At 35.0% G+C, this 72089-nt stretch overlaps 2 protein-coding genes and 2 long non-coding RNA genes across 10 annotated transcripts in view; all 4 read right to left on the reverse strand.

Annotated features, from left to right (window-relative positions):
- Positions 1 to 572, reverse strand: part of LOC132284867 (uncharacterized) — a 6006-nt gene extending 5434 nt beyond the window's left edge. Inside the window, exon 1 of the long non-coding RNA XR_009472387.1 lies at positions 83 to 572. This is a non-coding gene — a long non-coding RNA (uncharacterized LOC132284867). The remainder of the gene's footprint in view (positions 1 to 82) is intronic.
- Positions 573 to 2452: 1880 nt separating this feature from the next.
- On the reverse strand, positions 2453 to 13560 carry LOC132284146 (serine/threonine-protein phosphatase PP2A-2 catalytic subunit-like). Of its 2 annotated transcripts, XM_059786219.1 has the most exons (7): positions 13114 to 13560; positions 10297 to 10411; positions 8573 to 8677; positions 5612 to 5720; positions 5456 to 5533; positions 2846 to 3037; positions 2453 to 2757 (listed from the first exon to the last, which is right to left on the reverse strand). In XM_059786219.1, exons 1-7 carry the CDS (start codon positions 13364 to 13366, stop codon positions 2584 to 2586), a joined length of 1026 nt encoding a protein of 341 aa, XP_059642202.1. In that variant the 5' UTR covers positions 13367 to 13560; the 3' UTR covers positions 2453 to 2583. The 2 variants fall into 2 exon arrangements, with proteins under 2 accessions (XP_059642202.1, XP_059642203.1); XM_059786220.1 differs by lacking the exon at positions 8573 to 8677 and having other exon boundaries at positions 13114 to 13556.
- A 9723-nt stretch (positions 13561 to 23283) lies between these two features.
- Positions 23284 to 40585, reverse strand: LOC132283127 (uncharacterized). Of its 3 annotated transcripts, XR_009471953.1 has the most exons (7): positions 40446 to 40585; positions 39235 to 39316; positions 32645 to 35263; positions 32469 to 32525; positions 28365 to 28421; positions 23949 to 27472; positions 23284 to 23774 (listed from the first exon to the last, which is right to left on the reverse strand). It is a non-coding gene; the product is annotated as an uncharacterized LOC132283127 (long non-coding RNA). The 3 variants fall into 3 exon arrangements; XR_009471952.1 differs by lacking the exons at positions 23284 to 23774; positions 23949 to 27472; positions 28365 to 28421; positions 32469 to 32525; positions 32645 to 35263 and adding exons at positions 36584 to 37372; positions 37507 to 37879; positions 40222 to 40343 and having other exon boundaries at positions 40446 to 40583; XR_009471951.1 differs by lacking the exons at positions 23284 to 23774; positions 23949 to 27472; positions 28365 to 28421; positions 32469 to 32525; positions 32645 to 35263 and adding exons at positions 36584 to 37372; positions 37507 to 37879.
- Positions 40586 to 58640: 18055 nt separating this feature from the next.
- LOC132282320 (large ribosomal subunit protein P3-like) overlaps positions 58641 to 72089 on the reverse strand; it is a 14266-nt gene continuing 817 nt past the window's right edge. Inside the window, exons 1-9 of one of the 4 annotated variants that reach the window (XR_009471749.1) lie at positions 70869 to 72089; positions 70162 to 70282; positions 69941 to 70010; positions 69300 to 69806; positions 68796 to 69119; positions 68585 to 68664; positions 62577 to 62854; positions 62069 to 62477; positions 58641 to 58937 (exon numbers count right to left, since the gene is read on the reverse strand). The exon at positions 70869 to 72089 is cut by the window's right edge and continues 93 nt beyond it. Coding sequence is in view for 1 of the 4 variants with exons in the window: in XM_059783950.1 (XP_059639933.1) it covers positions 58797 to 58937; positions 62577 to 62658; positions 62742 to 62854; positions 68585 to 68662 (414 nt within the window). In the remaining 3 variants the exon portion in view is untranslated. The other 3 variants (XM_059783950.1, XR_009471750.1, XR_009471748.1) reach the window with 3 other exon arrangements.

The following is a 72089-nucleotide window of genomic DNA, read 5'->3' on the forward strand; positions in this document are numbered from 1 at the left end:
AGACTGGGTGCATGAAAGAAAATGGATTATATACATGCTTGTAAATAAAAACTGGTCTGGCTGGTTCAGCCCTCGAAAGTACCTGTACATCCAAGAGATAGCGACTGTGATGAGCATGCCGAAGCGGCACATCGACAACAACCCGGCGACGGACGTAGCCCGCCCTTTGCCGGCTCCGGATTCTTCTACAGCCCTCTGGCCTCTCCGAGCTCGTCGTCTACTGTGTCAGAAGCGTCGGGCTTGTTCGAGTTTGAGTTTTGCGTCGATCGGCTCAACGTCGGCCGGATCGATGAGTTATTATAGGTCGGATTGTGTGGGAGGAGTGCAATCCGACCCATAATAACTCATCCCCTTCAAACCCACAGTACCAAACATAACCTAGAGAGAGATAGAGAGAGAGAGAGAGAGAGAGTGAGTGAGTGAGTCTGAAGCTCAGTTCACAAATTGATAGAGACAGAAAGAGAGTGAAGCTCTGTAGCGGTTCATCACATGTATGGTGCACAAGACTGTGCTACTCTGTGTGCAACGTCACTGTACACCAGACTCTATAGTGCTTTTTTGACTACATAAATTTCTTCGGCTGTTGGATCAAGACATAATAGAAGCCGTTCGATCAAATAGATACATGAGGAAAAGAATCTATTCGGTCAAAGATGCTCTCACTTCTCACTTTGTTTTTTAATCTTCATTACCAAGTGAAATGACTAATGCACCATTGAAGTTACAATTAGTAACACATGTTATAGCCTACCCCGGAGGGAGTACCAGAGCAAATTTGAAAACGAGAAAAGTGGCAGCGAGAGCGAGAGTGAGAACAAATTAAAAAATGAGAGGGTAAGAATGACAGAATTAAATTATAAATAGTGAAAATTTGAATCAGAGTGTATACGAAGTGTAAGAATGAATAAAGTATAAGAGCGACCCCCGTTAAAAAGAATTAAGAATTATATGAATACGTAGTTACTTAGTTACTAAACCCCACCCCCCAAATTAATATTCATATGAGGATCTTCTACAAGTAATTTAAGATTTATGCATCACTCTTTAATTTATTGTTGAACTCTTAATTTCTACATTTTAGATTATTAATTTAAACCCATCATTTTGTTCTCATAAATCACCGTAACACAATTTTATATAAATTTGGTGATGATTACTAAGGTCGTGTTTGGTTGGCTGTTTTTTCAGTATTTTTGTTTTTGGTCAGATAATATAGCAATGTTTTTTAATTTTTTTTTTTTTTTTTTTGGTTAAAAAATATTTTGTTTTATACTTTCGTGAATGGTCAAAAGTCAAAACACCACTATGGCATTTTTGCATATTTGTGCATTGTACCGCTAAATAGTACCAAAAGAAAAAAATTGAAAAAACATTTTTTAAATTAACCATTAGGTCCATTATTGGCCTATTTGGAATTTGTTATAATATTATTTTTTTAATATTAGTCTTTAAATTTGAACTCATATCATGTTTAAGACGGCGATATATTAGTTTAGAATAGTTCATAACATATTAATTTTTTTGTCCAAATTCATATCACCAAATTGGTGAAATTGTATGTTTTGGTACTGAAGGAGCTAAATCAAAATTTTGAATTTCTTAAAACAAATTTTCGTTACCAACATGGCTTCAATTTCTAATTTTCGTTACCAACATGGCTTCAATTTCTAAACTCGTACAACAAAACAGTTGTTTTGGTATTGACAAAAAATATAACGATCGCATGTCAAACTTACAGCAATTTTTACCAAACAAGTTTAATGTTTTTTTCTTTTAAAATTTTTGCAACAAACTATTACTATTTAAAACACTATATAACCAAACACTTATAAACGTTTCTGGTTACCAAACAGGCCCCAAGAGGCCTACAGAAGTAAGATGTCCTCCAAATCTCTTCTATCTTGATGGCCCTTAAGATAACATTGTGTTGATTAGTTGATTGCAACGGCCTAGGTAAAAACTACAAATGTTCTGAAAATTTTACTGGTACTAATTGCCTATAATAATACCACACAATCAAAGGTTTCGACTTGTAGTTCAGTAAGTTTAATCTTGGTTTTTGCACACACGAATAGGTTTGTATGTGTGTGTCACTGTGTGTGTCACAACAAGATGCTTGTAGGTGTTTGCTTTCTAATGCGAAGACTAAACTGATCCTGAATGCTTCTGCCTCCCCTGTTCCACACCATTTCAGTTCTTTATGCTATACGTTTTCAGTGACATGGCTTCAATTTCATTTTCTGCAATATACTAACTACATCAGGATTCACTTAATTTGACAGCTTGAGAACAAAATTTAATGGCAAAAAAAACCTTCCGTCACTTGTTTCGCCTACGAATGTGAATTTATAAAACAGTAGAATGTTTTGCCGTTCACTTCTACGATACAAAACAAATCAAAACACTAGCAATCTCAAATAAATGAAGCAGGATACCTACAAAAACAAAAGAATGATAAAAACAATAATTTCTTTCGTTTAATCCCTCAACTAAACACCAAAATTTCTTTGTTTTTTGGGAGATATTCTACAAAAAACACCAAGAAGTAAAGGAGAATCGCTGGTGGGAGGTAAGCGATGGAGATTACAAAAAATAGTCGGGAGTTCTACGAGAGGCGTCAGGCTCAGTCTGACGAGGTGCTGGGTCAAATTGTAGAAAATTCTGATCCATATTATCCCCAATTTCAAGTATTGCAGCCATATTTCCACACCGATAGCAGTAATTTGGTGCACTAAATACTGTTACAACATTCTTTTCCTACAAACATTGAAGCCGAAAAGTAAATAAACGGGACTGGAATTTAAAATCTAAAATTCATTATGTTTTGCTTTTTGGGAATACAAACCTGACACCAGTTGTAACCTTCCATGACCAGCTGGTGAGCTCTTGAAATAAGAGAGAGCCCATTTTTGTGGTTAAATTGAGCAGCTATGTCCTGTCCAAAGGTATATCCAGCTCCCCGAGGAGAGATTCCCCAACCGCACCGGTCGTCTGGATCAGACCACAAGAGATCACACATTGGCCCCTCATGAGGAACCTATTCCACACAGTAGAAAAATAAGAATTAAATAAAATTGGCAAAAGGAAATTACAAAGTTGGCCCCCGACAATTTAGCTTAATGATCTCAACTTCTTTCTCTTTTTTTGATGGCATTAAAGGGAATTGATCAGAAAATAAGACCAGACGAAGGACACAGAATAGCAGAGAATATGCAGGGCCGAAAAAATATTAGGAAAGAGAAGAAGGAAAACACAAGACATGCTTTACTAGAATCTGTGAGGTAGTTTCATATTTCTTCAGGTAGCAGGGGAGTATTCTCAAAGCCATCATGGTGATTATTTTGCTTTGAAGCTGTAATTGACGAATCATGCCATACTCAAATTCACTCATTAAAATGACACTACATGATTTAGTTATTTAACATTTTCGTTGAAAAGCATTACGGGATTTCACGTCAGTTACCCATTCAACAACCCAAGCAATATCAGAGTGATGTGCTTGATGTTCATGTTTTCATGGTTTCTGTCCGCTATAGTTCTACTGAGAATATATGAAAGGGAAAATCTTCCCAACAAAAAGAAGGTGATCAGGGCATCTATGCATTTTATGACTTGGTGTTCTAGTTGTTGACAACTTCTGTGTCAAGAGTTTATCAAGTTGTAATTTTCTTCGTCATAGTCCGCATTTAGTTTGAGAACAGTGAGCTTCCTGGAGATTCCTATGAATTTAAGGAACAATCCAACAGGAAAAGTAACCACCAAGAGTATTTTGTTTTGAATTTTTTTAAATTGTTTTGAGAACTTGATTTTTAATTTATTTTGAGTTTGCAAGTGTTTTTGAAAAAATTTTTTGATAATAATAATAATAATGTGTTTAAAATGATTCGGAATGCCTTATTTTACAAATAGTGAGAGTAGGAGTCTGTAGGACTGATGCAAGATTTCAAGGATATAGTTGGGCACTGCTGCTTATGTCGCAAGCACTGGTACTCAACACTCCAGCGACCAAAGCACGGGTACCAGATTTGAAGGATTGGCACTCAAGTAAGCTGGTTGTGAATAATTAGGGTATGTCCTAGTTACTACTAATCATTAAGGGAGGGGGAAAATTTTGAAGAAGAAGAATAAAAAGGTCATGTCCTAGTTACTCTCTAACTTGGACAAAAGTTTCCAAACTTTTTTTTTATGTTATTAGACCAAATCAGGGTTTTATTGCTTAATGCATATATAAAACAAAATTTCAGTGAGTTTCAGAGTAGAAGAGAGATTGAATAGAGAAGATTGCTTGCATGAGTTTTCATGGGATTTACCAGCAACCTTCGCTTCTAAAAAAATCAAGTTTTAAGTTGTTGTGATCAAACAAAGACCTCAGAGAGAGAGAGAGAGAGATATCAATGGTCCATTAGCCCAACCAAAAAAATACTTACGAGATTTGTAAAATGTGCATGTGAGTACTTACCTAACCAAAAAAAATAATAATAATAATTGAGAAATTGGGCATACAACTTGCATGAAAGTTATGAGATTGTTTCCATATTTAACCGAAGATTTCAAAGGGCAATTAGCAGTATAGTTCATAATAGTTTCACAATAGCCGTGGCTTGTTTGTGTTGGCTAGTAATCACTATAAAAGAAGTGGATCATGAGGAGCATCTGTGTTAACGTGGAGAACAGTTGGTCAGTGGTTTGACGGTGGAATTTGAACTAATTGTGGAACACTGTGCATTAGAAATTAAGCAGGCTAGAGACAAAATCTACACTGGCTGGGAAATGTTATACTCTTATTATTAGTAAATTATTGAGCTCTGAAATCACAGTCCAATGGTTTTTCCCATTTGGGTTTTCCATGTAAAAAGTAGTGCCTCTGTTTGCTTTCTTTTTATTATTGATTACTTTGGATAATTCAATAATCAGTAAACATAAGAAGTTGAAATTATGAATTGAGAGGGACACCTATTCAACTCCCTCTAGGTCTATTTTCTATTTAAGAATCCACCTAACATTCAGGTGCACACCATCCAATACATATTTCATATTTGCATAGAAGATATCATGTCATGAGTAAATACTGCCGGCCATTCTACCTCCGTCAATCTATAGTAACCTCTTTCAGTCAACAAATCTAATAAAAGAAGGCCACTAAAGTGCTGGTCACACCTATCCAAGTTCTAGGAGAGGAATACCAGAAACAAACCTAACATTGACATTAATTTTGCAGGAAGTGGCCCGCTCTTGGATTCAACTCCAATCCTCACACTTGTGAGCTGATTTCTTATCATTGCAATAATCAATGAAAACTATAACAACAATATGACAACATGGCTTCAGGTTTTTCCCCGCCGCTATGACACATTCATGAAGATGACCAAATAAATTTACAGTTGGAACTTGGAACATAAACATATCCAGGAATCACATTTAGAAATACCATAGCAGAGGATAATTGAACATGTACCTCCTGTATACGGTCCAGCTCACGGATGTTATCTAGTGTATCTAGTGAAGGGGAGAGTCCACCGTGTAAGCAGAAAATCTGCAAGGTAACAACAAATGGCTGTAAGATGATATGATGGGAAAATAAACTAAAAGCAGTGCTATATAGAATTCCTACCTGACTCTCAATAAGGGCTGTAAGCGGAAGATAATCAAAAAGGTCAGTGAAATATTTCCACACATTTGCATTTCCATATTTTCTCAAGCATTCATCATAGAACCCATACCTGGAAAGAGAAACTGCCAAGTTGACTCAAACCGAAAACTTCGCATAAAAATGATTAGATAATGGAAGAATTTAGATCTAGCACCCTTCCCCCTTCTGAAACCACACAACAGCAAGGTGTGCAATTCTCGAATTAAAAAAGAACGCAGAGGCCAAAACTATGTACCACACATTCAAAGTACCCTCTCCTCACATGATCCATCTAGTTAGAAAATAATCAGTTTCCTACTGTCTACCAAAACATATTAATAAGAAAATAATAGAAAAGAGGCAAGGAAGATTGGCAGTGGCTTCAGGAGCCAGTCATAATTACGATCCTCACAAGAGTCAGATGATACCCAGCTAGTTTACTAGGAAATATTTTCCGATGTAAATAAAGCCCAAATGTGTGCTACACTGATATTAGCCAGAAATCCATAGCCCATCATAAATGATGAAAATCTAGCAATAATGTCAGCATATGGCGAATATATGGCAATATAGTAAGAAGACAGAATAAATCATCAACACTTCACGACTTTCATCATCACTCTACATGCATTAATGCAACAAAAATCTCAAACCATGAAAATCCTCCCACCTCCAGACCCACCTAATCCCCTGCCCCCTGCAAAGGCCACTCCTTCTAGGACAGTTCTTCATTTTAACTTACATTTCCCCGTAAATCCCACAGTTTAAACCTTTGCTGAACAAAAATCATCTTTTTCCTTGCCATGAAAGGTAGAGTAGGGATCACCCAATCTTCATTCTGGAGCAACCTTTTTGCTATAGCTTCCATAATGAATTGCTAAACTCTGGACAGGGTAAAATACTACAATAAGAAATTGCGATGAGGGGTGTCACAACCACACCTCTTGTGACCCATCGTCCTCGCTGGCGCAACCCTCATGGGCTTGTCCATGCTCCCCCCGTATTCTGGTTGGGGATTGACTCTGATACCAAACTGATGTAGGACTTTAGGAACAGCCTTATATAACTGAAAATTAAAGAGTGCAGGAGCCGAATATTCAAATAATCAGGACTGAAATTTGAGGTTTGATAGTAGAGATGTTGAAAAATCAAGGAGAAAAGAAATGGAATAAGAGCAGCCTATTGGAGTCGCACCAACTGGTCTAGGCAACACACCTAGATGTCTCACACCCTCATAATTTGTAAATCACTCACAAGGAAATTTCACAAGATATCTGACCATTGATTCAACCAAGATTACATCCATCCCTTTTATAGGATTTCTACTCATACCTGACTTACATGGAGGTTAACTCACGACTTTTGGACTTACCTCATAATTGAGGTAATCAATAAGACTCACAACTCTTAAAATTACAAAAATGCCTCAATTATTTAAGACTCCAAGTGGACCCCACATCAAGCATATGCCAAATTAAGATTTTATGTATAAACCTTTAAAGACTGCTGCCACTGATCTCCATCAATTCTCCCCATCTTGGAAAAATTCGACCCCAACGATGTAAAGGGATGAAATTGTTCATAAAGATCAGGAGATAGGTTTTAGGAACTCCTTGTTAACCACCATCTACTCTAAACGCTTAAGTTATTACGGAGGGTGTACCTCTAACATTTAAATCCTCCAACATGCCCCCTCATGTGTGGCCTTCTTTTGGTCCAACATGTGTTTCAATTTAAATATCAGTGTGACAGTGAGGTTTAAACTTAGTGATGGAGATCAGTAGCAGCAGCTTTTGAAGGTGCGGAAACGGGGAATATAAGGCTCAAGCCTTAAATTGGCATATGCTAGATGATGGGGGTCCACTTGGAATCCTGAAAATTGAGGGTTTTGGTCAAGTTGCATCATTTATGAGGTTGGTGGATATTATGAAGCATTGAAAGATGGGTTTCCTTTATTGTCATGAATCATGAGTTATAAATTTATCAGCTTGATGGATATTATGATGCAGTAAAGTCTTATTGATTACCTCAATTATGAGGTAAGTCCAAAAGTCTAAGGCATGAGCAGAATCATACAAAGGGATGGAGTGTAATCTTGCTGAGGAGTAAATGAATGAATAATAAAATGTGTTTTGAAATTTCCTTGTGAGTGAGTCACAAATTAGGAGTGTGAGGCCTCCTTTAGGTGTGAGGCCTAGGTTTATTGGTGTGACTCCAATGGGGTGTTATTTCAAATCCTTTCTCTCTACTAACACATCTCAAACCACAGACCTGATTATCTGAATTTTCAGGCACTAAAATCTTTATTTTTGTACCATTTGAGGCTGCTCTTGAAGTCCTACATCACTCAAGACCTTCCCTACTTTGAGACCATGTTAACTAACCACCAACTACTCTAAAAAATAAGGCTGTTAGAGAGGGTCTACCTTTAATATTTAAATCCTCCAACCCTCACTATCGGTAATCCAAGTACAAACAGAAACTGGACATCCCCTCCATTTGTTGAAACAAGTTGGTAATCAACGGCACAAGTGATGTCCAACTAGTAAATAAGCATGCACCTTTTCCTTTCGCCTTTTCTGATTATATTATTCCCACACATACCTAACCTGATCATAGTTACAAACCAAGTTTCTGATCAAATTGCTCTTCAGATCATTGTATATGATCATAGCATTGTCTTTATATGGTCCATCTTCTCTAGAGTAGTAGTGAAATGAAGAAAGACTCATGTAATTGATATTCATCCAAATGGTGGGTCACGCTGTGTTATATTTCATGTACAATGAGATTGAATTGGAAAGAGAGCAGATGCCATAGTCAGTCCATAAGATGCTCTGGTTAGAAATCAGACTAAGTTATTTTTCTAGGATCCAGGATTCAGGTGAAATGATCCTCCCCACAAATGGGAAAAGGCCAACATATCCAATAAAAGGAACCAACCTCAACTTTGGCGTCTTTAGTTCTTTTCTGACAAGCTCTCTACTTGAATAATTGTTGCTTTCCTTTACTGTTCGCCAACTCAAACTAACCTTTTCTGTGTGATTCCTGAAATCAAAGTAAGCTCCATGTGCATCATCAAAGTGCATCTGATTTAGAAATTCAAAATGTGAGAATAACTTAGCTGTCAAACCGTACTCCTTCCCCACTTGCATTTTCCTTCTTAAAAAGCTTTGAGATGGAATGCATGCAATTTGCTGCAAGAAGCACCCAACATATAGGTTCCAAGTGGCGTTCTTCATCACTAAGGTGAGATGCACGTGGATAATCATCCAACCCAGAAGACAAGTGTTCTTTGGGTTTAGTTTATGAGTAGTTGTATTGTCACATCCATGCCAAACTAGCTGCTCATTTTAAACCTTTTGATTTTAATGTATTTCTCCAAGTTCTCATTTTTTTATTAATATCTTCTTAGGATTATCTAATAAAACAAAAACATCAAATAATGTGCACCATTAAATGTCTCTTTATATATATTTTCTTATTTCATCCAGAAATATAATGAATGGGTATGGGCTTAGTGTTGTCCCTTAGCATAATCCTATTTTTATACAAAAATCATTGGTTTCTCCATATATAGTATGAACTCTAATCCTCATATCCGTATACCTATCCATGATAATTTTAAATAAGATTTAATAGATATTCCTTTTATTTGTAGGTCACCAAATCATATCACTTGGTACTCTCTCACGTCTTGTCTAAGTTTATGAATAGCCTCAACAACATTTGGGATCTCCCGGTAAAATTATAGGATTGTGCTCTGCGGTCAGAATAAGCAAGTCAGTTCCTTCCCTCAGAATCGTATTTGAGAGATTCTCACCTCATATGGCTCAACAGTCAATACTTTTAGTGGCCCATTATAATCTATAATATCTAATTGAATGAGATTTCTCATACAACTATACCCTTTTTTTTTTTTGGATAAACAAAAAGTGGTTAATTACACGAGTTTCAAATTTAAAATTAATAATCAATTTTAATTTGATCTTTTCTCCCACCTTTGTAAGAATAAAGCATAAACTATTGCCCCTATATTTAGAATTTTCTGAAGAAAGGTAGTTATCTAAGTTAAAAAAAAAAATCATAGAACCTTGGGGGTAATAAAATACTCATTTATAGGACACCTTTGCAACTTTCAGGCATTAAGAAAAATTCCAAGTGTGTGGATGATTATCAGAGGGAAATAATTTTACGCATACCTTTTCCAGTTAATCAACACCATACTCTATTCTCGTAAGATGATTCACACTAGATAATTGTCCACCCTCTTTTTAAAAATTTAAAAAAAAAAAATTATATCTCTCTGCACTCTCAGATTGTCTCATCGTCCAATATATCACAATACTTTCACCAACTCTAAAAATTACATAGAACTGCAAAACCCTATGTTAAAAAATAAATATATAAAATAAATAAAAATAAAAATAAATAAAAAAAGAAGAAGAAGAAGAAGAAGAAGAAGAAGAAGAAAGAAGAAGAAGAAAATTCAGATTATACTTTAAGATATTCATACCATTTGCTTAAAAAGTTAACTGAAAAAACAACACTGGGACTATGGACACTTAAAGTTGCTAACAAGCATTAGAAGACATGTTATCCGATACCATAGATATCAAAATTGCATCTTCAAAAATGGCTAGACTTGGAAAGTATAGAAGTCTTACACTTGAGTTATCTGCCTGCTCTCATGATTTCCTCGAAGAATTGTAATTCTATCTCTATATCGAACTTTCAAGGCCACTAAAAGTGTGACAGTCTCCACTGAATAGTACCCTCGATCTGCATTAGTAAACACCACGCTTGAAATATGAAATCTTAAATTTAAAGGTCCAAAAATAATGCGTGAGAATATAGGACTTACACAAATAATTAAATGTGAAAAATTTGAAAATCAAAACGAATATCACTAATTCAGAAAAGAAGGAAATATGATTATTTAAAAATAGGGAGCATGATTCATGAATGAGGATGTGAATAACCATTCATTACTTCTTCTTTTTTGATAAGTATAACCATTAATTACTTTGAAAAGATGGAAGACCGTGCCGCAATATGCATAATAGAAATACACACTTTTCAAGGTAAAGCTTACGTAGGCTCGAAGTAGGAGTAGGACACTCAATTTGGCTGGTCAAGGTCTAATATCAATTACCAAGCTTGGACGAATATTAAGGCCTGAACCTAGCTCAGTCCAAAGCTCAGCCTGGCTCAAATAGTAATCAACACATATGGAATTCATTGGTAATGTCATTAACTATTTACTGCTTTACTCTCCAACTCCTTCCCTGTTTTTTCAACTGCCCCAGGTCTATTCAATTGCTTTTCTGGTAACCCTACAAACTTCCCATCCTCAATTTCTCTCTCGACGGGTATAGCCGCATCCCATCATTAAACAAAGGATGTCATGGAGAGTAAAGCATGAAAACTGTAGTTCCACGGCCTTGAATTTGGAAACTGTCAAATCTGCCACCCGTTAATCTCCAAAGGTTCAACCTTCGTATGGTATTCTTTCAATCTTGTCTTGCGCTCAGGTTTTGGTATACTGTCGTGTGTGTGTATATCACTTTAGGAATCAAATTGGAATTTCTTTGTTTCAATCTTCTTTTGGTTTTCGTATACTGTCGTGTGTGTGTGTCACTTTAGGAATCAAATTGGAATTTCTTTGTTTCAATCTTCTTTTTGCTAAGATTTAGTGGGTGATCAGTATTCTACTTGATTCCATGATAACTTGACTAATGCAACCAATGATCAAGGCCATAATGTAGCAGCCCCAACTTGACTAATTCATGTTGCAAAAATAACCATGAAAGCCTTCGTTTTCTAAATTCCTAAAAGAGTATTTATATTACAACATTTTAAGATAGTTACCATACTTTAGAAAATTTTGGGAAGAATAAAAAAAGTGATGATTTCATAACATTAAAAATTATATTTTTAAAGAATGCAATATTAGCTTCCAGTTCTTTGTAATTTTTTAATGTTATGAAATCATCACTTTAAAAAATTATACTTTTGAAAAAATATTATCTCAAATTTGCTCGAAGATATGATCAATTAACTCACCATCTTGCTTGCATAGGTAGTACCAATTATATTTTTAGTTGTGTTCATCTTTTTAATGGAAACTAATATTGCATTCTTCGAGCAAATTTGAGATAATATTTTTTCAAAAGTAATTTTTGGTGGTTTAGAAGGTCAATTTAGTAGGTGCAACACCATATCTTCGGTTAAAGACCGCTACTTTTGGATCAATATAAAATGTGAGACAAAGCAGTGCATTTGAAATTGCAGAGTGCCAAAAGACCAATGGTGGTATACAAAGTTGTGGGTTGTATCAACCAATACCATTACTTACCATCCATGGAATGACATAGGCATAGAGTTCATTCTTGAATTGACCAAATATTGATACATTTTAATTTTTTTATTATTCTTGATTATAGATTCTCAAAATTGATGCAAATTCATTCCATTTGATAGAAGGTCACTGCTTCATAGAGGTCGAACAATTTTATGACATCCCAATGTTGAAAATTAAGCCATACCAATTGCATGCAATAGGGAAGGAGAATTAGGAAAGCCTGACCATGATGGAAACGCTTGCAAAATTTAACCCGAAGAAGATTTCTTTCCAGGAGGAGGAGATTGATGTAATGTAGCTATTCGGAGTACTGCATGCATGGAATTATCCTCAAATTAAGTAACAGCTAGTTTCCCAAATCATTGTTTTGAATTCTCTCTCTAACATCTACTTTAGAATGGCTAGCTTCGGACACCTTTATAAATCAGATATTCGGAAAAATGATAAAGTTCTGAGTGGACCTGCTTAATAATTTTGGGTGAACATGAGTCTCATTGAGTATAAGGTCTTCTAGATAGTGAATGAGTCCCAATTTTGGGTGAGTGAATACCCAAGTAGAGACTCATTAGAGATTAGTAGCCCTCTAAAGTGAGGGAGTCCCCAAATCAACTATAAATTTCTCCTTATTTAATTAGTCTCATTTATACTTTTTTTATAAGTAATGATTGTATCAAAAGCATTCAAAAGGGGAACGCGGCCCTCCTCAAAAGCTACACAAGGCCAGTTAGTCTCATTTATACCTTATTCTCATCTTCATCTCTCTCATAAAATCTCTATTTTATTTTAATTTTTGTGTGAGTTGCATTACCAACTATACTTGATCAATTCAGGGAAAAAAAAAAAAAAAAAACTATAGTTCATCAGACCTAAATTGGTGAAATCCCTCAACTAATACGAAAACTCTTTGAGTTGTAGTAATCCTAATTCAACTCCTCTGTCATTGTCTGATTAATCAAAACCTTATAACCTGACATTTCCTCTTCTCAAGCAATGATAAAACCAAAACACCAGATTAACATTAACATTCACATCACATCCACCACAAAGAACACAATGTGAAGAAAATTAAACCTCGAATTAACATTAAATTAGTATATATATATGAAGTAATTGAACTGACCAACGTAATCTCCCATGAAGAGGTAATTGGTGTTGGGAGCAGCACCGCCAATGCGAAACAGCTCAAGGAGGTCATGGAACTGTCCGTGAATGTCGCCGCAGACGGTGACGGGACACTTCACAGGCTGTACGTTCCACTCCTCGACCAAGATCGCCCTCGCCTGATCGCACAGCGTCTTCACCTCCGCATCCGCCAGTGGCTTGCACTCCATCAACTGCTCTATCTGACGATCCAGATCCGCTTGGGACGGCATCGTTTCTTCGCATCAATCTCTATGTCTATGGCAAGTAGTATATATCAGTACAAGGAGGCTCGCCGGAGACGACGGTGGTTCCGCCGGGAAAATTGGCAAATCGACGGTGGTTTCGCCGGGAATTTTGGCTCAAGGTACAAACATACACCCGAAAATGGAAATGAATTAGGTTACAATTTGTTTCCACATTCGTGCCCTTAATAATTATTTATCTTCTTTAAATTTTTTACAATTTGGATAATATAGAATTTATATGCTACACAAATGGAAATATGTATAAAAGTTTTATACATAATGGACTGTTAAGTTTTTATTTTAAATAAGTGAACGAAATGTTAAATTTTAATCATATCATTAAAAAAAATAAAGAATTATAATGTGTCTTTTAATTTCAAATTGTTACTAGGGCACGTGATTAAAATCTTATAAAATTATGAAATATCATATATATTTTTTCTTTTCTTTTCCTTTTTTTTTTTTTTTTCAAATCAGAAAACATACATTACTTGATTCATTTCCTATTTTCACTATGCAATATGCACAGGTAGGGAAATAATATAAGGTTCACTAAAATAATGTGACTTTAAAAGAAGTAATCACATAGAATGAATATACATTTAGTCCCTAGGGGCATAATGGCGTTTGAATGGATCTGGGAGATAAATCCGCGAGGTCTCGTTTTCGAACCGCATTCCTGACTTGAACGAACCGCATTCCTGACTTGAATAGTTCATGTGTTGTAGGATCAATACACTTATTTTAAGGGAAAAAAAAATAAATAAAAATAAAAATAAAATAAAATTGAACATACATGTACATGTGTGACTAGGGCAATAGGGCGGGGATCTCATTCCCTAGCCATCTCCATGCCTAGTAAATTTTATTTATCCCTATCCACACTTTATTCTCGTTTAAAATTTCACTCCCGCCCCCTCCCCCTCTCTCATAATCGATTAACAGACACTATAATTTTTTTTAGCACATAATTTTCTCAATCTCAAAGTTCAAGATTCAGCACAACCAAATTATAATTTTTCTTTAAGTGTATTTCAAAAGTGTTTTTTTTATCTATACTTAATCTAATTTAGTAATATATCATAATATACAAAGGTATTTTAGTAAATGTACACCCTAAACAGGACAAGCTAGACGGGTTTATCCTATCCCCGCCCTTGTCGGGGTTTCAAAAACTACCCCCATTCCCATATGCATAAAAGGGTCCCAAACCTGTCCTAAATGGGGCAGGGCGAGGACCCACCAAATTTAAAGATTTTGCCACCCCTACATTCGAGAAATTCTTTTTATATTTTTTTTTGTGAAACTAACTGAAATGTTATTGGTTAAGCAAGGAAAAATTATATTTTTATAATTACCCATACGTGTATATATATATATATATATATATATAAAAACTGGCACACATAAAGCTATGTATTAACAAAATAAATCATCTTTTCAATATTTAAAATCAATTATTCCATACAGCTATAGAGAGAAGATAGTACAGAAAATACATGGACCAAGAGCCACTAGAGGAAGTATAAGAGTTCAAATCTGCCATTATAAAGGTTAATGCTTGATATGTAGAAACACTTTTTTGGAATGGTAATCACTTATATGGCATTGGTCGCAAGTATTGTATTATTCGATTAATCGATTGCTTCTCGTGTTTGAGAATTTATGTACAAGTCTTGCATCCTTAAAAATAATAATAATAATAACAAAATGTTAAAAACCTACTGTACCAAAATGTTGGATCCCCAAACGTGGGATATATATATATATATATATATATATATATATTTCAAGAAAGAATGTTAAATTAGGAAGTTGGAGGTGCCAAGACTAGAAACTAGATTCCCAAGAACAGCAGGAAGCAACCCACATGTTAGGTTACGAAGGCGTTTGTCAAGAATTTTATATTAAATGGAGTATTTTTTAAGCTTTTGAACTTCAGATCCAAGCCTCAAATCACAAATAAACTAATTAATTTTCATAATCGAAACTCTTATCCATATCTATATCAATCCTACTTTAAAAAGTGTATCAATTTTAATTATTTTTATACATTTTTTACTTTTTTCTAAAATACAAAAATAAGATTTTTTAAAAATAATTTTCAAAAACAATTATTATTTTGAAATAGTTGGCCATCAATTGCAATTCATTGGTTATGCTTTTAGAGGTCTCTTCCTAATTAGTAGTACGGGAAAAATTATATTTTCGTGATTAAATCTAAACAAAATTGCTCTATACTCTACAAATAACCATAAAGTCAAAAAACTATAAATAGTGACCAAATCTAAAACTTAAATGAGAGTTAGTGACCAATTGATATTATATTACATAAATGTCTTTCCTATAATAAATTAAAGGGTATGCTCTGATACCCTCGTGTTTGCCTTTATTACTCGCATATTAAACTAGTGAAAAAAAAAAAAAAAAAAAAAAATCATCTCCAGTTACTCTCTAACTGGATTGGTTTGGGGTAAAAATGCTAACTTGACACTTTAAAGGTTTCTTACTTGCGCAGTCTTCTCATCCCCTTTCTTAATGGGTGTGGAGAAATTACAGTTGGGCCTTCTTTGGATACAAGAAAAGAAAGGTTTCTTACTTGGGGAATCGCTCGGACGTTTTAAAGCAGTTAGATGGCTAGTCAATTCTTTCGTTGCATTTGGTGTTGACGGGGCAGCAATGATGTAAGGTTTCAGGCGGCCTTTGCCTCTCTTTTCCTAAATTTGAGGGCGTACTGCCTTGTGTTTACAGCTGCACGCAGCAAGTGGACGAACGAATTCGTCACGTCAATAGATTCGTCCCAGCTTTCATAACAGTTTCGCTTTGAAATCCTTCTATGCCCATGCGCGTCTATTGAAGTGGACGCAAAAGTTGCTTTTGGTTAAATTTGTATTTACCAAATTTTCAATTTATACATACAGCTTTGGTATTATATATATATATATATATATATATATATATATTGCAATATTTAATGAATTTATTGCAATATATTCATTAAATATATTGCAATTTAATAAATTGTGGGACCACTTATTTTCTACTTTTCTATATATATATATATATATATATTGCAATATTTAATGAATTTAATTTTCACTTTATGGGTCCCACTTGACAAAATAAGTGGTAGAAAAGTTGAAAATTAAAGAAAAAATGAAACCTTCCCCGAAAACAAAATGAAAACTTCCCCTCGTCAAAATTAAGTCTGAAAGAAGCAAAACCGGATCAAATGTAAAGCAGATCCAGAACACATTACATAAAGTAATACTTTATGATTAACGAGCTCTCTCTTCAAAAAAAACAAAATCCAAACGTAAATCAAATCCAGAACACATTACATAAAGTGATACTTTGTGATTAATGAGTTCTATTTTCAAAGAAACAAAAACACACCTATTTCGGAAAGAAGATTCTAGCTATTTGGCAATTGTAAGTGAGAAGTTGTGATTTTTATTTTTTGTATTTTTTTTTCAAAATGAGAAAACAACTATTAGGTATTATCTTATTTAGAGACAACCAGGATTATTTTGGTTATCCAAAGAATTTGAAGTCTGAGTTATTAGTTCTGATAAACATAAAAAATCTGTAAAACCAGATTTTGGAACGCATTTTACATTGTTTTAAAAGCGAACTAGAGCTGAACGATTTCCCGATACAGAAGAAAAGAAGTAAAAAGGTATTATTAATTTAAATAAAAAAGTAAAGTTAAATGGTATATATTTTTTAGTTGTATAATATATCATATAAAGTATAACTGTATAAAGCAGTATTTGTATATATAGTATTTGATAAGGAAAAATATAAACCTACCCTACCCTCGATAAGATTGGTTAGATTTCATTATCAAGGATAATGAAATCAAATCTGACATGGTTCAACAAGTAAGAATAATCCTACTATAACTGGAGAAGGTCAAAAGGATTAAATCATATCCCGACAAATCTGGTAATAAATCTCCTATGATTTCGCACAAGCGGAAGATAAGGTCAACCATTGACATCAGCAGAACGATTTTGATTCCAATCGACAGCCATAAATAGGGCATCAAGCCATTGAAGAAGGGACGAGGTAAAAAACTATTATTGATCCCTGCCTTCTTTTTAAACCTCCGTGACTAATTTGATCGTTGGAGAGCTCTTGGCAGGCACCACACCGGTGCCGTCAAGGTTCATCGATCTTCTCCTCTCTTCCTTGCAGGAAAACGGTATTGTATCGGACTGGGCGAATTTCAGCCTCGACAGTTGGCGCCGTCTGTGGGAATCACGATTCCCTTGAATCAATTAAATACTCGTTGGGTATATACGTTTGCAGTCCGGTATGGTTACCGAAGGAACACCGTCACAGGGATCTGGTCAAAGGGTAGAGTCAGGTGAAAACCTAGACGTCCCAAACGACCAGGCACGGTTTGCAACATTGGAACTATAGGTTCAAACTCTGAGTCAGGGTATGAACCAGTTGATTCAGCAAAATGCAACGCTCTTGCAACACCTTATTCCACCGGTTCAACAAAACTTTCTAGGACAAGATCTCTCAAGTCCAAATGGAGCTAATGAAAATCTTGAAGAGAGGGATAATCATTCCCCCCAAAATGAGACTGAAGTGGAACAAAGCCAGGTGGGAACCCGACATAGAGAGGTGGTTCACCCATCTCTCCTACGGAGTTCCCGACCTCCTGAAAGCATAGCCTTCTGTCTTAAGGAAAAGACAAAGAAAGTTACCCATCTCGACTTGCAGATCAAGGATCTCAAGGGGAAAATGGAAGATGTAATGCAGGCTATGAAAGGGAAAGATCCTGCCGCCGTAGATGACCTGGTACAAAGGACCAACTTGCCTTTCAACCCCGCCGTTATGAAATGTCCACTACCTAGCAAGTTCAGGATGCCCTCGTTCGAAAGCTTCGATAGGACCAAAGATCCCCTCGATCACCTGGAAACTTTTCAAGCTCTTATGCATTTACACGCTGTGCCAGATGAAATCATGTGCCGAGCTTTTCCCACTACACTTAAGGGATCAGCGAGACTTTGGTTCAACAAGTTGAAGCCAGGAACCATCAACACCTTCGAAGAATTGAGTAAGTAGTTTGTGAGCCACTTCATTGCAGGTCAGAGGCATAGGAGGCCGGCTACCTACCTGTTTACCGTAGAGCAACAAAAGGAAGAGTCGATTCGGGAATACATCACCCGATTCAACGCAGAGATGTTGCAGGTAGAAGAGGCGGACGACAAGGTAGCTTTGACCGCTTTCATAGGAGGACTCCAAACCTCCAGATTCTTGTTCTCCTTATCAAAAGAACCTCCCACCAGCATGATAGAGTTGCTGGTCAGAGCGCAAAAACACATCAACGCTGAAAACACCATGAGTGCACGGAAGGAAGGAGAGGACAAGAAGAGGCCAGCCCCTCTCGCTAGGGATGAAAATAGTACCAAATATAAGAAATCGTTCTTCAGCTAGAGTGACAGCACATACCATGAGAATGACTCAGATGAGTATACCGACTAGAAATTGTCTCGCGGCTGGAATTAACCTTATCAAGTCATTCACGATAAAGACTGGGGGCATCTTAATTAATCATTTTAAATGGAGGGTAGCTCCATCACGTGTTATTTTGTTTTTAATAATGATGGTCTTTAATAAAATTCCTTTTAGTTTATACGTGCAGTATCCCCGTACTATAAGGGATAGTGAATGAGTGTCCTGTATTACAAGGACCCGGGCTGAATGAATCCCGTAATCTGTATCCCCGTACTAAAGGGAATAGTAAATGAGTGTCCTGTATTACAAGGACCCGGGCTGAATGAATCCCGTCATCCATATCCCTGGACTATAGGGGATAAGTATCTTGTATTATTAGGACCCGGGTTGAATGAATCCCGTAATCCATATCCCTGTAATATAAGGGATAATAAATGAATGTCCTGTACTACAAGGACCTAGGTTGGATGAATCCCATAATTAATATCCCCTTACAATAAGGGATAGTAAATAAAAATCATTTATTAAAGAGGTGAGCTGAGTAAAACTCGTAAGGTTCAATTCCTTTACTAAAGGGACAAGTTGAGTAAAACTCGTCAAGTTCAATTCCCTTATTAAGGAGTGAAACTCGTATAATTTATTCCCTTATAAAAGGAAGAGTACTGTTCCCTCGGGTGCAAAAAAAAAAAAATAATAAAAAATAAAAATATTATTACTATTCACAGTACCCAAGGGTACTGTTCCCTTGGGTGCAAAAAAAAAAAAAAAAAAAAAAAAAAAAAAAAAAACTATTCAGGAACAGTACCCTCCCGAGGGTACTGTTCCCTCGGGTGCAAAAAAAAAAAATTCCTTGAGTTACTATTTACGTGAATAGTACCCGCGGGTACTGTTCACCGGGGTTGGAAAAAAAAAAAAGCAAAAAAAAGAAAAAGAAAAAGTATTATTATTATTTATTACATTCCCAAAGCTACACGTGCAAGCTTGGAAATGGGGGGCAACTGATAAGGAAAAATATAAACCTACCCTACCATCGATAAGATTGGTTAGATTTCATTATCAAGGATAATGAAATCAAATCTGACGTTGTTCAACAAGTAAGAATAATCCTACTATAACTGGAGAAGGTTAAAAGGATTAAATCATATCCCGACAAATCTGATAATAAATCTCCTATAATTTCGCACAAGCGGAAGATAAGGTCAACCATCGACATCAGCAGAACGATTTTGATTCCAATCCACAGCCATAAATAGGGCATCAAGCCATTGAAGAAGGGACGAGGTAAAAAACTATTATTGATCCCTGCCTTCTTTTTAGACCTCCGTGACTAATTTGATCGTCGGAGAGCTTTTGGCAGGCACCATACCGGTGCCATCAAGGTTCATCGATCTTCTCCTCTCTTACTTGCAGGAAAACGGTATTGTATCGGACTGCGCGAATTTCAGCCTCAACAGTATTCATATATATAGTAAAATAAAGTGTAAATTAGTAAATTTTTTATTTAACTTGCTGACTTGGGGATGACAAAGCAATATTAGAAAGGTGGCGTTAATCACCAGCTTTAGATACTTACTGGAAATCGTCGAGTATGAGAGTAACTGGATTAAACATATTGTGAAATTATATTAATATATTGTTGGATGTTTAATTGAGATATATGATTGGTAAAACTAATTATATGCTTCATGTTGACTAATGTTTTAGTACTTCTAATCAATTCAATTCATAAAATGAAGAAAGACAGAAAAAAAAAGGTAGAAATAAATAGAGAAAAAAGATGACATCATATTATGAACATTATATAAAGTATATTAAATAATCATATTGTAGTCGATTTATATTATTAGTTTAATTAGCTAACTTGTGTATCATGATTCAAAATCAATTTCATAATAATTTTATTGCATTGATTTAAAAAAATATATATTCATCATATTAATCAATTTTATAATAATTTCATTGAATTGATTTAAAGAAGAAAACAGGAACCAAACGAGATTGAGAACACTAAATGTTGTTTTTTAGATTTTCCATGAGATGCCCACTAATGGGTGTATTCCATATTCTACCACATATGGTACATGCACTTCTTTGATTCAATCATGGAGGAATTCTATATTCTTACACATATGGTACATGCACTTCTTTGATTCATGACTTATGTGTAAATTAGAATGATATATCTTAATTTAGGCTGATATTTGTGTCCAAATTGAAATGACTTAAATTGTGGAAGGGTAGTTTTGACATTATATTTTTTTAATTAGTTGACGTTTGAGTTTTCTAACTATCAACTAACGAAAGAGTATGTCAGGGCAAAGTTAACCAAATCTAAGATAAGGATTAGGGTCTTTTTTTTTAGTTTAATTGTGAGTAATAAAGGCAAATCTAAGGGGGTGTTGGAGCATTTAATCACAAATTAAATTATAATTAGACAAATTTGTCCTTTTTTTTTTTCTCAAAGTTTGTGACACGTTTAACAAAAATGTTTATGGCCCCTGTTCCTATTATTAGGAGATTTCCAATTATGCCTTTACGACCTACACTTGCAGGCATTGTTCTCTTGAATTGATCGTGTGCTAGTATTTTTTAATAGAAAAATCGAGGGATGGCAATTTCTCTAGACTAAGAAGTTTTCGCCAATTTTATTTTTAATTGGCTAGATTTGGTAGCCCCTTAAATTAGTTTGAAACGAGTATGATAAAATAATTGAAAACTCTAAGGCGAGTTTGGGATAGGGGCAGATTTAGTTATGAACCTGCCTCGATTATATATGTACCTTTAAATTTTTTATATATATTTAGTATTTTTAAGACCCTTATTACTTTGTTGAAAATCTCTGTTAATATATTAATATTCAATACTTAGTAATTTTAAAATTAGATCAATTTGAACACATTGTGCTAAATTTTATTATTTTATTACATAATAAAAGTAACATAACTAAACCTGTCCCGACACGCCCTGCAATTAAATGGAGGACATAGGGTGGAGTAGGTATTTTGTCTACCGGAGTAGGAGCGGGATAGTATACCATATAATCCGTCACCGAGTAGGAGCGGAATTGGAAAGGCACCTAGTTGCCTATAAATAACCCCACAGGTTCATTTGCAAAGTACACCGTTCAGAATCTTCTTTCCAGATTTCTGAATTTTCTCGCAAAGTACACCGTTCAGAATCTTCTTTACAGATTTCTGAATTTTCTCTCTCTCTCTCTCTCTCATTTTCTTCTCTGCATACATATAGTTATAGTGTGTGAGTGAGTCCGGTATGTAGAAGAGAGTATTACACCGAGCCGGTTCGCCCATTTTTTCGATTTGCAGTGTTATTATCGAATAAACAAAAGTCGTTGTATCCTAAGAGATAGACGTTACTGAGTCTGACTGAGTCCGTCAGCACCATAAAGTTAATTGCAATTGAGCACTTGTATCAGTCTAGTCTCTTGCCTGATGATTACTTTCACGACATTATAGATAAGACTTCTAACCCTAAATTACGGAGACTCATCAAATTTCATTTCCATTGCATAATTAACTCAACCCGTGAGGATAGAATATGAAGAAAATAATCATGTCACAATGTTGCCAGACAAATATAGTCATTTTTTGTGCAATAGAAAGAGTTTGAACTTTGGAAATCTAAATACATCATGGTTGTGCAAGTATATGTCACATTATAATTTATCAGTTTATTGTTAATAGGAACTATTTGTATCACATACCGCAATGGCAGCTAGTTTGCACAGAACCTCAAAGTGGACTAGGATAGAAGAATCATTTAGCGTCTTTAGGGTTTTACATGAGAGCTTTGCAATGCACCCATGATAAGCAGCACAATTAGAGCTCTCACTCCCATACTTCTCTGCCCACTGGATTATAGGCGGAAGATAGAGATATAAACCCAATGCAGCCAACAAGCTTCATATATAAAATCAAGGCAAAATATATATATATATATATATATATATATTAAAAAAAAAAAAAGAAGAGGGTGCCATTTACTGTATTTTTAACATATAGGTTTAGACCATCCTTATTCAACTTACTTGACCAGTCACTATGATTATCATTTGTACAATATATTACTTGTCATGTTTGGCTTGAATATTGCTAATGATTGGATTACCAATCTCCTGAACATACTGTCATAACTAATTGCACTAATTTGTTGAAGAATTCTCATAAAGTTAGAATCAAAATAGTTACAGCTCCTGTTATTTGTATAAAGTTAGAATCAAAATAGTTACAGCCACTGTTATTTGTATTCCTAGCTTAACACAACACATGTAGAGCCACTCAACTTGGAATGGCAATTCCTACTAAATCTCCACATGGTAAAATAAATAAATAAATAAACAAATAACCCAAAAAGATCAGATATACAACGAAGCAAACCAAGACCATCAACATATCTCAAATTCTGAAAAATGGGCAAGAATATATCATCATACCATCACATAAAACAAATTTCACATCCAATTAAAAAAAATTGGTAATTTGATACATTTTGCAATTGTAAATCACCAACAATTTGGAACAATTACACGAATCAACTTAATCATATGCACAAATTCACTTGGAACTTCTCTGCAAAAACTCCTATAATGTCGTGTTATCCATAGCATTAGCATTCTTCTTCTTCCTTTTTTTTTTTCTTTCTTTTTTTTCTTTTTTTTTTTTTCTTTTTCTTTTTGTTTTGTTGCTGAAGAAAGAACCAGTCCATTGGTCTGATATAAGCAACAATGACAGTGATGTTGTCAACTTTACCTCCCATGTGTTCCATTCTTGCCTCTTCAACAGCTATTTCGAATGGACTAGAACTTAATCTGTCGAAAGAACAACTGTGAGCAAACTATGCTAGAGACCAAGCTAATTGTTGTGGGGTGTACTCTTCTTCCACACCATGAAAAAGTGAGCTCCTATGGACCAAATATTTATAATTAGTACAAAATCAAAATGTTAAAAATTAAAAGAACTATATATGTTATATATGCAACTAGTATTCTAATGACTGTCTTCTTCAGGGGGCAATCCCAATTTGACCCAGTATTAATGTTAAGCATAAATAACAATAGATTAATAATAGCACTAACCTGCACTGAGCTGGGGGAATCATTGCTCTTTCCAAGCTGATATGGGCAGTTAAATCTAGGCTGCTGCACTGGTGATTGGTATACAACTTCACCACCTTTTAGCAGCAAAAATCCACTATCTCCAATGTTAGCAGCATGCAAGTTTTACAATAATTAAAAACAAAGATTGCAAATTAGTTAAAAATATATCCTTTTGCCTTAAGAGAATAAAAAAAAGCACATTTATAACAAGGAAGGAGCAAATGGACGGATGACATATATTGCCGATGAGGGTTATAATGCAAGCTGTGAAGGATCCTTTGAGCTAAGTTTTTAAGAAAGCTTCATTCAAGACACTCTTTGGATCAATAGGTCCTTCGGTTTGATCATAAATTGCTATCACAGTATTAGCCATTAATCCTCGCGCATAATAGCTCGCATCCACACCCTTCTTGCTCCAACCACCAACGCCATATGCAACTCCTACTGTTTTTTGCTCAGAACAAATGAAATGATTATCCTGCCCTGGAGGAGTCAGGTGCTTGGGTATGTAAAATGATCCAGCATCCATCTTCATTTTTTTTTGTAAGCAATAACACTAAATAAGAAAAATATAGAAAATATTGAATTAGGGAACTTGAGACATTCCATTGGTGTTTAAAATAGAAAAAAGGAGAGACATCCAGTAGTGTTTTGGATAATTAAAAATATACCAAAATATCACTGATATGCCTACTACATTCAAATTGACCAAATAAGGACATATTTTCTATTTGAATGATGAAATACCTAAAATTTCCTTAAGCAAAAATAACAATAAATACAATTATTATTATTTGGGGATTTATTCTAATGATTTTTTTTTTTTTCCCAGTTCGAAGTCCATGCACGAGTGCATAAGTTGGATGTACTGGTCGATGGTGCTTACTACAAAATATGTACTAGTGCATGCCCTGTAAGGACTTATGCATAATGATTACTGGAGTTGGGTGCAGGGGAGGAGCTAGGATTGCAAAGTCAGGGGGGCTAAAGACAAGAAAATAAAGGGCATGCCTAATTGTCTATCACCTATGAGAAAAAAAAAAAAAAATAGTGTCAATGTGTCATCCATGCTCTAGGTATATATATATATAAATTCCCAATCCCCTGTAAACTTTCCAGCAAGTTAAATAAATAAAATATGAGCACAAGAAAGAATTCAATGTAGTACAAAGTAACCTAGAATTCAGAATATAGTATAGGCCGGTCTTAAAGGTATACATGTTAATAACTAACAAATTCAAATTACCAAGAAATTCGGTAAAACTAAGTCTCTAATTGACAATGTTGTTTGACCAAATAATTCTTTGTGCAGCACAACTCATCTAGTCCTTGTTGATTTAGATAGCTCTTCAATTCAAATCGCCACTTGAATAAGTGATTTACGTTCATTTCCCCAATTCTAAAGTAGCAGTGGCAAGCAATAGAAATAAAATTTCTAAATTTTAATCGAAGTAACATAAAACATGAACCAAGACAACCTATCACTTCATTTACTATAAATGGAACCAATTCAAATTTATCCCCAAAAAACGCAAATATAAACATCTCTACGACGAAAATTAACAATGAACATCTCTGCTCTCTTATCGATTATAGTTACTTGTCAGCAAAATAATCCAATGAAAGATTAAAATTCCAAGTTCCAACCCAACAAACTGCCAGTGAAGTACAAAATCACTAATGTATCAATGCAAAATGCAATAAATTATAAACACACAAGAAATTAAAACAAAACATTCAAGAAACAAAATTTAAAACAAAACCCATCAAAAAGATTGAACAACGGGCAATCAACGATGGAAAAGAAGTTGCAAAGATGAAGGCCCCTAAATCAAAATAAAGAATGAATTTTTTCTCCCTCCAAAGAAGATATACTACTGTAGATGAAATTAAGGATATCATAAATGACAAACTGTTTAATGTGATACTATATTAACCACCAACTCATCCAAAAGCTCAAACCTTTTTGACTAAATGATGCCGAACAATAATATAATGAATATAACCTGCATCTCTAACCAACTTTAAAAACAATTGACCAAGGGTCTAAGGTAATCGGGATAGGGAGTAAACTTGGAGAACATTTCGGTTGGACGTGGAATTTGGGGTATTGCTTGCATCTTCAGTTAGTTCTTAGAAGAATTTTTTGAATTGTTTTTTTAATAACAAAAAGTTTACCATTTTGTTACAGTTCAAACGCATTTTTCTATTGTTTAAGTAAAAGTAATGTTTTATCATTTCCGGTTCATTCCTCCCGAACTACTGGTCTTTTTAACATTATTCATACAGATAAGTTGGATCTTTTCTACCTTCCTAAATAAAAGGTAAGAAATTCAAATTCTTGCTTAACAAAAGTAAGCATGTGAATTACTTGCTAGTATAAAAATAAAAATAAAAAATGTTTGAATAATAATATATAATTTGTTCATTTGAATGGGATGTGGGGGGATGATGATATACTATTTTAGTTTGTTCACGGGAGATGGAATAATCTTAGGCCAAGAATTCCAGTGTAATTTTTTTATTTGTTTCAGTCTATCGTTGGCATATTATGAAAAAGTAAAAAAAAAAAATTTAGGCCCTCCCACCGGATGGTTGTAACTCAAGCTTGACAGATTAATTATCTGCATAACAATCATTCCATGTATGTAAGCACGTACCATGCTCAAAATCTAAGTCATTTACTCTTAATGTGGTCTGTCTCTCCCTCTCTGTCAATCTGTATATTCTGTATGTATATATATAATTTGAACAAAGAAATTTGCTGAAAAACTCCAATCTTCATGAAATAATAAAATTTAAAAAAATAAAACCCAAACCCTCCAATTATGAACCGAAAATATGTAAACTTAGAAAATTATGCGAACCCCAAACCCGCATGTCACAACACAAATCACCAAAATTATGAAAACAACAAACCCCAAATATTAAAACCCACCGTACTACATGGTCAGATTACTTACAACCCTATAAAATTTACATAACACAGCCTTTCTTTATGAAAACTTGCAATTCAGACAGATATAACATAAAAAATAATTAAAAAAGTAGTGAAAATCAGTTAAGAAAAACTTACAGAAGTTAGGAAATGAAAGCGTTAGTCTAAGCAAACCATTTTAGAGTCCATAGTGTAAATCTGTCTCCACCAACTTCCTTATCGAGCTTATCGAGATTCGGGAAGTCTAGCTGTGGACTTTGGAAGGGCAACGACAATCAAGGGATTCCCTCATGATGAGTTGGAAAGCGGCCTGGATAGGATTCAAAAACACAACGATTGTTCGAAATGCCGCTGCATCTACTATTGTTCTCTGTGAGTTTCGGAAGAAACTCATAGAAGCCGGCGGAGAGGATGGTGAGGGATCGGGAGATGGATGAGGTTCTGGGTTGAAAAGGTTGAACAGTTCCCCAACCGTTTTTGATCCTTAAGCCATCTGTCGGCTCACTAATTGGCATTTAACTTGGTAAGTCCAGTTCGGGTGAACAGAACGTTCTAAAGGCGTCTCCTACAAAGATTACAAAATCACAAAATCAGATTTTCCAAATTTCAACCCAACACACACTGCCAGTGAAGTACAAAATCACTATAACGTATCAAAGCAAAATGCAATAAATTATAAACACGCAAGAAATTAAAACAAAACATTCAGGGAAAAAAATTTAAAACAAAACCCTTCAAAAAGATAGCACAAAGAACAGCCCATCAAAAAGATAGCACAAAGAACAGCCAGAAAACTTACAGTTCACTCTGAACTTTTGATTCGGGAGATCAATCTTGAGGGTTGATAACGAGAATGGAGATTGGAGGCAATTGGCAAGGTTAACTGACTTGCCCTAATTTTTTTTTTTTTTTGGTGGCCCATCATCCACGGGCCTATAAATTTTGAGGGCCCATAAATTTTGTTTGTAACTTTGGTTTGCTGTGCTGGCCTTTTTGTTTTATTATGGATTGGGCTGGCCTGAATGGCTGATAGGAAATAGTAGTACTAATTTATTTTATTTTATTTATTTTGGACTTGGGCAATATTAGCCCATGAATAGATCCACCCATGGCTGGGTGTACAATACAATGCATTGAGCTTACTATACCAATTTTGAAGAAATAAAACCTTTGAAAAAAGAAAAAAATTAAAATTTTGTCTCGAGTTAATTTGGTTAGACTTCCAAAAACTGACTCATATATATATATATATATATATATTTGGCTAATGTAATTTGCCACAGTGGATGTAGAGAAGATAGAATAATAGGATAAAGAAATAAAGAAAATGCCAGGAGTGAACATAAATTTCTTTAGAATGAATGAGAAAAAGCAATTAATAATTATTGTCACATACTTAATGTACAAAATAGAGCATCTAATCAAACAAGTATGATAATATCTCAAAAAAAACATACCTATTTTTTCCCCTACTCCACCCATTCCCATCAACTCACTTCTTTCAGAAAAGCAACCTATATTGTCATGACAAAGGAGAGAAAATTTTAAAAGTTATATATATATATATATATATATTTATATATGTGTATGTAATATAGAAACATAAACAACAAGAAATCAGTAGAGGAGAGTAGGAGTTTGATACCTGTTGACTGAGGAGGCATGTTTCGCGCCCAACCGGTGGGTTCGAATTTCCGATTAGTGTTGCCGCTGCTATGTCGTCGGTTGTATGGGGAAGAGGTGGTTTTTACGGATGGGGATAGTGAGTGAGTGAGAGAACAGATAATGAATGTAGTTGTTGTGGCTAGGGTTTCGATGATATTTAAAGGGAGAATGGGCTTGGGGATACGAAATGGACTTGGGATTGAGGTTTGCACACTGATGGGCTGTAAATACATATGGGCTTGGGGTTATATACTGTTATGTCAGGGAGGATACGTGCTTGTATTTCGGATTGAAGAAAGTGTAAAAAATTTGTACTAAAATTTTCGCAATCTTAAATAATTCGTACAGCCAAACATATCATAAATTAAATTTGGGGTGGGCTGCATTAGGCTTGGACTTTGTTGATGGGTTAAAATGAAATATTAGTGGACATCTACTCCAATAGTATAATCTCTTCATTCTCAACTAGAAAGGTAAAAGTTCGAGTCTTGGTAAACGATCTTTTAAATGAAACTATTCATGAATAAATGAGTCTAACAATCTTGTTTCAACTTGATTCTTTATTTACTAAACAAATGAACACGTATTAAGGCTTATGATTTTCCTTACATTGGATTGGGTTTAACTTGATACTCAGGTCAACTTGAAATGACCCTCAATAGGCTCAAGATGCTTCCTAACCTTAAATAAGAAATATATTAAACAAGAAACGGCTAATAAAAATATCTAATATTTAAAAGGGGATCCTAAGCGCATAAATATTCTGAATTTTTCACCCTAAGTGCATATAAAAGAAATTATTCATTGCAATCGTTGAAACGATGATATGGTGCAACGAACGGCTACAAACACTCCACCAAAGCACATATATCAGCTTTTTAGTTCTATTATATGTTCAATTTACTTTGATGGAGTGTTTGTAACCATTCGTTACACCACGTCAGCATTGCTACGGCTGTAATGAATAATTTTTCGGGAATCCTACCATTATATATGGACAAAAAATATTTATATTTTTCAAGCTTAGTTTAACCTCTCTATTTTTCCCGAAAATTTGTTCAACCTCATATTTAGAGGAGTGCCTAATTATATACATTGTGTTGATCAATTTTTATATAAACAAATTATAACATTTAAGTGAGCAATTTTATTATTATCAGGGTAAAGTGCAATAAACTCCTCTCAACTATACCCCAAGTGTAACTAACCACCCTCAACTACAAATAACCCCCTTCAACTATGGTCTTGTTGTAGTCTTAGCACAGAGAATGTTTTTCAGGTCACTTCTAGCTACCGGAATTTGGAAAAGTCTAATTTACCCCTTCAAAAAACGGTGCCGCATCACATTGATGAAAATAAAATGCCTGGAGGACACGTGTCAGCAGACTATTGGCTGCTGACTTTATTATTATTTTTCCTTTTCTTTTTGTTATCTTCAACTGGGTCTCTCTTCTCACTCCCTTCTTTCTCTAACTCGATGAACCCCCAAATTGAAAAGGTGACCTCAAAGCCGGTGATTGACAGAACGGCGGGCAAGGCGATGACGAGCTTGGCTATGGTGGCTTGATGGAGAAGGGTTGGCTGTGACGGCGAGGTGGAGAAGGGCTCTGTGACGGTGAGGTGGGTGGACTGAATGGCAGAGACGGCGGCGGCTGAGCCGGTGGAGGGCTCAGTTGACTCGGCCGTGGGCAAGCTTGGCGGGATTGAACGGCGGCCGAACTCACGGCGAGCAAGGAGGCTTCGGACGGTGGAGAGGATGAAGACGGCGTCGGCGGTTTCAGCTTTGGATGATGTCGGTTGTGATGGACGGTGGGTGGTGCAGCGGCAGTGACGGACCGGCGAGGGCTCCGCCGTGAGGAAGAAATGTGTCGGTGGAGAGGAGCGGCTAGCAAGTGGGTTTTGATTTTTGATTTTATTTTTTATTTTGATATCGATTTAGATAAAGAACTGTGTGACGGTCCCAATCGAAGTGAGAACACTTTCTAGTTGATTTTTGTGATGGATATCTAAATCAGAATGAGTCAAGTTGCAGAAGAGTGCCTGCTTCGTTGGAGGTTGGAGAATGGATTGAGTCTGTTAAATACTCTTGAACTGGAGTGGGGTGTACAGATAGAATATGTCTATGGGTTTTGATTTCTTTATCTGTATATGCCAAATGGGTTTTGATTTTTTGATTTTGATTTTGATTTTGATTTTATTTTTACTCACTGTATACTAAGCTAACATATGGGTACAAAAGCTTCAAACTATACCTTGGATCGTTTCAGTTCTAATGCCAAAGGATGAGCATCATATGTGTTGTGTATATATATGTATATATATATATATCATATGTGCTGGAGGAAAAAGACAATGAGTGAATTTGTTAGGGCTTGTTTGGGTCCAATGGTGTTTCATGGGCAGTATAGTATTTTAAATTGACAAGGGCAGTATGGTCATTTACATAAATTTGTCCTCTCACGTGCAAGGAAAATTATCGGCTGGTTGCCGGATTGGGTAAAGTGCAACAGACTGAATAGTTCAAGGAGGTTTTTTGTTCATTTTGAAATTCAGGGGGGTTTTTTGCTCATTGGGGTATAGTTAAGGGGGGGTTTAATGCACTTTACCCTTATTATTATTAATATTTTGTGGCTACAGGATTGGAGAATGTTGAATTGATGATCAATTTTGGACAAAAAAATGACAAATCTTTTTAGTTTTCTTGGGTTCTTAGTCCAATTCAAATTGCATTTTTGATTGAAGTGATATAAATTATTTTATTTGATCGCCTCTTAAGTATGAATTGCATTATCTAGGGGGAAAAAACAAAAAAATGATCACCTGCTATTGCAACTTTTAATACATCATACTCTGAAACGTATTTAAGTTGCTTAGATTAACTTTTACAAAGATTAATTTAATGATATGTATGGCAAAAAAGTACAAGAAGTGTACAATTCTTAATGGCCAGCAAATGGCGTGCACTTCATTAATGAGTTCAACTTCATTAATTTTTCGTTGTCGACCCAATGACGTGCACAAAAGACTATTTAAACGTGAAAAGACTATTTTACCCCTAGGGTTCCACTTAATCCGTTTTTAACCCTAACTTCCATGTAGTTATCTTTTGAGTTCCGTTACTTCATGGGGAGCCACGTTGGCGTCTTAAGGATGATATACATCTCTAGAGACTTCGTTTTTTTATTCGCTTTCACATTTGGAATTCGTTATCGTGTCAGTTTCGGGTCACTCGTTGATGCACCGAATTTTAAAAACTTGGGCCATCATAGGAAAAGGGTCGGGAAAAAAAATCATTAGAATACATCCCCAAAGTCTAACTCATATCCAAGTTCAGTTGGATTTTCCAATTCGAAGTCCATGGATGTGTGCATGAGTTGGATGTACTGGTCCATGGTGCTTACTACCAAAATATGTACTACTGCATGCCTTGTAAGGACTGATGCATAATGATTACTGGAGCTGGGTGTACCAATACAATGCATTGACTATTCCAATTTTGAAGAAATAAAACCTTTGAAAAAAAAAACATTTTAAAACCAAATTTTATCGAGTTAATTTGGTTAGACTTCCAAAAATTGACACAAATATATATATATATATTTTGATAAGTTATTTTCATTTCATTAAAGAGCGCTCAAAAGGGCAGCATATCCGAACAACTTCACCAGCCCCCAAAAAAACACAATACTTATTTTGGCTAAATTTAATGTAATTAATATGAGTGGATGTAGAGAAAATAGAAGAAGAGTATAAAGAAATAAAGAAAATGCCAGGAGTGAACATAAATTTTTTTAGAATGAATGAGAAAAAGCAATTAATAATTATTGTCACATAGTAAATGTACAAAACAGAGTATCTAATCAAACGAGTATGATAGTATCTCAAAAAAAACATACCTATTTTTTTCTCTACTCTACCCATTCCAATCAACTCGCTTCTTTCATAAAAGCAACCTATATTATTAGGACAAGAGAGAAAATTTTAAAAGTTATATATATATTTATATATGTGTGTGTGTAATATAGAAACATAAACAACAAGAAATCAGTAGGGGATAGCAGGAGTTTGATACCTGATGACTAAGGAGGCATGTTTCTCGCCCGATCCGTGGGTTCGATTTTCCGATTAGTTGTAGCTATGTCGTCGGGTGTATGGGGAAGTGTTGGTTTTTGCGGATGGGGGTAGGGAACGAGTGAGATAACAGATAATAAATGTAGGGTGTGTTTGGATACATATGAGAGAAAAGAAAAGAAATGATAGTATTAGTTATGAAAGAAAAGAAAAGAAATGATAGTAATAATTTCTATTCATGTTTGGATAGATAGGAGAAAAAAGAAAAAGAAAAAAAAATAGTTGTTCTTATTTTGATAAAATAAAAGAGAGAAAAGAAAAGAAAAAATAGTGACCAAATTATTATCTTACCCTTTCATGATGTCTTTAGTTCCCCCAAACCATTGTTCCTTTTTCTTCTATTTCTTATGGACACTTTTAATTAAAATACACCAAGAATTAATTAAAGCAAACTCTCTCTGCTTGCTTGGCAGTGCATCTTGAAATAGTTTGACATTTATGTACAACTACTTCTGGTTTGCATATATATCTTGGATTTTCTAGACTATTCGATCCACTAGTCCAGAAATGGTCACCCATTTTTTTTTTTTTTTTTTTTTTTTTTTTTTTTTTCATATGTCGTTTTCTGATTGTTATAATATGTTTAATAAATACTCAATAGGGCTATGCCTTGCACATAGAAGGAAACCAAGTAGATGATCCCATCCACAGTTTTGATTTATGTAGATTAACAGCTTTGTTGGGTTGACTTGAGCCACTGTTTTGATCGATATATTCCTTAGATTTTGATTTGATTATACCTTTTTAAGCCTTCTTTCTTAGTAAATTTAAATCCTTCTGGGCTTATTTTTTTACTCAGCTACAAGGTCTCTTAGCTTTTGATTGTCTCAAATGATCACATATTGGAGATATTTCTGAATGAATAATTGTTCCAGGTGTTCCTATCATGGTGACATGGCTGCTTTTTGGTTGTTGATATATAAATCAAATACAGACTGGAAGTTTCTTTTCACTTCATTGTTGGGAATTGAAGTTATCATTCAAATTTGTATATCATGGCAGCCCTGACTTACTACATAATTTTTGCAATTTTAGTATATATATATTTCTCCTAAGCTTCTTTTTAACAAACAACCAAACTCAAAAATAACAGAGGCATACCTCTTTAGAAACATAAAAGAATAAAAAAAAAAAAAATCCCATTTCCAAAAGTTAGCTAACAGCAATAAAAGAAAGGAAAAGCCAGCAAAAGAACTAGCAAACCACTCTTACAAACACAACCACCCAGCCCATCTCTAAATACAATAACAATCATCAAAATCCCTATAATCAGCACGTGAAAATTCCCACCAGATCCTGTAAATGCATCCCCAAAGTGTCAACCATATTCCAAATGACCTATCGTGCAACTTTAGAAGGAGAAATTGAATATCATCATGAACTCTTTTGATTCCTAGACCACATTAGGTGCCAAATGGTGAATGTAAAGGTTAATCTCAGAATCTACCATTAGGAAAAAACAAAAAAAAAAGGTTAATCTCAGAATCTTACTACTTTGTGAATTAATGTATGACTGATTGTTGAACCATTTTACAAGGTGATCAAAACTCTGCATATTGTCCAAATTCCAGTTAAATAGATCAACAATCCATTTCCAAGTCTCTTTATCAAACATGCAGTTGAAAAACAGATGTTCCCCAATATCAACATCCCTCATACAATTGTGACATAGGAATGACACAAATACCTCTATGCTACAAGGTTGATAAGGTGGAAAGTTAATTCTGCAAAGCCAAGCTAGAGGGAGGCAGCAGGGGCGGAGTAGAGGGGGGCCTTAAATTTCTGGCTCCGCCCGTGCACACTAGCTGCTGGTCTTCCACCATTCCAAATTAACTTAACCCAATACTTTCTAGGAGCTTCATTTCTATAACACTTCCAGAAGGACTTGGAAGATGCATTCCCATGCTTGCAGTTGATCAAATCTGAACCTTGTCTAATAGGAATATTAACAACTAAATTCCAAATGTCAAATTATTTCTTCAGCCATAAACCTTGGTTTACACCATCTGCCGTTTTGGATAACATTTCTAATAGAGGCTTAGCAGCCCAGTCCAGCTCAACCACCCTCCTAATACCAAAAACCCCCTCAGCCTTTGGACAAGCTACTCTATTCCACTGCAGCAAATGGAGTTTTTTGGATTTCATATAGCAGCCACGAATGAAATTTTTGATTATTTTTTCAATAGCATGGATAGTAGCAGCAGGTAACTTAAACACAGCAGTGATGGATGATTGCATAAATCGCAGCTCTAATCCTTTTTCTTTTTTTTTTTGAGAAGTCATAGTAAGATTTAGCTCTAAACAGTACTGTTGAAACCATAGATGTAGCTTCTACCTGAACAAGATGAGTCACTTTTCCTAGGAAGGTCAAATATAAAAGATGACACTGAGGGAAGGTCTAATTCAGCATCTGTTTCTATTAGATAAGAACCCAACAAAGGAACATTTAAAAAGAATAGCACACAACAACAGCTCTAACTACATAATGTTTTCAATCCAAACAAATGGTCACCCTTCATAACCAATTTTGTCCTACATTCCCATGATGAGATGATGCAATCTGCAAGAATCCAAGGAAAAGCTAAAATTTCCAATGACAATAACAACAGTAATAGAATTCAAAGAACAGCGAAAATTTCCAAACCAAAAATCCAGAAGGCAATCCCACAAAAAATCCAGAAGGCTCATGTATATGAAATTTCCAATCAACCATCAAAAAAAAAAAAAAAATTTAATAAATAAATACATGAGATAACAATCATTCCACAAAAGATAACACATTATAATGTCTCATTAAAATAAAACAAACATATGGTTTCAAAATTAATATTCCAAAAGCTTCATAGCCAAAGAGAAACATAATATAACAAAACATAGAAATGGTAGAAAGTTCAACCAATTGTCCCAAAATATTGCCAAGTTAAAGTTATCAATGGTTCACATCCCCAAAAGACAATATAACTAAAACAATAGTCAACATCCAGAATCATCGGACATCAATTCCTCCAAGAGTTGCTTGCGGTGATTAAATGGGCAACCAAGAAATTGTGTCATTCCATCAGGATAGTCATGCTTAACAGCCTGTTTGGGATTGCTTCTCTACCATTAAAAAGCACTTTCATTTTTTAAAAACTGCGGTGAGATGTGTTTGGTAACAAAAATAAATGCAGTTAGATAATAGAGGTTTCATCAAAAAAGCGCATTCACTTGAAGTTGCAAATCGTAGCTTTTAAAATTGTGTTTTAAGTAGATGTAGATATTTTTATGATAATTATATTATTTTAGACAATTTAATCCCTTTTTACTTTTTATAAGTACAATTTTCTCCCTCATGTTAAAAAATATACAAATATTATGCAAACATCCGTACCCTTTCCTTTAAGGAACCTATATATTAGAAATTTAATATCCTTCCTTCTAAGAAACCTATGTATTAGAAATTCAAGTTATATTAGAAATTTAGTTTAATAGGAGTTCAGTTCCATAATCATCCAATTTTTTTTCTTTCATTTATCAGTTTCTACAAAATCTATATTTATATCATTTCTTGTCTATCAGAATGTTCTTTTAGATCAGTTTCTTAAATCGGGTAATTATTACTTTTGAATTTTTTTTTGATTTCACTCTTAGGTTAACTTTATTTAAAACTAATCTAACAAAAAGCTACAATGCTATAATTAGTAAAACTAAACTTCAACCTTGAATCTTACCCGTTTGAATTTCATAAATATGAGCTAATGTTCTATTTTTTTCCTTTGATAAGCAAGAATTCATATTATATAGAACCAAAACAAAATATACAGAGAATAGGAATACTATTAGTAATTTTGGTTGTAAAAGTTCTTTATTCAACATTGTTACCAAACAAATTTAAAAATGCTTTAAATATAAAAAGCGCTTTATAAAATATATCACCAAATGCATAACATATTTTTTACTGACAACAATTTTATAACAACAGCTTTACTTACTGCTAAAAGTGCTTTCATGATTTTAACAGCAATCCCAAACAGCCACTTAAGTCAAAAAAATGAAAGCCTTAACAATTACATACTCCTCTATTGCAATTGTTGCCAACTCCTTAAAGATTTCTTTCTTTTCCCTTTTAGTTGCACTTTTCATAAAGATTATTGAATGTTTTTAAAGATCATTTCCCTCTCTAAGAAGTTCATTTCCCTGTTTATGAACTTCTTAAAGAGGGAAATGATCTTCAGAAAACATTTCATTTTGAACACCTCTCTTTACTCCAATCATTTCATTATCTTGATCAACAGTCGAAGAATTCCTTTTTCTTTTACCTTTTGAAGAAGTGGAATGGGAAGGTACACTTGAAGGTGTTTCAGAAGACATTATATTCATGTTTTCAAACTCTGTATCCAAAAAAACCCGTATTATCCAAACTTGCTTCATTCCGTGACACCAAGTGATCAATACCACAAATGCTATCCATACGATCCTCATTACGAGTTGGCACATATTCATTGCTCCTCTCACTAGCACTTGCTGCTGATTGATTATTCCTCTCCCTATCATTTGCTACCCATTTATCATTCCTCTCCTTAGCCATTAGGGCATTAAACCCCCTTGCCTTATTCTTGGCAAATAAATCCAGCAACTAATCATAATTAGAAATCGGAATAGTCTTCCATTTCTCAGTTGCTGGTTTTGCCTGTTGCCAAAACATAAAAAAGAAAAAAAGAATTATCATTATTTCAAAATGAAAAAAAAAAAAAAAAAAAAAATAAAGAATGTATCTCTTATGAGTAAAATAATAATAATAATAATCACAATTAGAAAACCAACCGCAATCAAATTAGCCCAAACTTCAGGTTCAGCACTCCACATTTTTGTTTCTTGACTCCAAGCAAACCCACTCAAACCAATTTTGAACAAGTCAAAACACTCGTTAAAACGAGTCTTCACTCTAGCTTTGTTGATATCCATGCCTAGTCTTTCTTTCAATTCTTCAATAATTTCACGATAAGCTTTTGTTGTGAATGTCTCATCAAGCATACGCCCCTTGAAATATTGATTATGTAATTCATCCAAAAATATATCATCCATTTGTGCATTCCAATCCAATCTATCCTCTTCGACACACCACTTATGCTTTGCTCTTCGGGGATGCCCTCAGCATCGAGGAACATGTACTAGGATTCTTTACTCATTCTTATGTCTACATAATAACCAAGTATAATACAAAGAAAGGGACAAAAAGATAAAGATTCAATTGAAGATAGATAAAAAAATGCATGCAAGGTAGGAGTTTATAACAAGTTATTAGCATTATACATCTCCAAATCAAAACAAGCACTCTAATATAAAAGACGCAAAGTTATTTCAAACAAATAAACATATGAAATATCACACTTTTAGCTACATAGTCATGCCACATATGGGAAGCTATTGAATCTCTTAAGTATTCTCCCAAACTATGATCTTCACTTCTCTCAATTGGACCAGCCTCTTCATTTCGAGTTTCATTCAACAGCTCCCGGTCTACTTCATTAATAAGGCCATTAAATAGTTGTGTATGATGCAACATGCTAAAATAATATCAACTTGAGTTTTAACATCATATATTGATAAGTTACTTTCATTAAAGAGCGCTCAAGAGGGGAGCATATCCCAGAACAACTTCACAAAGGCCAAAAAAAAAATCATGTGTTCATAGATGCTTTTTAGAGTTAATTTTTTTTTTTTGATAAGTCTTTTCGGAGTTAAATTTGATAGGGAAAGAGTCGGGAAAAAAAAAAATCATTAGAATACATCCCCAAAGTCTAAGTGATACCCATGTTCAATTGGATTTTCCAATTCCAAAGTCCATACACAAGTGCATAAGTTGGATGTACTAGTGCATGCCCTGTAAGGACTCATGCATAATGATTACTGGAGCTGGGTGTACCAATACAATGCATTGAGCTTACTATTCCAATTTTGAAGAAATAAAACCTTTGAAACAAAAAAAACATTTTAAAACCAAATTTTGTCTTTAATTTGGTTAGACTTCCAAAAACTGACTCAAATATTTATATATATTGATGAGTTACTTTCATTAAAGAGCGCTCAAGAGGGGAGCATATCCAGAACAAATTCACAAAGGCCCCACAAAAAAAAAAAAAAAAAAAAAAAAAAAAACTTATTTTGGCTAAATTTAATGTAATTAATATGAGTGGATGTAGAGAAGATAGAAGAAGAGGATAAAGAAATAAAGAAAATGCCAGGATTGAACATAAATTTTTTTTTAGAATGAATGAGAAAAAGCAATTAATAATTATTGTCACATCCTTAATGTACAAAACAGAGCATCTAATCAAACAAGTATGATAATATATCAAAAAAACATAACTATTTTTTTCCCTACTCCACCCAGTTCCAATCAACTCTCTTCTTTCATAAAAGCTACCTATATTACTAGGACAAAGGAGAGAAAATTTTAAAAGTTATATATATATATATGTGTGTGTGTGTGTGTGTAATATAGAAACATAAACAACAACAAATCAGTAGGAGAGAATAGGAGTTTGTTACCTGATGACTGAGGAGGCATGTTTCTTTCTTGACCCTTTACCTTCTTGTACTTGCTAGTCGTTGTTAAGGCCCAATGCTAACCCTAAAAATAAGAAAACACTGAAGTTGTGACTTATGATTAATATTGCCTACTTTACTTCCAGTCAAAATTTTGGATACAGCTCAACACTCACTGTGACTAGTCAAGGAGTTATCTATTGCTGTTGTTTAAATGTTGCACAAAAAAAAGGTAGTCAAAAGGTTACTCTACTTTGACATGAAAACAGAAAGAGTGCTTGAACAACAAATAGTCAAAGATTCAAAAGTACCTGCTAAAGATCACCTAGAAGCAACAGGACACCAATTTACAAAAGCATTCACACAAAAATCATAAATAATTCTATTGCTGCCAATTCACAATACTGCTACTAACATTCCGATCACAATAACTCTATTGCTGCCAATTCACAATACACCAATTTACAAAAGCATTCACACAAAAATCATAAATAACTCTATTGCTGCCAATTCACAATAGCCACTACTAAAGTTCCAATCACAATACAAAATGTATACATTTCCTTATATGGACTGATCATCCCATTATATTTCACAAACACAATAAAAGTTAAAAGTTAGAAATCAAAGGAAACTTTTAATCATTATCAAGTACAGTATCACCCAGCAAAAAACAGATAAGATTTTTTTTTGTAATTATGGCTTTATGAGATTATAAGCCTATACAGGGATATAATAGTTACAGGAAGTGCATCAATGATAAATTGTGGAAGTAAAAAGCATGAAACAACGACAACAACAACAACAACAAATCTGAGTATAAAATGAATGACACTAAGAGGCCTGCCCAAAAAATAGGAGGAAAAAATGAAGAAGTACTAAATTTCCCACAGAAAAGGAAAAAATCTATAAAAAAATAGATAATGAAGTGATTATTAAACAAACCACACAAAACAACAAATAGTCAAAGATTCAAAAGTTCAGACCTACCAGTTGAAAAAGAGAGTGAAATTTGAAAAAGAGAGTAAATGGTAACCCTTTGCCGTGTTCAACAGGAATGGAATGCTCGAACTCGATTCGGTTGGAGATCGTTAACTCGAAAGAGCTCAAGTCTCCCAATTTTAAAAAAAAAAAAAAAAAAACTCTCAATTTCGATCATGACTATATTAAGAGAAGAGAGAAGTGAGATCAGAAGAGAGAGGAAGAACGCTAACCTGAGAGAGTAGAATTTTGAAGCCGTCGTTTTGATGCTGCTATGTCGTCGGGTGTATAAGGAAGTGGTGGTTTTTGCGGATTGGGGCAGTGAGTGAGGAGAGAACAGATAATGAATGTAGTGAGTTGTTGCGGCTAGGGTTTCGATGAGATTTAAAGGGGGAATGGGCTTGGGGATAAGAAATGGGCTGGGGATAGAGGTTCACACACTGATGGGCTGTAAATACATATGGGCTTGGGGGCTAGATACTGTTATGTTTGGGAGGATTGGTGTTTTGAATTTAGGATTCCAGAAAGTGTAAAAAGTTTGTACTAATTTTTTTTTTAATTTCAAATAATCGATGCCGCCAAACATAACATAAAAATTTGTTCTACCGAATATTTAAAAGAGTGCCTAATTATATACGTTGTGTTGGTCAATTTTTATATAAACTAATTAAAACATTTAAGTGAGCAATTTTTTTAGGGTTTTCTTGGGTTCTTGGTCCAATTCAAATTGCATTTTTGATTGAAGTAAGATCAATTATCTTTTTAAAGTATAAATTGCATTATATTGCAACTTTTAATACATGAAACGTATTTAAATTGCTTAGCTTAACTTTTATAAAGATTAATTTAATGATATGTATGGCAAAAAAAAAATACAACTGCAGTACAATTCTTAATCGCCAGCAAATTTATATTTACGATTCTGTATTGTCCGACTTAGAATTATTCTTGTACAAGTTAACTCAAACCTAAACGAGTTGATTCAAATTCATAAAGTAATTCTAAATTTTAATTTAAAATTAATTTATTATTATTATTATTATTTTAACGGTATTACATGTAGAATTTATGAAGTAAATTCCATTTTTTTCTTTCGTCTAAAGCTTGGACTGAAAGTCTTATAGCCCCTCTTTTTGTCAAATTATCAAAAATTTGTTGTTTCTAAGACAAAGTGATCCCTTCGATTTTGACTCCAGTTGCTTGAGAAAATGCACATAATGTCAAGATTCAATTAAGGCAATGCTTGACTTAGTTAATAGAGCGCAGGTCGATCTTGTGTTTTCCAAATTTTCAGAGGTTATAGGCGAACTTTCAAATGCGAGGTCAAGTTTCCCAAACGATAAGAGTGCAAAATTTTCACACGATATTTTCAAATTCTACAACTAATATAATTATGAAGATATGTATGTTAAAAAAAAAAAAGAAAAAAAAGGATGAAAATATGTGTGTGGATCAATTGAAGACAACACACCAAACGCAAATCTTATCCTTGGACTTCGAGGAGCAACAAACGCCCTAGAACACAATTCGTTTTTCTATGGTTTTTTCTTGATTCGAAAAACATAAAAATGGGTAAAGAAATTCAGTGGCTAAAAGACAGCCAAACTGAACAAAATTGGGCCCATAAACCCAAGCCTTGTATTTCTATTATGGGCCAACATTTTTTATTTCTGTATCAGCAGCATTTTTTGTTTTTTTTTTCTTCAGTAGGATCAACTTTTGTTTTGGGCCAAATTTTGTGGCCTAGTATAACTATATAGGTTGGGCCAAAATTTGAGGCCCCCAACAGCATTTTTTTTTTTTTTTTCTTCAGTAGGATCAACTTTTGTTTTGGGCCAAATTTTGTGGCCTAGTATAACTATATAGGTTGGGCCAAAATTTGAGGCCCCCAAATTTGGACACTCTAAGCCACCACCTTGGCCATCTAGGCCGAGGACTGTGGTAGAGCGCCCAACTCCCTGAACGAGTGTGCCCGTATTTGAATCCCGGTCTCTTAATTTGTTAGGAAAAAAAAAATTAAGGCATTGCTTGGCCATGATGAAATAAAAGTTCTTCTTGCCTTCTTGGTACCCTATACCCACTCCTAAACTAGACAAACATGGTAAGGCTTAGGGAACCCGACCCATAACCACCTCGTTACCATCCCTACAGATAGGGTGGTAGCCACACCTTTCCCCAACATCCACGCTGATATGTCCAAAACTCCTCATGCCCATGACTCCCTAAATCAAGAATCTAAGAAACAAACGGGTCGAGTAATTTATACAGAACAAAGGGTGGTGTTGTGAGCCACTAGACTCTAGAACTAAAACTCGATCATGCAAGATTGAATTAAAATGTCACACGTGAGAAACTAATGTTGTTCAGATCTCTTAATAGTAATGCAAAAATTCCTAGAGAACTAAATAGATGACCCAAAACTAAAATAGATTCAAAAGCTTGAGAATTAGTATTGGGTAACACCACTGTTTTAGCCGACCAGAAAATAGAAACTTATCTATAGGTATCGACATGAATCAAACGATACGTCGTGTATCTGGCAATACGTCAATCCATGGTATGAACGTCATTTGTATTAAATTTCAAAAGGCAGCTAATAATATATATATATATATATATATATATATATATATATACACACACACACACAACATATCTTAAGAAATTAAATTACTGGATGCACAAATGAAGTCGATTAATCACAGGATCCACCAATTGTAATGGATAAATATCTTAGTATGGTTTTGTGTGTACCATGGTGCAATCAGCAATGTCCACTGCCCTTGGCAAGCCATTCAGAACAGCGGATTAATAGTTCGCAATCTGAGTGTCTTTATACAGTAGCTCTATAAATTTCTCTGTATCAAGTTCACTTCACCATCCTCCGAGCCCTCTATCTATTGCCAAGTAAATGGCTGTTAACATCATAGATGCCAAATTCCTTAAGCTGACGGAGAATGCCACTGAAAATACAACAAATTATAGTGTTAGAACAGTAACAGCATTGTTGACATCAATACAAAATAAAATATAAATTAATATTAGTTACCAGTAGGCCCTTAAGCTCTAGGTTGTCCCCTCATCAACAACCTATCAATTTCAAACTCTTTTTTCACCTATTCCTTCAACTTTATCTACCCATCTATCAAAACTCGGTTTGCTTCAGATGGAGAAAGAGTGAAAATGAAAAGTGCTGGTACCACTTTATCTGCCCAATAGGTCTCTCAGCAAGCACCCATGCAAGCTATGCACTTTTCTGAGTCATATATTGTATGCAAGTGAAGAAAATATGTTTTGATGTCAGCAAGTATCTCCAAATCTATAGGGGTATTTAACTCACCAAAAATGTTTAAAATGCTGCCTTTTAGTCGGTCAGCAGACTCTCTTGGCCTCCCAGCAGATAGTATAGGAAACCACATATTTGATTAATCTTTCTAACTCAATCTTACTTAACAATATATATAAAATTGATTAACAGTAATGCAAAAATTCCTAGAGAACTTAGTAGATGACTCGAAACGAATATAGATTCCAAAGCTTAAGAATTATTATTAGGTAACACCACGTTTTTTTAGCTGACCAAAAAGTAAAGAGCATATCTACAAAGACACTCTTTTCCTTCATGAGAATACAAGACGACCATCCCAAAAGAATTTCCATTTCATCCATCCGGCTCATCTTAGCCCTACCATATCCAATATTTTTCTCCAAAAAAAAAAAAGGTTTTAAAAGCTATTTTTAAGCAGTAAAATATTGCTCGATATCTAGAGCAACCAACACTAAACAAAATGAAAATTGCACAATTTGAAGCTGATAGTATTTACCCATACAAGGGGTAAATATGTCTTTTCTCTCAATTTGCTGCTTAATTAAATTTTAAATTATTTAATTAACCAGTTTACCAAGGATGTAAGTAAACATACATTGTTTTGAAAAATAAAATAAAGAGAGAACACAAGCAATTTGTAATGTGAAAAACCAAACGAGAAAAACCATGAAGACAATGCTATAAGAATGCACACCTATTTGCTGTCTGAAAATGTATACAATGAGTTAACCCCTTTAAAATACTTCCAAGTCTTATAATCCAATACTTTTGAAGAAAAAAATTCCATTGATTATTCTCTGACACTTGCTCCTAATCTACAAAAACTAACACTGGCAGTGCAATCGTGTGTAGAAATAGCTTAGGAGTAAATAATCATAGTCTCTCTCTCAAGATACGCAAATAAGCATAAAGCTTGAACATTTTTCAAAAGCATTCTTCAATATGAAAATCATATGTTCACAAAGGTTTTTCAGAGTTAAACGTGATAGCAAAAGAATCAAAAAAATTATTAGAATTCGTCCCCAAAGCCTAACTGATGTCCATGTTCGATTGGATTTGAAAACTAAAATCATTTTCCAATTCAAAGTCCATGCACGAGTGCATAAGTTGGATGCACAGGTCCATGGTGCTTACGACCAAAATATGTACAAGTGTATGCCACCATGGTTCGCGATATGCAACGTATTGTCTAGTTCATAACCCTTTTTCGAGAGACTGATAAGAGGGTTAGATAGAGAGGCGACAGAGAAAGAAAGGGTGAAACTGAGAGAGAAAATAGAGGAATTGGCCAAGGAAGCAAGGCCGAACCAAGGTAGGAGCGAAGGAGGTTGTTCGTGTGTGTGAACCAGAGCAGCACTAGGGCGACGACGGCAACCAGAGGCTGCCGGTGTTGAGGAATTGGCTGGAGAAGAAGGAGTTTTGGGTTTCAATTTGAAATCATTAAGGCAAGCTCTATGCTCTACTCATATCCTTTGGTTTAGTGTTCAATATATATCTAAGATGGCTTTAGGATGATTAAACAAGATTAATGAACTTGTTTGTATGCTAAATCGGATTAAAACAGAGACTATATATGTATATATGTACATGATCTTAATTTATATGAACTTGAGATTTGAACTATGTATTATTGTTTAATTTTGATCTCTACATGCTTAATTGCTTTAATTGAGGCCATTTTTGGTACGCGTTGTGTTTTTGGTATTTTGTTTTAGCCTAAAACAAAACAAGTCTTTTGTTATGGAGTGTTCTGAGTTAAAAACGGAAACATGTTTGACGACGATAATTTGTAGAATTTTGGAATAGAAACATGTATAACATGTTTGGTAAGGTATTTCGTTTTAAGAAATATGAAAACAAAACATGTTTGGCAGAGTCAAACTGTAGCCAAAATTACGAAATAAAAATATAAAATTTGTTTGGTAAAGAGTGTTTTTAATTTGTTTTTGAAATTTTAAATTATATTAATACATTATTATTTATTTATAAGAGTACATTGTTTTATATGGTTTGAAAATTTATAACTTTACTAAATATAAAGTAAAATTTTATGGTTTATTAATTTTATTCTACAATTGACATAACTCTTTTTTTTATATATACAATTTATTTTAAGTTTACTTAATAATATTACACTATGGCTTTATATTACAATTTTTTTTTTAACTAATTTATCAAAACCAATAAAATGTATTTTATTTCCTTTTTATTAAATTTTATTTTTGTTTAATTTTGTAAAAATAAAAGTTTGATTTTATACCTAATTTAGCAATGAGAATATCTAATTTATTAAAGAAAATTTTTTAAGACTTATTTATCTTTAAATAAAAAAAGTAGAACTTGATGGTAATTTTCTTTACATTTTACCGTACCACTCCTTTCATTTTTTTACCTTTTAAAAAAATTTTGGAGTGTTGATTTGTTGTCAAATTTATTGAATTAAAAATTGTAAAACCTATAAATGCTGAATATTGTTTTGAGTATTCTAGAAGACATTGTTTCAATATCGAACTAAAATTGACTATGAAAAAATTGGTCAACAAGTTATTATCAAACTTTTTTGTCACTATACAGACATGAGTTTCATGACCTTGCATAACAACAATTACATTCTCCAACTCTTGATCCGCATAACCACCCACTTACACACGTTGGTGCATGTCATCTAACCATATAAATGCACGAGCATGTGACTAAAACATCAAACATTTGTATGTAATTACAATGCCCCTGTGACAATAACATGTATGTAATGACCCGGTCATTTCCTTCATTTTCTTTTTCCTCAGAGGTTGAATTTTTTTCGTTGAAATTTCTTATCTGGGTTCAGTTTCTCGTAGCTTAGTGTCGTCTCGAGTGCTCGGAAATGGTTTCTGAGACTCTTTCCTTTGGATTGACAACTTCCTTTGAGGATCGAGTCATTTCCATATTTTTTGTTTTTTGACACTATTCACTTTTTGTCCTTTTTCCTGTTTTGTCATTTTCCCTATTCTGTCTTTTCGCCGTTTATCACTTTGTTGGCGTAACCTCACTCCTTGTGTTCGGAGTTGGTTTTTGACTTCACGTGTCTTCATTCTAAGTGGTTTCCACGAAATACGTATCTTTACTTTTGTAAGAAAGTACTCTGGTTGCTCCCGGTGTCCATAGGGGCATGGATGCAAAGTTCATTGGGATTATTTTCTTTTCTTGGGGTTTTTTCATAAATATGTTTTGAAGATATTTTATTTCAGGGGTTTTTAAGAAAATATTTTTGAAAGATATTTTCATTCTGGGGCATTAATGCAATTAACCCTTTTTGGAAGGGCCATTTTGTAATTAATGAAAGTTATTGTAAAATACCTCGTCTGGAGCCTGGATCCTCGTACGGGATTCATTTTCATATTTCGTCGAGTCGTGTGCTCTTAGAAATTCCTTCTAGTCGTTTTTCTCCAGTTTCAGGATTTCTGGCCCCGGTTTGTACCAAACTTGTTTGGGGCATAACTTTCTGCTCAGGACTCGATTTTTGACGCCGTTTCTTCCTTGTTCATATTTTCTCATTTTGAATCTTTTTCGTTCACGGAGTTTTGCCATTTGAGCGCGTTTGCTCAAATTTCACTTTTCCGGACCCAGCGGGGCCCTTTCGGGGCACTTTTTGAGATTTCTTTAAAAGGGGGTGAAATATTTCATTTTTCATCTTCCCCACTCACCTTGCATGACCAGAGCTCCCATGGCAGCCCAAGGGAGGCTGCCACCACCTCTCTCCTCTTTTGAACTTCAATATTTTGTTAAAAAGTTGAAGTACCTTTACGTTTTGTGTTCGTATTGACTACGCGCACCATTACCCCTTATTAGAAATCATTTCTGACCAAATTTCGAGTTCGGGATTGAGGTCAAGTTTGGATTTTCGTTGGATTCAGAGCCGTTTCAATTCGGTGGGGATTTGGGATTTTCATCTCAAATTGAGGTAGGGGATGTTTTAGGGTTATATTAATGTTGTATTGATTGTTATAGGAGCATATACAACTTGTGAGCATGCCTTGTTCAAGTTATAGAATTTAATTTAATTATTTTCTTTGTTTAAGATTTAATTCTCATGATGCTAGGAAACTTAGAATTAAATTATGGCATGCTAGAAATTTAGGCCTTAGTATGGTGGTTGATATATATTAAATTGGGGTTTTTTTAATAAGAATTGCAAATTTTATTTAATATTTATCTTTTGTGAAAGTTTAATTCACCTAATTGTATCAAGCATAGAATCAACTTGTAATGTGATATTAAAGTAGGCCTTGGTGAGTTCTTTAACATATATTAAATTGAGGACATTTAGGTATATTTGAAAATCTAGAGAAAAATTAATTAATGAGCTTAATTAATTTTATTTTAAGTGTGTTGGTCACTTAAATCGATATCGGAGGTAATAGGTTATTAATCCCTTGAAACGTAGTCCGTTTAATCACCTTATGAGCATATTACAAATTTGATGTAGAATTAGTACTTGAGGCATCTTGAAATGGTAATTGGATTTGGCATGATATAGAATATCATTGACTTGCATAACTTGTTTAGATATATCTTGTGTGGGTGTATAGCTTGTTAGAATATTACAATTGTTTACCTTGGAAGCTAGTTACTAAATTGGGACTTATTTAGTACTTGTGGCTTAGTGTGGTAATGTGGTTCAATTGTTATAAAATATTCTTGTTTTGGTGTATAAATTGCATATTGGAGGCTTGACATGTCATATGCTATCTAGACTTGAATTCTAGGACATAGTTTGTGTGGATTCAACCTTATTTGTGCATGGAAGATGGCTTTATGCATTAGTGGATTTGGTATAAGTTTTGTCTAACTTATTAATTTTTGTATAAGTTTTGGACTTATTGATTTTGGAAAGCTTGTAAAGACATATTTCACGTGATGGCTAGGGTTTGGCTCTAATACGGAGACAAGAGTCTTCTAAGTCATAAGTGCACACTAGGTAGTACCTTGTGAGTCGTAATTGCCCGGAATAACTTATGCGTGTGCGCACTAGGTGGTGCCTTGTGGGTCGTAATTACCCGGAAACACTTGCTTAGTCTAGTGACCACATGTCCTAATCTTTCTACTTTGATTTTGCATTCAATTTTAAGTTGTTAATCATGGATTACTTGTAACTTGAGAATTAATGCTTGCTTTAGATATTTGAATCTTACTTAGTATACTTGAAACTGTATACTTGTTTTGTGCATTTAGATCTCATATAGTGTACTTGAACTTGTAGGCTTGCTTTGTGAGTTTAGATTTTATTTAGTATGCTTGTGCTGTGTGTACTTGTTTTAGGCGTATCTCTTTTAGCTTAATATACTTGTGTTCGTATACTTGATTTACGATATTTTCATATAAAATGCATACTTGTGTAAATATGCTTAGACATTGCATGACTTGTCTTAATGTGGTTTAGTACACTTTGAAATGTATGCTTGTATGTTGTATAACGTGTTTAACATTGTTTAGTATACTTGAGCAGGTATACTTGTATGTCGTTGTTCATTTCAATTGCATGAGTAGCTTAGGATGATCCTTGAGTCTCATTTTGACATAGACGTTAGGTGGCATGAGCCCTTTTAGCATGTTTCACCTTAAGGTGATACAATTGTAAAATGCTAGGTAGATGCAAGCTCATCTCCTACGAGTAGCTTTATGTTACTCACCCACGTAGTGGGGACATTTTTCAGGTACCGGGATCAAGATTTGGGATTCACATCATGCTTGGATGATTTGTAGACTTGAAGTTCTCATTTCATGAAAATGTTGGCTTGAAATACCATTTATAACTTTATATGTCAAAATGTGTAAATTTAATTCCATGTATATAATGTGTACTTAAGTGCACTCCTTTCAATGTATTCAACATGTTTGAGATGAGGTTGGAGGCCATTGACATGTATATTGAATTTTTTGTAACTTCTAACTTCATGAAATATTAAGAAAATATTGAAAAAGCCAAGTCATTGTCTCACCATGGTTGCATCGGGTGTGAGAATTCCGTTTTCATTCTTTCATAGGGTCTTATAAATCATGTTTGAAGTGTGACCAAGGACCAAAAGATCATTTGACCCTATTTTGTATTTTTGGATTCCGAGTTTTCATTCCTTAGGTAAGTTACGTTTGCGTGCATGGTCATTTCCGGGGAAAACCTTATCGTTTGTGTTTTGAGCTTCCTATGGACTCATTTGAAGTTTTGTTGTATAATCTGATTTTAGGGTACCTTGGGGTTTTCCTTCGGGAAATAAATTCCGTTCTTGACATGGTCACTTAGAAAACGTGATTTTAGGGGGGTTTCTTCTTCATATTTTTCCAGAAAATGTCGTCTTGGTACTGGAAATCCCGTGCAAAGTTCGGTTTTTTTGCTATGCTATAGCAGCTTTTTTTCAACTTCTTGCCCTTTCCTGATCTAGGAGCATTCTGTGTACTTCATAGTGTTTCTTTTTTCGTTTTCGTCCTTGATCCGGGTAGAAAACGTGATTTTAGGGGGGGTTTCTTCTTCGTGTTTTTACAAAAAAAATCATCTTGATGCCGAAAACAACTCGCAGATCTGGAAAAATCTGGTCGTTCCAGGTTTTTCAGGAAAAAGTGCTGATCTAAGGGGCATTTCAGGTATTTCACTTGAAAAATAAAAACTTCTCTTGACATGGTCATGTAGAAAACATGATTTTTGGTTGGGGCTGGGGGGAGGGGGGGGGGAGGAGGGTTTCTTCACAACTTTTTGCTAAAAAATGTCATTTAAGCCCTCAAAATCCCATTTGAATTTAGAAAATGTGTGCAGGCCCTGCTCATACTTGAAACCCAGAAAGTCTAATTTTTTAAAACTTTGAGGCTTTATATCTTCATCATCCGGACTCCAAATTAAGTGATTTTTGAGTCTATGTTTATTAGTTTTTGCTGGTCTATATAATGGTATGCACGGTTGCATCAAATTATATCTGAAAAGACCATTTTACACCTTGTAAAGTACCATTGCCGCATTGATTTTAAACCCAAAAGTTGGTTTTTATGAAACTTTGACGTTTCATATCTTCTTCGTCCGGACTCCGAATCAAGTGATTCTTGAGTCTAGATTCATTAATTTTTCCTGATCTATCTAACGATATTCTCAGTTGCATCTAGTTTGGTCTGAAAGGACCATTTCAACCCATGTAAAGTACCCTTGCCGCATTGATTTCAAACCCAAAAATTTGATTTTATGAAACTTTAGAGTTTCATATTTTCTTAATCTGGACTCCGAATCAAGTGATTCTTGAGTCCATCTTGATTAGTTTTTCATTGTCCTTCCAGCAGTGTGCTCGGTGGCACCCGAGTCCATAATTTTTAGAAATGCCTATTTTGCCCCTGGGGGCTTATTTGTCATATTTTTGATCTTTTGTTTCCGCGTTAGTTCTCATTGAGTTCCACGACCTCATGGAAGGTCATTTTGACTTATTAGAGTCTTATTTTCTGTTTTCACTTCCGCATATCGGATCCATTATCGGGTCAATCTTCAGTTCATCACAGGACACGCTGGCCTAAAAACCAGGGTCGTCACAATGTATGTATAAAAAATTGGTATTCAATGGATCCTATACCTCCCAAGCTATCTATAAAATGAACGTCCATAATTCTTTGGAGTTCAAGCCGTATAAAGATTCATTGGAACCCTTCCACATGCACAAGGTGGCCCTTCACCCTGTATCTCATACATGACTACATATAGAAGTGGTAAAATGTGTAATGTAGACTTGGCAAAAATTATTACAATTATCCAAATCATAAAAGAGAGTTAAAATAAAGTAGTTATTACAATTATCCAAATCCTAAAAGAGAGTTAAAACAAAGTAACTATTACAGTTATCAAAACATGTTAAACATTAAAATTGCATATTAAGGGTGTTGAGTTGTATTCCATATACTGTTAAATACGATCACGTAATTGATCCATTGTTTATGACTCAGACTGCAACACATTAACCTGAACATCATCATCCTCATCTTTAAATGTTTCATTTATTTGTGCCTCCATAGTTTGATCATCAAATATATCATCTATTTGCGCTTCCATTCTTATAAACTTGTGAAGTGTACAACAAACCAAAACAATAGCAACCCGATCTTCAAATTTATATTAGGGTATTTGCTTCAAGATGTGGAATCTCATCTTAAGCATCCCAAAACAACGCTCAATGACATTTTGCAAAGACAAGTGCCTATGATTGTATATTTCTTCTCTACCTCAGGTGGCCTAGAAGACCTACGGTACTCTTATAAGTGGTACCGTTGACCCCTGTAGGGAGGCAATAATTTTGGCTGATTGGCATACCCGGAGTCCACCAAATAATATTTTCCTGCCATTTTACAAACTATAAACAATTGTACCACTATATTTAAAATAAAATTGTAGCTACTAATGACATTTTGCATACCCTCATTATTAATGCACTCATTCAATATCTTTGAATCATTAATAGACCTCTCCCACCCTGCTAGAACGTATGTGAATATCATATCAAATATTAACAAACAACCATTACATTTTGTGTGATATTCCCCTTCATACCACAAAATGGTATTTGCTGATCCACATGCACGTTTGCATGGATATGAGTTTCATTAATTGCCCCTACACAGTTTTTAAAAAAAGGATAAAACTTTCTTGACTTTTTTATATGGTCAGGAATTAGGGTTAAATCCCGCGCGGCACTAATGACCTAAATCACACACTTTTTGTAAAACCGAATGGAAATGTTTAGAAATTATTTGAGTAAAGTGTTGAAATCTTTCTACTATTACATGATTTCTTTCATTGTGAGCTAAAGTAAGCAAGAATATGCCAACTTGTTCAAAAACACTTGCATCTTTCAATCCTAATGACCTAAGCTCACCATACAACTTCAAAAAAACAGGGGTGGACATCCTAAAGTTTTCATAACATCTACTTGCATGCCCATTCAAGATTTCCAATATATATGTTTTCCCTTTTAAAATTGAATCCCTACAAAGTTGTTTATGGTAATATTTCCTATAATATTCCAACATACTTGCCATTATGACGCCAGATTCATTCCCGTAGTCATCAACTCTATGATTGCCTTAATATCCATTTGTATAATACAAAATGTAAGAAAAGACATATATTAATATTAATACTGCATAAAAAAAAAATAAAAAACCACTAGTGATGTTCATACTGATATTGTCATTACAATCATCCAAAGCCAAATAGTAAATAGCGTATTTAATAGTACAATCATCCAAAGTGATAAGAAAAACAAATAAGAAGTAAAAGTAACACACCAAATAAAGTATAATTAATAGTATAGTCATCCAAAGTTATAAGAAAACATATAGCACATTAAAGTAACACATGAAAGCAACAAGAAAAAAAAAAGATTCATAACCCAATTAGCCTTCTAATCATCAGGAAGGTTATTTAGAAAAAAAAATCCCTCCAGATTTCATCACTATGTAGCATCTTGGTGACCTTAGCATATTGCACAATATCAATGCCCTCCAATTGATTCAAAATACTACGGCATAACTTAAAATCATCTTTTGCCTTGTTTTTTTTTTTTTACGGAGACAACCTCATATTTGTCATGGGATGGTAGAATATTAGATGATGGAGCTTCTTTTATGGCCTTTTCAATTCCCTCAGCTTTCATGTTAGCATTGTCTTTCATAGTTGCCGTGACAACGCTCATTGTGGAGGCAAAACTATATTTCTTTTGTTTCTTACCGTGAGGGTGAGGAGAGAGACTAATCTCGTGACCATCTACCTTAGCCAAATCATCATTTTCAAATAGGCTATGTATGTAAGGTTGCAAATGAACCAAGCTATTCATGACCAGTTCGGGCTTGGCTCGGGCTTGTTTGTTAAGCGAACGAGCCGATCTTGAGCCCAATTTCTAAACGAGCCGAGCCCGAACAACGTTAGGCTCGGCTCGTATAGGTTCGTGAACATGAGTTCGTTTAGGCTCGATAATGTTCGTGAACTAGGCTCATTTAAAGCTCATCGATAATGTTCGTGAACAAGGCTCATTTAAAGCTCATTATATATATATATATATATATATATATATATATATATATATAATCACGTGGGTGGACCTCATTGGTTTTATTAAGCTTAGTACCCTAAATAAAAAATAATAAATTGCAAACATGTGCATAACTTATCTCTTTGCATTCTTTTGTTTACTTTTTTTCACCTCTTTGGATTCTTTAGGTATTGACACATGACCACATAACCTTATCTCTTGAACCATTGACATGTAATACATCAGAGCCGTATATTCACTAAAGTTAAGAGATAGGTATAACCTAGAACTAAAAGTCTAAAGTTGCATGTTCTTCTCTCCCTTTCTTCAGCTTGGCGAATGCTATCGTCGGCAGCCTTCACCATTTGACACAAACCTCCTTTCTCTCTCTCTCTTAAAGGATCTAACATGGAATTGTGCAACAATACTGTAGATCAAGTCGGTAAAACCTTGGAAACTTTGCTATCATTTTGAAAATTTGTTTTATAATTATATTTTTTCTTTCTTGTCGAAGATGGAGTTCGAATGGATTGCAGTCGTATCGGAGATGGAGATCAGATGGATTTCATTCTTGTCGGAGGAGATAAGATTTCATGGATGATTTCTTGAATGGGTGATTGTTGTGTATGTAATCGAGCCAGGCTCGAGCTTGTTGAATCTCTGCCGAACCGAGCCCGAGCAACCCAAAGCTCGGCTCGGCTAGGCTCGGTTCATTTGCAGCCCTATATGCATGGTTGTATGGTCTTGGTTGATAGTGGGTGGTCTAGTCGAAGAATGGACATGTGCACCTATAGCATATGTGTCTCCAAAGATGGTGAGCTTGTCAAAATGCTTACATCCCTTCTTTCGAAACTTTTTTGCACCTTTATTATCCTACAAATTATTAATGTACTAGTAACATTAAGTTAAGTCTACATTTGTAAATTTAAGATACATTAATTTGAATAAGAAACCTTAATCAACCTATCCAATCTTTCCTCTTCAACTATAACCATGCCAGTCTCAACATTGTATCCCATGCTTGTTTCTGCTAACAATTTCTTAAATTCTTTGTAGTCTAACCTCAAGTGGTTGAATTTGTTCCTAATTTGGCTCCTTGTGGACTTATTCCCTATATGGACCTCATGCATTCTACTAAATTCCTCCAATCAATTGTGCTAAAAGTTTCGGAAGTCCGATTACCAAACTTCACTTCTTCCTCCATACGAATGATGAAAATTTCAATATGAGAATCATCACATACTAGTTTTGCATCATCGGTAATGTCTGTAAGGTCCTCCACTTCTACTGCCACCACATTGTCATCAATCACATCCATTAGATTTAGTATAATTTTTACTACCAACTAGGGAAGAAGAAAGATAAAACAAGAATCATGTAGTCAACCATGTATAAATATATTTGTGCAAGTAAAAGAAATAACATGATGGATTTACTCGAATGCTCTGAAGATGATATATAAAATTACAGATGATACCATGCCCATTAACTAAATTCATTGTCTCACCTTAATCAGTAACATCTATTTCATTCTGAATTTTTACTTCAGAGAAGATAAGAATAGATGCAACCAATTAATGTGAAAATGGGTAATTCAGCAACTTTGGGAATAGAAATGATAATACAGGTGGAGGAATTGTAATTTCACTGGCAATAGGAGGTGAAGGATTGGAAATTTTTGCTTCTTGGTGGTGCAAATACAACATAAGTGATCAGTAAAAGAGATCCATCACCTAGGCCATGATGGGGCTGAGTACTTATATTAGGATCTGACCATGTTATATTAAGCATATATAGGAGTGAGATCTTGTAAGTACTTGCTTTATTTGAAGGCCATATGAACAATTAGTTTTTCTGCTTGTGTTCAGTATTCTCTAGTTATTTCTTTGTCTAAGTAAAACTCTTTTAACCACCATATTTTAGTTTAATCTTATATGCAAGGTTCTTTTCTTTCTAAGTCTGATCAGAAAACCACCATGAATATATTTATTAATGGCAATGAGTGAATCCAATTCACTTAATTAGTTAAGCATGTATAGGAGTGAGATCTTGTAAGTACTTGCTTTATTTGAAGGCTATATGAACAATTAGTTTTTCTGCTTGTGTTCAGTATTCTCGAGTTATTTCTTTGTCTAAGTAAAACTCTTTTAATCACCATATTTTAGTTTAATCTTATATGCAAAGTTCTTTTCTTCTAAGTCTGAACAGAAAACCACCAGATATATTTATTAATGGCATTGAGTAAATCCAATTCACTTAATTAGTTACTGTAGTTTCGAGATTGGATTTACACACTTGAACAACTATTCACTCAAACAGGGGAGTCACTCACCATTTGAGAGGGATTACTTCACTCTATGGATTTTCAAAGTCTCTCCACAATTGAAAGTTTCAAGTATTAATATTTATTATCTATCTCTTCCCTTCCTCGAGTTAGTTTTAAGAGCTTCTCTAAGTTTCATGCAAAATGGGTAAACTTTGAATTATCTACACAACCATGCCCGTTACACTCTCAAATGGAATTGGACCAATTGGTGGCTGGTATTTGGTCTATTTTGTGGTCCTTATTCTAATAATAATAATAATAGGGTTTCCCCAAATATATATACAACTTTTAAAATGAAGCTTGAATAGAACAATATAAACCTCCATCACATCATTTTTATGGTCATTCTTCCAAGAAAATCAAAGAAAAGGTTACAGTTTCTCGAAAAAGTCATTTAAGTTTCAAAATTATGCTCAAATCAAACAATATAAGAGTCCATCAATAGAATAATTGGACGGAAGAAATGTTGCTCATTTTCATTTTACATGTGGATTATAAAAGTTGCAATTATAAGCTACAGTAATTTTTGGCCCAAACAGTCTGAAAATGTGTACAATGAGTTAACCCCTTTAGAATACTTCCAAGTCTTATAATCCAATACTTCTGAAGAAATGAAAGTTTGATGCTCCGGTAGGAAATAAAATAATTGGACGGAAGAAAAAGAAGAAATGATGGATAGGACATCACTATGAAAGAGATTATGCATGTTTTTTTTTTTTTGTTTGATTGGATGGAAGATAAAAGCATAATCTCCTAATTTATTATGTTAGAGAGAATGAAAGATAAAGTTTTACATTATTTTTACCATTATGTCCTATAGTATCTATGTTATAGTAATTCATAGAGGATAATATTACAATTTAAAATTTGTGTAATTTATGATAATATTTAATTTAAAATTTCTATAATAATCTCTTTCCTTCCCAGTAATGTACATGAGACCTGAATATTTTTAAGTTTAAGTTTAGTTTTACTAGCACCTCAATATTTTTATTTATTTCAATTTTGTCACAAAACAAAGGGTAAAAAATAATAATAATAAATTCTTACAAAATCATTACCCAATAGCTTAAGACCTATTTAGTTTATAACTTTGAAAATGGAAGAATTCAAAAAACTTCAGTTATTTGAAATCAAATTGAGCTTTTTCTTCTTTTTTTTTTTTTTTTTTTTTTTGTATAATTGAATTTTCAAAAAGCTATATATATATATATATATATATATATATATATATATATATATTTCTAATTTGCTGTATATATATTTCTAATTTGCTGTTCTCTGAAAACAATTTTAACTGAAAATGAACACCACCCAAGAGGATCAGATCATGAAAATGAACACTACCCACCCGTGTAAGCTTTGGATTGAGGGCAAGCGCCCGCTACACCTAGTCTCAACAACAATCTATAACACCCATCTAGTCTGTAACTCTCAAAATAGAAAAATTCAGAAAACTTCAATTATTTGAAATCAAATTGAATTATCATTATTTTTTTATAATTGAATTTTCAAAAAGCTGTTTTCTTTGGGAGGGGTTACCGAGGCTCCAATTTTATCATCTGGCCCTCCATATCAAAGTTTAATTACTAAAGTGTCCTTCCCCTTCAATGAAGGTATAGAAGCAGCGACCACGGTGCACAACAGGAGAGAGAGAGAGAAGTTATTTCACTCTCATTGTCTATTCTCTCTCAAATTTTCTCTCTTTTTTTTTTTCTTCTTTTTCTGGTTGATCGCTCTTCCAACCTACTAATAATAATCGAAAAAATATTGAAGGCCTTCAAAACTCAACGTGAAAGCCGCGAGAAGGTACGGTAGTCAGCATCGGCGAACGGCGACGACTGTAGCGGCTCCTTCATTCTCTTCACAAAAGCAACATCTGCCTCTACAAATCACAATCCTTATACCAAATATTTATATTTATATATATATATATATACATACATATATACATGTATTTATATTGAGAAAGTTCTGAATTTTCTAGATACATATACTCTGTATAATCCATCAATCGAAGAATCATAGTGAGTAATTCTAGGCACCAAACTAATCTGGGTCCATTATTCAATTACAAAAATACCAAATTGTAAAAGATTATTGATTTTGTTCTATACTTTCTGGGTATATATGCCCTTCTGCTGCCTTGTCTATATGTTTCGAAGTTTTTAAGAAAATTTGCAATGATAGGAATCAGAAACTAAAAAGAAAAAAGAAAAAGAAAAAAATAAATAAAAAGAATAAAAAGAAAGAAGATAAATAGAAAAAAACAGTGATGAATAGAGCACAAAAAGATTATTATTTTGGAGATGGAGAGAGAAAGTAGGGCCTGAAAGAACCAACAGAGCCCCCAATTGACTGTTGACAGAGATGGCTTGAACAGGGGTAAATTGGTCCTATAATTATAGGAAGTTAGAGAGGAGAGCGCCAAAGGATAAAATTGTAGCGCCAATATCATCTCCCTTTTCTTTTTTAATTTTCAGTTCTCTAAAAACAATTTTAACTGAAAATGAACACCACTCAAGAAGATCAGATCATGGAAAAGAACACAATGAACACTACCACGCTCAACAACAATCTATAACAACCCATCTAGCCAGACTAGCCCAAGCATCAACACCACTGTTGTTAGCTATCGCCCCCGTTCTCAACTCTCAATCATTCAAATTTCATCTTCAATATAACATATACTTCAAAAACCTGGAAGACATTTTTTGACACAATTATTTATTTGAAACTAAGATAACCATGACGAACAAGCTTTCTTAAAAAAAAGATAACCATGAGGTAAACAAGAACTCTCCATCAATTCACAAGTTCTCAATTCAAACTATCAAAAATTCTAGAGATAGAATAGACTTGAATAAGTGAGGGTACATCATATATAAAGATGTACTAATCAAAGAGTGAGATCATCATCACTCTCCTCTTTTTCTTCCTTTTTCTCAGGAGCAGGAGGTGCTTCAGCATCTGGGGCACCACCGCCTCCAGGAGCTGCTGCTGCAGCTCCACCACCTCCACTGCTTCCACCAACAATCACCTACAAAAAAAAAAACACAAAAGAAGTTGGCATATCATACATAAAAAAGAGGGATGGTCTCAGTTCTCAATGAGAAATGCATGAATAATACTGAAATAAACATCATCAGCAAGCAAAAGGCACTTAATCAAGTGGAATGAGGACCAGAGCAGGTCCCTTATCCCAAGTCATTCAACTATTTCCGTAACTCTTGCCTCCTTACAAGTTAGGGTATCAGAATCATGCAGCCCATTACCATATATTTTGGACAGTCAGACCACAATCACAACAAAATACTGATGCTTTCAACCTATGGTCACATTTAATACAGAAAATGGTCACTACAACAGAAAAAAAAAGTATTTCTTTATTTTTGTTTCAAAATTGACGAAGAATAGGTGAAAATAATATTATTTTTGTTCCTTGTACTGAAAAAGAGAGAAGAAAAGAGAAATTAAGAAGAATAAAAAAATATAGGAAAATTTTGAAATTTTGCACCATACCTTTGAAAATCAGAGTGTGATCGTCTTTACATTTGACATTCGTTATTTTTAAATGTAATTAGGCTAAAGAGTTGGACCTTATATTTAAAATAATTAAATTTATTAAGTCCAAAATTAATTGAAGGCCCAAATAAATTCGGAAGAAGAACAAAATAACACAATTTAGTATAATCGATAGAATCGTAAGATTCTAAGCGATTTTACGATCCTAATTCTGACTTTATAGATTCTACTAAGATTCCACTTCCCAGAGATTTTAGATGGGATCGAGATCAGTTTGGCAATTTGAGATCGTAGAATCGTAAGATTCTATGATCAAGAATCGGGATTTTAACAACTTTGGATCCAACTAGTCTGGAATGTCGTCCAGATCCCAATCATGAAACTGTCGCTGAAAATGCACATCCCAAGTGATCCTCCCGCTATCAAGCCAATAAAAGTCGGCCACCCGAGCATGCCTGTCAAGGGCAATCTTGAAGAGCCTGGGAAACGAAAAAGCCAACGAACGCTCGCCACACCATATGTCCTCCCAAATCTGAGTTGCCCTCTCAAACTCTGAATCTGATATGTTTGGAAATCATCCTAACCCTTTCGAATAAACTTCCAAACACCAACGCTCGGAAGATCTCACCACTCGGGAGCACCACACATCTCTTTCCTCCCCAAAACGGCAAGAGATGACTGTCCTCCATACCCAATGGCGCTCACCTCCAAATCTACACAACCACTTCCCTAGCAAAGCCTTATTGAAAAGGATAACCCTCATGATACCCAAGCCTCCCAACTGAAGAGGTCTACACACCTGCTCCCATCGAACAAGGTGATAGTTGAATTCATCCCCCAATCCACCCCAAAGGAAATTCCGCTGACCTTCTCAATCCTTTCAGCCATAGAAATTGGAATCTGAAAAAGAGAGGAAATATATAGGAAGGCTTGACAACGTGCTTTTCATGAGGGTAACCTTCCCACCCTTAAAAAGATATTACTTCTTCCACTCGGCATGCCTCTTCTCGAACCTCTCGATCACAGGGTCCAGCCCCCACCCTTCTCGACGGCCAACCCAAAGGCAAACCCAAATAAGAAATGGGGAAAGAGGAAACCCCACACCCTAGCACCGCAGCAAGATTGGCAATGTCCTGCACCTCCCCCACCAGAACCAAGGAGCTCTTCCCCACGTTCAATTTTAGGCCAGAGACAACCTGAAAGCAAACAAAGACACACCTTAAGTATCTCAGGGGACACATCTGCATCACAAAACACCAAAGTATCATCCATAAATAACAAATGGGAGATCTCGAGCAAATGATCCAAATCTCTGCCACCCTAAAGCCCCTAATAAATCCCAAGTCCACAGCCCTCCTCATCAACCTGCTAAGGGCCTCTATAGCGAGGATGAACAAAAAAAAACAGAGAGCGAATCTCCTTGTCTCAATCCCCGGGAACTGCCAAATAAGCCAGACGGAGCCTCATTCACCATAACCGAAAACCTCACAGATGAAATGCAGAACTCGATCCACCTCCTCCACCTCTCCCTAAGCCCAACTCTCCAACGTGTACAACAAAAAACTCCAACAAACATGATCATCTGCTTTCTCAATATCAAGCTTACATAGAGCTCTTGGAATGCCACAACTCAATCTAGAGTCCACACACTCACTGGTAACAAGAGTAGAATCCAAAATCGGACTACCATCGATAAAAGCATTATAGGATTCCGAGATAACTCCATCCAAGACACAATTAATTAAACAGGTATAGTTGAGTTGAATAGTTGAGTTGAATAGGTTGACCTCCAAAACACGAACACAACACTATTTATTTAAACAGGTTGACAAGATTATGACGGGAACAAAATTAAAGTCAACCCAAACCCACTAACTTAGTATCGTGTTCAAGTCGGGTTGAATTTTGCCACCCCTAGTTTCCACTAGCGTGGGAATGTGGGTTGGTCAACTTCATCGATCTAGAAATCTTCAAGTTCATTTCGCCTAAATCATGTGTTACCTAGACTTGCCGGAACCGGCGAGGGTGTCTATGTCAACACGACACGGACACGGGATATGTGTCGGACGCTTCAACTTCGTCCGACACAACTGACGACAGAAACCTTCACATCTAGTTCAAAAATAGTGGTTCACTAGTTTGTCGAAAAGGGTTTTGAACGTAGAAGATGGCTAAAAAAATGCATGCCTCTATATTCCTTTACAATTTACTAGAGTAACTTTTAAACTTACTGTGTGGGTTACAGCCTAAACACAGCTGTCACCCACTATCTCTTTAAAACTTCTTTTTAACTTACTATGTTGGTTACAATCATGCACCTGTTCTGCTGTGAGTATTTTTATTTGTTTATTATTTTTCTTTCAAGTAAAAGTAAAACTTGTGGGTTATAGCTGTAAGGCTGTAACATACATATATAAATATATATAATTATATATTAGTATATATATATTTAGTATTTACTTACAAAATTTACTGCTTGCCACTTACTAGTTGAACCATTGTAACATCTTTCTCATTACCACTTACCAGTTGTATCATCTTTCTCTTTGACTAAAACACAAAGTTATTTATTGTATTCCTGTATATGTGTGCCATGCCCTATATCTGTGATTGATAATTATTTTTATTTTTGCCGTGTCCAAGTACCTGTGTCTGACTTCTGGACATTTTCTTTTTCGTGTCCCCATGTCTCTAATTTGATAGAACTATGGATCCGACCCCTACACATGCACCCATGTCCGACACCCATAGCCGAATCCAGGTAACATAGCCTAAATCACACAAAAATCTCGCCCAACATCAAGCCCTGGCTATTTCCAAGAAGAGACACCCGGACTTGTCAGTGAAGGCATAGCGTTTAGTCGGCGAGATAAAAAAATAGACATAACGAATACACAATCAAAAAATCTCTACGTCTATGAACTTTTAAGGTGTATTAAGTTTCACATTTGCTCTTTAAGGAGAGGGCTAGAGACCTCATTCAACTTAGATTGATCTAAGCCAAAGGCAGATCTATGCCAAGATAACCCTTTTTTGAAATACTTCCATAGTGCTCCTAGAACAAAATGAAAATAGTAAATCCCAGCACAAGGAGACATCTCCTTAAATTAGCCAGAAATATGTTGAAAAGGGAGGATGAAATCATCATCCATACCTCAAAAGATGTTACTTGGGATATCAAATAACCCTCTTCATGGCTGATAGAAAAGAGGGCAATCTTTTCCTTAACACAAGACCTGGCACGTGTTTTTCGATCACTTGGAATGTTGTTTGAGCTTCGGTAGTTGCGCAAAACTTTGGACTGAAGCTTATTTCATACCTCGGTGACATATAAAATGACTGCACCACAGAAAATAAACCTGGTTTGTCCTGTGAAGAGTGTGTCGAGATTGACCTCCGTTGCTGCTGAAGTGGCATTCTAGTGGTTCGCTTCTGCAAAATTGGGAAGGCAAACAGTTATAGAACCAGTTAATATCACAATTGAGAAGACAAAAGAGGGAAGGCAGAAATGGGATACAGTATCCTATGACAACCTTACTCTTTAAACTTAGTACCAGGAACACTTTGCTGAGTTATTCACTACAGCAAGTGCAGGCAGAATAATTGTAACATAATATTTTAACTTCAATATACGTTAAAAAAAAAAAAAAAAAAGTAATGAAATCATAGGAGTTAAACAATACATTTACAGGAATGTTTTGGTGGAATCTAGAACTATAGCTCCCATAGGTGAATCCAGAAATCATTATACGCATACATAATAGGGTACGCATAACTGCATAAGGTACATCACTCAAACATATATTTCATTTTCTATGGTCTATATGCACTTAAAATAATGTGGTCAATATAATATAGACAAATGGCAAACTGTTTCCAAGAAACACTATAAACTTTAAATGCTAGTTTTATATAACTACAAAACATAAAGTATGGATATTTACAAAGCAAGATTAAAATCAAAAGTATGACAAGATGAGAAGATATTTGTAACAACTGTGATATGTTAAATTTTAAAAAGAAAATCTCAAATTTTACATATAGGATAAACTAATCTATATCAAAATAGAATATACCATAGTCCTAAAGACACACATAAAAAGAATAAAAAGAAAAAAATATATAGTATTCTAAAATAGGGAAGAAAAAGATGATCTGTTAAGAGACGCGATCCATCTCCGTAGAGAGACTGGAGGAAAACAACCTACAATAAAGTAGATTAGGCAAGCCTATGATAAGTAGGAAAATGCAAGTGAAAACCTTAGTTGCTTCAATTTAAGAATATGTAATTCTAGTTCTTAATGAATATGTTCTCCCTCATGTCATTGGAATACACGCATAATAAATAATATGACTTAGTTATTTAAGATTTCTAAATATGGCTTTAATTAATTTCCTTTACCTGGAAAGTACAAAATCACTATTAACTAAGTTTAGGAAATACGCATACATGGAAAAAAAACATATATGTACACGCACATACATATCTCCACTTTAGAGAGACAGAAACATAGACTGAAACTCCTTAGTACATGCAAATATTGTATGTGATTGTCAGATGAATACAGACAAGTTAAACATGATATCAATGTGCAACAATGCTTATACAATTATACTTGTATACTCATGTAGTCACATGTATACATGGCACATTAGCAAGGACCAAGAAAGATTTTAAACCGACTATGGAACACAGAGTTCTAGTATGGGGTTGGCTCAAGTGGGTAAGAACTTGGCCCTGGTGCCTCGGGAAGCATCAGGTCTGAGGTTCGACTCCTCTTGCGTGCAAACAATTCCTTGAGAAGAAGAAGAAAACAACGGCACGGGATCGATTGAACCATTTTCCATAGTCGTTCCATTAGAGAGAGAGGTGATGTGAATGAGGGTGTGGGTGGAGTTGAGAGGGGTGAATGGATGAGGGAGAATATTGGAGATGTAAGTACATGTTTGGGTTTAACATATGAGGGGAATGAAGAGAGAGTAATGGAGATGATCCACTCCATAGATGATGGGTGGAAAGTGGTCAACTAAGAAGCACGGACATGGATACGACACGACACAGACACGGCGACATAGCAAATCCAAAAATATTAGAACACGGACATGGCGAATAGTATATATATATATATATATATATATGTGATGTAGTACTTTAAAAATTACTGAGTGTAATTATTTTCCATCAACATCACAATGAAAAAAAAACACAAATCATAACTCATAACTAATAAACTATAAAAGAAAAATGTTGCATAGTTATAAAATTAAATAAAAAACAAGACATTAGAATAATAATTAGTATCATTTAATCATCATTGCAACCTAGGAAGCACGGACACTCCAAAATGGGCGAAGAATCCGTGTGCAACACGCCCCGACACGTGTCGGACACGCCAAAAAACGTGTCTGGAATTTTTTTTTTTTTTTTTTTGATTTTCGGACACGGCACGGACACGGCTCAGACAGCTCGGACACGGCTCGGACACACTTTTCTGGAATTTTTTTTTTTTAATTTTTAATGCTGATATGTTATTTTTTTTTTTTAATTTTTAATGCTGATATGTTCTATTTTTTGTTTTGTACTACCCTTTTGGTATTGTAAATGGTAAAAGTCCTAGGTCAAATGATGGATGGGAATAGATGATAGTACACTGATTTGTTTTTGTATCTTTTTTGGGGACTAGCCTTTAGGTTTTTGTGAATATTAAGTGCTAACAGTAAAGTCCTGAATGTTAAACAATCATGAATGTTAATAGTCCTTTCTGTCTATGCTTTTGTATTTGAAGTAAAGTTGCAATGATGATTAAATGATACTAGTTATTATTCTAATGTCTTGTTTTTTATTTGATTTTATAACTATGCAACATTATTCTTTTATAGTTTATTAGTTACGAGTTATGATTTGTATTTTTTCTCATTGTGAGGTTGATGGAAAATAATAACACTCGGTAATTTTTAAAGTACTACATCACACACACACACACACACATATATATATACTATTTGCCATGTCCGTGTCCTAATTTTTTTGGATTTGCCGTGTCGCCGTATCCGTGTCGTGTTGTATCCGTATCCCGTATCCGTGTCCGTGCTTCTTAGATTGCAACTTTACTCCAAATACAAAAGCATAGACAGAAAGGACTATTAACATCCATGACTGTTTAACATTCAGGACTTTACTGTTAGTACTTAATATTCACAAAAACCTAAAGGCTAGTCCCCAAAAAAGATACAAAAACAAATCAGTGTACTATCTATCTATTCCCATCCATCATTTGACCTAGGACTTTTACCATTTACAATACCAAAAGGGTAGTACAAAACAAAAAATAGAACATATCAGCATTAAAAATTAAAAAAAAAAAATAACATATCAGCATTAAAAATTAAAAAAAAAAAATTCCAGAAAAGTGTGTCCGAGCCGTGTCTGAGCCGTGTCCGAGCTGTCTGAGCCGTGTCCGTACCGTATCCGAGCCGCGTCCATGCCATGTCCGAAAATTAAAAAAAATAAAAAAATTCCAGACACGTTTTTTTGCGTGGCCGACACGTGTCGGGGCGTGTCCGACGCGTGTCCGTGTCCGACACGTGTCGGACACGGATTCTTCGCCCATTTTGGAGTGTCCGTGCTTCCCAGGTGGTCAACAAGAACAAGAATCCTTCTTGTAATAGGGAGAGGCAAAGGGAGGTGAGAAATCTCATTTATACGTGAACTACCAAGGTAAGAAAGGGGTGGAGAAGGTTAGGGGAAAGGCATTGTTTGCCGATGAAGTTCTGTGTTGCTTCATGGAATGTTCGTGGTATCAATGTTTGGACAAGAGGAATGAGGTGAAGTTGGTGGTGCGGAAGTGGGGTGCCCAGGAGACGAAGTTGGCTTCAGTTCCAGAAAAGGTGGTGAGGAGTCCATAAGGTGGGTGATTTGCGGAGTAGGAGGCGTTGGATCCTACGGGTACTTTAGGGGTATTCTTGTGATGTGGGATAGGTCGTGGACCTCCAAGGTGGATGCATGGACAGGGAGGTTCTCGTTCTCTTGTGTTTTTTTTCAATGGACGATGGTTTCCACTAGGCTCTTTCCAAATTTTACAGTTTTGTTGAGGATGGGGTTGGGACTCTTTGTGGGAGAGTTGAGTTCAGCCCGGAGGCATTGGTCCCTTCCTTGGTGTGTGGGTGGGCATTTCAATGAGAGTAGATCTCCGTTGAAGAGATCTTTGGGTGGAAGGTGCACTTTTGAGCAGTTTTCCAAGTTGATTGATTTGCAGCTGGACTGACAGCCATTCACTTGGTCTAGTTGGATAGAGGACCATATTTTATGGAGGAGGGTCATTGCTTGTCGCTGGGGGGAGGATGAGGGTGGGTGGTTGTCTAGGGAGACGAGATCACAAGTGGGAGTGGGTGCTTGGAAGCTTATTCGAAAGGGATGGGATGAGTTTTCCAAATGCATCTGATTCAAAGTTAGGAGTGGGAGACATGTCAGGTTTTAGGAGGATTGCTGGTGTGGGGACTTTGTGTTTGCTCGTAGGTTTCCTCGGCTTTTCAGAATCTCCACGAGCAAACGAGCTCGGGTTGTTGACAGTTATACACTTGATAACGTGAGGTTGATTTGGGACATGCAGTTTCGCAGAGATTTTCATGATTGGAAGCTTACGGAGGTCGCTGAGTTCCTAGCTTTACTCTATAGCTAGGTGGCGGAGGCCGAGGGCATGGATGAGATGGTTTGGGCTTTCTACCGAAGCTTGCCTGAGATTCCAGGCCCTTCTTTTCCTTAGAAGGCAATTTGGAAGTCCAAAGCTCCGTTAAAGGTGACTTTGTTTCGCTTGGTCAGCCGCCCTCGGGAGTATTCTCACTCTTCATAACCTTCGAAGGAGACAACATATGGTGGTGAATTGGTGCTGTATGTGCAAGAAGATGGAAGCAACTGTAAATCAAGGCTAGAGTGGTTACTACCATTACCATCATTTGCCATCAGACCGGATAAATCAAGGTTATGACACCAACTGACATAGCGGAAGCGGGAAAAGAGATGAATATCTCACACAGAGCAAAAGCTCAAACAGTTTATAAAACTGACATATTGTTAATTTCATTCAAGCTGCCCTCAAAAATACAAAGGTAAGCCTTATTATAGCCTAATCTGAACTTGCTCACCAAGTAAAGGAATGCAACTTGCCTTCACTTTCATAATGATGCGGACCCACTTTCTCACATGTCACCTTACTCACTAAGTAAATGAATGAAACTTGCACTTACTTTCATAATGATGCTCTCACATGTCACCTCCTTACTAAGTAAAAGAATGCAACTTGCACTCACTTTCATAATGATGCTCTCACATGTCACCTCCTTGCTCACTAAGTAAGAGAATGCAACTTGCACCTTTTTGTTTACCCATATATATTATTATATATTATATATATTAAATCATGGATGACCTGCATCAAGAAGGTATGGCCTAGTGAATCTTCAAAAGGGTATGGATTTTAAATATGGGCTAGTTCGAAGAAATGAAAAGAGGAGTGGGACACATGACCATGGGCTGGTCATAAATCATATACAAAATCAAGCAAAAAGAGAAGAGGTGGGGCATAGTGAAAACCCATCAGAAAAGGCCACCAATCCAACCCAACCAATCAGTTCGCAGAAGATAGGCATGGCTCCAAATCCATGTCCAACATGTACCATCTCATACCCTCGACATGCTTTTCCTACATAACAATTAAAGTCTCCTTCCACGTCTAATTTTCCTACTTTGGGGTGCACAAGTGCTAAGTGCTGACTATATTATCCAGCCACTTTCTAATATTAATTATAACATCTTTAATATTATCATAAATAATTATCTCTACTCCATTTTTATGTTTATCTTTTCCAGTTTAATAAATTTTATATTCTGTGTTCTCACTATTTCTGACCTTTTACTGACTTAGTTTCATGTAGACATAAGAATATCAACTTTCCTAATCATAATGACTACCAACTCCATTTCTTGCACGTCAATATTCCTATATTCCAAGTCCCAAGTCTAATCATACTATCATGAACTAACTTCCTTTATTATTATTGATTGAACATATCTCTTGCTAGGAAATTGTGTGAGATAAAAACCTCACTAACACTTGGTAAAAGAAAATAAAATAAAATAAAGAAGTTAGCTATAATTTTTATTACCTTTGTTATTGGAAGACTGTGAATTTTCACGAACATTGAGGAGGTTTTTTTTTGTTCAAATTCATATTCGTAATCCATACCTGAATCAGTTGACAAGAAAAAACATTATACCATTAACAACTTTGAACAAGATGTGTCAAACTGTTTTTTCTTTGCCACACTCATGAAATATAAGTGAGCTTATTGTAAGAGAAAGGAATCAAACAACAACCTGACAGCTTCACTCGCCGCTCATCCAAGAAATTTTCACCAACAAACCATGAAATTTACGTCCAGATATGGAACAAAAGAAGAAGATATCCATTAGCTTTGGCTATTAAGAATTCAGGGTAAACATTTTACAAACCACAATAGCAAACAAATCCAAGCCAAGAATGAAACAAAAGACTATATAAACTACAAGTAGATGACATGAGAAACCAGGCCTGATGTTTAAAAACGTGAAAAAGTTCATTCGTGATTGGAAGTTTGAAATCTTGAGAAGTCTTGAAACATATGTTGCCATTATTAAACCCTGCTCTGGCCAACCTCTCCACTGCAAGAAACCAAAAAAAAGGCAAATATAATTAACGAATTTGCTTAAACCGAAGAGAGAGAAGGAACAGAAAAATGTGTTGTAAACATGCCAAATTCTACAATCAAACCCCACTCAAAAGGATCTTATTAAAAAAATAATAATAATAATAATAAAATAAAAAATAGAAAAGGGATCTACCGGTATTGCACGAGGTCAACAAACATTAACGTTATTGGGCACGATTAGCACCAATGTCATCAATATCATGAGAGCAGAGGAACTGAGTAAGTATTGTTAACATACAGTGGCATGCGCCTCGTGCAGGTAATATTCTATCTTAAGACCGATCCTTTCATAGATCTCAAGCAACAACATCACCGACATCATCAACCTCTTTTTGTCCTTGCATGCCTGAGCCAATTTACTGCTACCACTGCCCATTAATATCCACCGCTCCTCTTCATTATATGCCATGATCATAGAGACAATCTGTTCACGTAATGTCTCCATTCTACTTAACTTTGGGTCACCAACATTAACATGAAAAGCTAGAGAAACTGATGAGAAAAAAGAACGTGAATATATCGAAAGCAAAGCAGCCAACTCTATGAGCTTTCCTTCCTCTGCATAATGGCAAATGACGTCCTGAACGTCCTTTTTCTCCATGTCTGATACTCGAAACCTAATAACCTCCAATTGTTTTTTCTGTCACAAAATAATAACGAATCACAATAAGCGACTTTTGGAACAACATTACTCTAATTTATATCAACATACTTAATTGATCTGAATGATGGATTTTCTACTATCAATGTGAGTGATATGCTAGAGAACCATACCATTTCCGGCAGGAAAAACATGATAATCAACTTGAAAATAGAATCTTTAGGGATCCACTGAACATTGTGGCTGACAAAAAACCAAAAAAAACCTCAAACAAATCCAAAATTACCAAAAGATGAAAAAGAAGAAGAAGATATATATATATATATAGTTTCCCTCTGTGTGCATAAGTACAGTGAAAGAAAGAAACAAATCCAAGATGAATCCGAACTTCTACCTCAGAGTTTCTAAAGCTTCAATAAGAGGGGGCAGCCCATCCACACCTTCCGACCCAAGCGCTGAATCTTGTTCGTCCAGCGACATAAGTCATCTGGGGACACAATCGATGAGCTTCCTTTCTACACAAACGGTTGAACCTTTTAGAACTTGAAACATCAGGCAAATGGCAAAAAATTACATATCAACCAACAACTAACACAAAAATTTAAGAGGGCACATATACAAAATCTGATAGAATGGAAATGTGATAGTGAGTAAATATTGACTGTCAGAGAACTTTCCCCCATTTATTGCTGTTCTCTACACCTCAGTCAATCCTATCTGTTTTGTCTCCTCAACTTCCCTTTTCTTCTAGCCTTATGCCCTAATCTCATCTTCCCATTGTCATAATCCCCTTCTTTCATTCTGATTCTAAATGTTCTCCATGATCCACACCCTTCTTTGTTTCTGTTTATTACAACCCAAATCAACATACCTTCTGACAATCTTCGGCCTTAACCCAAGCACCCTTTACCGGGAACCGATAAAACGCAGCCCTACAATCAAAGCCCTAACCCCGCTGCCTTCATCCTCACAGAAATCCATCACCACCCAACCTAATCTATATCAACATTAACTGTACACCCTTCACGAAACCCTACCACCGATTACCCTAACATTCCAAACACTTGTAAACAACATTGAAGAAAAAAGCAGAAGAGGTACCTGCAGCTTCGCCGGGCCCTAGAATGTCGCTGGAAGTCTGGTGCTCTCTCACAACCGATTTGGGAGGTTTACTTTTATAGAACCAAAGACAAAAGGGAATCAACTTGACCCATACCCAAACTTACCCAATTCCTTATTATTTCTTACGTTCAAATGATTATGCATGGGCACCATCGGTACTCATGGAATAAACACATTCACTGAAAAAAAAATTGTTAATTTTAAATTGGAATGTGTGGCCTTGTTTGTTACTTGTTCTTGATCAATGAGATGGAACAAATTGTTCATAATATTTTTATTTATGTTGGTATTTAAGATTTAAGAGTTTGGATATTTGCATATGACGTGTGCTGATTTAATACAAAAATTTTGTTCTTTGAAAATTATTCTACAGTTTTTCTTACCATGCAGAATTTTAAATTAAAAAAATTAAGAATTATTCTATATTCTGATTTTCTGAAAAATTGTTCTCAAAAACAATTCCGAGAGTGCAAACCAAACCGGGCCAATGTCACTCTGAGACATTCCATCGAACAACTTCCTTGCTTCTTCTCTATCTTACCCATGACAAGAAATTGTTAATCCATAGCCTATTGTCACAACACGCACGCACATACAGAGAGAGAATCTGATGAGAGAGAAGTTGGTTCGGGTTTATTGAAGAGGAAATGGATAAAAGCTCTCCCCTAAAAGATTCAAAATTAGATGAACAGAAATTCGGAGAGAGAAAAATCCAACCACGACCAAAAACAAAATAATTGAAAAACCAAAGTTCGGCCAAAGCAAAACAATTTCAGAAAACCCAAATCAGGAGTACTGTAGCCCTAGTTTTTTCCTCCTCAGAATTTCTTCTACTTCAGCGAAGAAGTAAAAATATTGTATCCATCATCCTCCTATGCTTCACTCTGGAGAACTTGATTAGTGATGGAAGAAAAGGACTCCTTGAAGACAAAGAAGCGGAGTCAGGAAACTCATCCAACCATAGCAATAACGAGGGGAGAGAGCAAAAAAAATTTGTTGTGATCTCCAATCTGCGACCTGAAAATTTTTCTTGAGGAGATCGAGCCCAACGTTCCACACAGAGAGGGGCGAGATGGAGATGGAGATGGAGATGGAAGACGAGGATGGGTAATAAAAGTTTTCACTCAACCGAGAAAGTCGCTGGAAGTCTCGTCCTCTCTCCCAATCGATTTGGGAGGTTTACGTTTTTTTTTTTTTTCC

The sequence above is a fragment of the Cornus florida genome, unplaced genomic scaffold, assembly GCF_030987335.1.
Source record: "Cornus florida cultivar Cherokee Brave unplaced genomic scaffold, ASM3098733v1 CherokeeBrave_3.0.0_Hap2_Chr11, whole genome shotgun sequence".
NCBI classification, from domain to species: Eukaryota; Viridiplantae; Streptophyta; class Magnoliopsida; order Cornales; family Cornaceae; genus Cornus; species Cornus florida.

Excerpts from the sequence above, each read along its gene's own strand:
- LOC132284146 (XM_059786219.1), bottom strand. The coding sequence starts at position 13,366 with ATGCCGTCCCAAGCGGATCTGGATCGTCAGATAGAGCAGTTGATGGAG. Across the intron at positions 10,412-13,113 it reads CTTCATGGGAGATTACGTTG|ATCGAGGGTACTATTCAGTG; the intron begins GTCAGTTCAATT and ends TTACTAATGCAG. Across the intron at positions 3,038-5,455 it reads AGCTGGACCGTATACAGGAG|GTTCCTCATGAGGGGCCAAT; the intron begins GTACATGTTCAA and ends TGTGTGGAATAG.